The sequence below is a fragment of the Lepisma saccharinum genome, chromosome 4 (genome assembly GCF_977018435.1).
Source record: "Lepisma saccharinum chromosome 4, izLepSacc3.1, whole genome shotgun sequence".
In the NCBI taxonomy this organism is placed as follows: Eukaryota; Metazoa; Arthropoda; class Insecta; order Zygentoma; family Lepismatidae; genus Lepisma; species Lepisma saccharinum.
In genome coordinates, this window is record NC_139232.1 from 7,188,558 (window position 1) to 7,260,646 (window position 72,089).

General features: G+C 37.0%; 1 protein-coding gene across 1 annotated transcript; it reads left to right on the top strand.

The window, feature by feature from the left end:
- The first annotated feature begins 9,914 nt into the window (after positions 1 to 9,914).
- Positions 9,915 to 53,302, top strand: LOC145987089 (alpha-amylase 2-like). The gene is made up of 11 exons (XM_083121560.1): positions 9,915 to 10,105; positions 20,450 to 20,595; positions 24,106 to 24,295; positions 28,813 to 28,928; positions 29,987 to 30,126; positions 31,276 to 31,398; positions 32,409 to 32,527; positions 32,625 to 32,841; positions 44,036 to 44,151; positions 51,753 to 51,908; positions 53,172 to 53,302. Exons 1-11 carry the CDS (start codon positions 9,947 to 9,949, stop codon positions 53,181 to 53,183), a joined length of 1,494 nt encoding a protein of 497 aa, XP_082977686.1. The 5' UTR covers positions 9,915 to 9,946; the 3' UTR covers positions 53,184 to 53,302.
- The last annotated feature ends 18,787 nt before the right edge of the window (positions 53,303 to 72,089 follow it).

A 72,089-nucleotide genomic window follows, 5' to 3' on the forward strand; every position in this document is an offset into this window, starting at 1 on the left:
CAGTCGTCGCCTTGTAATTAAGGGGCCCCGGGTTCAATACCCGGTGGAGACACATAGTGGTTCGGATCCCACTTTAAACTGTAGGTTCAGTCCCAATTAACCTATCGTGCATAGAAGTGGAATTAAAACAAAAACTATGAGTTCTGAATTGTTTTCTGTTTCAATAAATATGCTTCTTTAGTATGTGATTTGGTACTAATTATTCAAGTTAATTGTAAACTTTGACAGGGGTCAATTGCAAAATGAAAAATGATACTCTAAACTCTGGTGGAACCTATCTTGACAGTGACGTAGTAACAGCATTGCAAACTTCCATCGTTGATACTTTCACTGTTAGCACTAAGAAAAAAGACAAACAAGGGAAAGAATTTCAATAGTTTGAAATGCAAGGGAAGGAAGTCCAACATGTCGCAATGCGAGGTTTCTTTTAGAATGGAATCATGTAAAATAAAGAGCAATTAAAACGAGCACGATGTATAAATACAAGAAAATGAACGGAATCGGATAATGAATACGAGATGGCAACGCGCCTTTGAACGGAAAGTTCGCGAGGCTTGAGCGCAAAAATATAGTTCCTTAATGAAAACATGTTACAGCGTATACAGAGCATATAAATGTGTTAAAAATATTAGATACTTAAAAACTTGTTGAAATGTAGAGTATTCGGCACGATTATTTTGTTACAAGTCAAAGTTAAACCCCCGGAAAATATGCGAACTAAAATCCACCCTCACTTGTTTCTGTCGCGGTAAACGGCAGCAGACGAGAATATGGGGGAAATTCTTCTTTTCCTCTGCTCTCAAATGGCACGCTGTTGCCACGATGCCTCACAGCTGTTCTCTGACAGATGAAATTCTGGCGGACCTGCCGCAAAACGCGACGTTCAGGGTGGCGCGGTCAGTGGTTGAAGAAGTATGGATAGTGTTCGTGACGATTCCCGATTTAAATAATTAATAACAATAAAATCTATTGTCATGGTTGTGATTCTTACTATGCGGTAGTAAATATTACCATCTAAGAAACAGATTTTATCTTCAATTTAATTTACTTACTTACTTACTTAGTCGCGTCCTCTTCTACCTGCCGGTGTCGAGGGGTTACAGAGAGTTCTCCAGACGTTTCTGTCCATCGCCTTTTCCTGTGCCTCTTTCCATCTTATGCTTCGTTTCTCCAAAATCTCTTTGACACTCATATTCCATGTCTTTCTTGGTCTTCCTTTTGGTCTTGTTCCTTGTGGACGTGCTTCCCATATCTGTTTTGGCAGTCTCGTCTCACTCATTCTGCTCAAATGGCCGAACCATCTGAGTTGATTACGTTCAACTGTTTCTTGTAGTGGCTGAGCATTTAAAGATTGCCGGATGGTTTGATTCCTTATCCGATCTTTCCTGGTTTTCCCACTTATTCTTCGAAGGTACCTCATTTCCATTGTTTGTACATTTTGCAGGTGTTTTCCAGTCATTGTCCAATTTTCACTGCTATATGTAAGTGTTGGTATATAAATTGTTTTATATACAGTGAATTTTGTTTGGGTAGATATTTCTTTTTTGCCTATAAATCCTCGGTTTATCATTTGATATAGCTTTCCTGTCTTCATGATTCTATCTCTTATTTCTTCCTCTTCTTTTCCTTGACTGTTTATAATTACTCCAAGATACTTGAAATTTGTCACTTGTTCTAAAGGTTTGTTATTCAGTTTTAACTTATGGTTTGTCTTTTCTCTGCTAATTATCATTGTTTTAGTTTTCTCCGTATTTATTTCCATATTCTTTTTCTTTAATTCTTCATTAAGAATATTTAGGTTATATTGTAAACTAGCCTGTGTATTAGCTATTAGTATAATATCATCAGCGTATATGAGCTCTGTTAGTTTAATTGATTTCATATTCCAGTATCCTACATGAAATTGTTTCATTTTTATATGGCATTCCTTTATTACTTCATCTAATAGGAATATAAATAGATATGGTGATAGTATATCTCCCTGTTTAACTCCTGTTGTTATTTCAAATTCCTCTGACTGGTGGTTTCTCGTCCTCATGTAGCATCTGCATCCTTTGTACCAACTTTGGATTGCTTTTATTAGGTTTTTATCCACTCCTTTCTTCTCTAAAGATTTCCATATCTCATTCCAAGGAACTCTATCAAAAGCCTTTTGTAGATCTATAAAACATACATGTGCCTTTTTATTGTATTCTATTGTCTTGTCTGTTATTTGTTTGAGGGTGAAAATATGGTCTTGTACACTTCTTACTGGTCTAAAGCCTGCTTGACTTTCTTCCAATTGCTCTTCGACATATTTTCTGAGTCTGTTCTCCAGGATTCTTGAATATATCTTCCCTGGCACACTGAGCAATGAGATTCCCCGATGGTTTCTGCATTCTCTATCATCCCCTTTCTTGAAGATTGGGATTATTACTGATATCTCCCATTCCTTCGGTACAGTTTTCTTTTCCCATATAGCATTCAATAGGTTCAAAAACAGTTGCTCTCCAGCATTTCCCATGTATTTAAGCATTTCTGGTGTTAAACCATCATGTCCACTGGCCTTACCTAACTTCATTTTCTTTAATGCTGCTTTTAATTCTTCTACTTTGATATAATTTATTTCCTCTTCTTCATCCTTCATTTCTGTATTTTCTGTTCTTTTGTTTCCTATTTGAACCTCCGTCCTGTTAGTTTGTGTTTCATCCTTCAGCAATTCTTCGAAGTATTCCTTCCATCTTTGCATGATTTCTTCTGGTTTTGTTCTTAGTTTACCATCTTTTCCTTTTATGTATTTTAATGGGCTTTCTTTATGTTTTCTCATGGTCTTTAAAACTTTGTAGAATAGTTTTTGATTTTCTCGGCTGTTCTCTTCCATACTTTCCCCAAATTTTCTCCACGAGTTCTTTTTAGCCTCTAACACTTTCTTTTTGACTATATCCCTTTGCCTCCTATACTCTTCGAAGCTTTCTAAATCATTAACTGATAGGTACTTTTTCCACAGTATTTTCTTGTGCGTGACTTCTTCTTTCAGCTCATCTGTCCACCATGCCGTTCTTTTCATTTTGTTTCCGATGTATGTTGTCCCGCAGCATTCTTCTTTTCCTCTGCTCTCAAATGGCACGCTGTTGCCACGATGCCTCACAGCTGTTCTCTGACAGATGAAATTCTGGCGGACCTGCCGCAAAACGCGACGTTCAGGGTGGCGCGATCAGTGGTTGAAGAAGTATGGATAGTGTTCGTGACGATTCCCGATTTAAATAATTAATAACAATAAAATCTATTGTCATGGTTGTGATTCTTACTATGCGGTAGTAAATATTACCATCTAAGAAACAGATTTTATCTTCAATTTAATTATTAATTATAATTATATCCTCAGAGACAGTGGCGGCGATTGGTGGGGACCAGACCAGAGGCGCTAACTTAAGATACATTTGGGGCGGTAAGGTTCGCATAAACAATATTTATGTAAATAAATAACCCATCAAATATACACACAGCTTACATTTTGAGACGTGGTTCGCCGGTATCCTATCCAAGCTGCAACCATGCAAATTGTCATGGATAATTCTGTCCGCGTTGAAAATGTACCGAACAATGGTTGGAGAAAAAATGACATTCAAGAGTGGCTTTCGCAGAAGGGTGGTGGACAAACTGAGGAAAACAAATCCAAATTTTCGGACATCTTGCATGTTAAAAGCCGAGCTGCTGCAAATTGTTAACAATGTGAAACATTTGTACAATGAGTATAGAGATGACCGCCTAGCTCGTGAAGCTGGGCACACCATTCTTAGGTTGCCTCGATATCATTGCGAATCAATCCTATTGAATTAGTGTGGAGTTAGGTGAAACGGTATGTGGCATCCAATAATAAGAAGTTTACATTGAATGAAGTTGAGCGGTTGCTTTGGGAGGGGTTACGTAAAGTAACGCCTGAAAAATGGAAGAATTACGTTAAACATACATTGAAAGAAGAAGAAAAGTTTTGGGAGCTGGACAAACTAATTGACGAGACTGTGGATCCACTCATTATTGAAATTGGTGCCGACAGCGATTCTGATGATAGCAGTTCGGACGACGGGGATCTGAGTGGAGTAGAGGAATTACAGTGATCCTAAAGGTAAGCTTACTCTTTTGCTTATTAAGTGCAAATTGCTTAACATGTTTCTGGTCGTAAAACAAGGTTTACTTTGCTTTGTTTATTAAGTGTATTCAAAACATTTAAGTTCGTAGTTTCTCAGTTCATATATCTATTTTTCCTGTGATGGAGAGAATCTTTCATGCTTTGCGCGGAGTGATACAATGGTTTCGCATCAACCTGTAGTGCGGTCCCAGCTAACGTCACTGTCAAGATAGCTTGCACCTTAGTATAGTTACATTGTTGCGTGTTGCCTAACTCTACGGCTGTGGTAGAAGTTGCCATGGAAAATTCGATATTAAAATCCATTTACTGTAGAGTTAGGCAATATACATAATGCCTTGCAGGGAAGCGAGTACTTCAGGATTTGGGTGTCCCATTTTTTTTGCCGGTGACGGTACACTCGTAACTTTGTGTTGAAACCACATATTCCCACCCATGGTTTCTGTTGGTTTTTTTTACACAAAAATAAAGTAAATTGATTCAACGTTTAATGCTTAACGCCCACTGAGATGCGTAAATGCGGACAAAGGCTGCAACAGAATTTCCGTTGTTTGCTTCTATTGATATCAAATGGTGTAACGTCCACTACAGAGAAACACGCGGAACTGAAGCACGGAATTTCCATGCCAGAAGTCTGTAGGTTATCGCCCACTGAGACGCCGGAAACGCTTTTATTGCGTTCTGTGTAAGCGTATTTTCCGCACCTATTGTGGAGGCCACCCAGGACTTGGTGCGGTGCGAGGTTCCCGCCTGCAAACTGCACCTCGAGGCCAGTAAGCAGCAGAGCAGGAATGGGAGAACCCTTTGCGTTGCAAAGTAAAAATTCAGTGGGGAAAGGCACCCTCCGTTTTCACGGATACATCTCGGTTGCTTCTGCCATGGTGACAATAAAAGGAAATAATTTGAGGTGTATTTACTTCCAGAGGTAAATCTAATCAAAGATCTCGACGTTTTCATTGATTCTGCTTTGACCTTCAAACAACACATATTAGCCTATATATACGCGTAGTAAATAATGCCTATAGATCATTAGGTTTTGTTATAAGGAATTCTAGCTGCCCCCCCATGGTGGAGTGGTTAGCACATCGGGCTTCGAATCCCGGCCTAGGCATGGGTCTTTGCCCATTCATCAATTTCATCATATCATCACTCATCCTTATCTTCTAAAATTAGCCAAAAATGGCACAAGAAGCGAAGTAAAATAAAGCAAATCAATCAATCTTTCAATAAGGAATTCTAGATTTGGATTGGATGGATTTGGTGTTTTAAGTCCACTTTATGCACAGTAAGGCTCATCGGGACTGGACCTACAGTTTAAAGTGGGATGCGAACCAATATGTGTCTCCACCGGCTATCTAATCCGGGAAGGAATTCTATAGATTTAAAAAATATACATTGTATTATAACTCTATGTAACAGCATAGAATTAGACACGGTACGCATCAATTGTTTTGTCTCCAGGGTATAGATCATACGAAAACAGCATAGCAAGAATTCAATAAAGTTTGTAAGATATATATCTGCTTTACAAAAATATGATATGTCTCCACGACAAAATAACGTGAATTATAATAATCTGCTTGACATATTTGGGTTTAAGAGTCTTGGTAACAAGAGGAAAATATGTGATCAGTTGTACTTGTATAAAACAATTAATGGTATCTTAGACAACAGCTCCTTTGTAGGTCAAATACAATTCAATATAAGAAGAAATATTCGCCCAATAGAAATATTCTGACTTCTAAAATTTCAAAAATTCAGAAATATAAAAACTCACCAATAAATAGAATGTGTCACAGTTACAATATCCTTGTTGAAAATGTAGATTGTATATCAATATCCTTGTTGAAAATGTGTAGATTCCTCACTGGCACTTTACAGATATTAAAGAATAATAAACTCAGTATTAGAAAACGAATTTCTGATAGAATATAGATTGCTATATATAAATGTTACCATTTACAGTGAGCAATGCTTATGAATTACTTAGAAACGCCTTTCCTAAATGTATGTAGGTAAATGTATATAATAATGTTATCATGTGTTATATGTATGTGCGTGTATGAATATGTGTTTGTATATTCCCATATAATTTTTTACTGTATTAACTAAACGCAGTCTACGCATTCTGTAATCGGGGGTTTAACCTTTGTAGAAGTGCAAAGAAGAAATAAATAATACATTACACTGTAACTCAGATGACGAGAGGTTTTCGATTGTACAAACGCGAACGACGAAGTCTCCTGCCTCGCTCCCCCCCCCCTTTTCAGCCCCTCTTTCAGTACTGATGTTCGCTCTGCAACCCCTACGTGTATATGAGAGTTTTCTCACACACGGGTTTAGAATGCCTGGCAGTGGCGTCTCGTCCCTTGGGGCTTCCGGGGCTTAGCCCCTAAAGAAAAACGGACGTATTCACGTAATTATCAATCACCATAACGCATAACTATCACACAGACTTTTAAAAGGTGATTTTTACCCAAGGTCCGTTGACCTGTGTTTGCCGCTCGCTTTGGAAGGTCCGTTCATAACGCGCCTTTTGAGCAAGCCGAGGTGGGGACAGATCGCTGGGGAAAGTTTAGTATCCGCTAGTTTTAGCAGGGGAAACGTGTTTCTGTGTTCTTTCCTTGCTCTTGTATTCGTGTATTCGCGTGTACTTTTAGTCATTTTGTTGTGTTTTTCATATTGTAGTGTGAGTGATAATAATAATGTCTAACTGTGCTGTGAGCACATGTCGAAACTATCTCAGGAAAACTAAACATTTTGATATTATTTACCATAAATTTCCTCCCAACGAAAAGTTCCGAAAAATCTGGGAGAGCAAATGTTATCGAAAAGACAAATTTCAGGTTGCTAACTCGAGTATTTGTTCTTCACATTTTTCACCAGAATGTTACGAACGCGATTAAAAATCGGAATTATTAGGAATTACACCAAAGAAGAGATTATAAAATTAAAAAAGAAAGATGCCATTCCTACATTGTTACTTCCAGTCACACACGTGCAGGTCAGTGACGACAACAGCGTTCGTGCAAGACGTGCAAAGGCAAGATGTGCTAGGAAAAAGGTTCTCTCTAAGGTAAGTGAACAATTATTTGTGAACAGCAGCGTACCACCTCAAGAACAAAAGCCTTTATCTGTGTTGTCATTCGCTTGTTCAATAGAAAGTGAAAAAATCGAAAACACAAAACAATTGGAAGTGCTTCGTGGGGAAAATGAAAAGCTAAAGACAAATATAAATAATTGTCATGAGGAAATCAAAAACCTTAAAATTAATTTGCAAAAATGGCAAGCAAGGTATAAGAAGGTATTGCAGTCAAAAGTGGCTTTAAAAACAAGGGAGCAGAAGAACTATCGTGAAGAAAAAAGTGAGACAAATTTTGAGCAAAACCTTTACTCCAAGGCAAATCAACCAGTGGCGTGCCCAGGATTTTCGAAAGGGAGGGGTTATGTATACTTTTTCTTGGTAGTCAGCTCTCATTTTGTCATATTTTCCTACCTTTGACGTTCTTTTTTTTTAGGAATACTGGGCGAAAGAGGGGGGTTATAACCCCATTAACCCCCGCCCTTGGGCACGCTACTGAAATCAACATGTTAATTAAGGGGAAAAGAAAGCAGAGGCGGAAACAGGAAGATACAATTCCTGCATTGATACAAAGGGCGATCACATGAGATCGATCAGAGGTCGGAATTCCATTACCCAGCATTGCAAAACTTCGTCGCTGGGCGCAGAAATTGAGACTCCCACCGGGAATTCTTGCACCAGTTTTGAATATTATGAAACAGCAGGGACAGTGTTTGACTGAAGTGGAAAAACTGAGTGTCCTGTTGTTTGATGAAATGAATGTTAACGGACGAGTGTGCTACGACAGTGAAAATGACAGAGTTTTGGGTCCCCATAGAAATGTTCAGGTTGCAATGATTCGAGGATTGACAGGGGAATGGAAACAGCCAGTAGCTAAGGCTTTGTTGTTTGATATTATATCATAGGTTGGGGTAGCTGGGTATAAAAGAGTTGCTATAGTTTCGGATCTAGGTGGAAGTAATAGAAAGCAAATTAAACAAAAACAATGGACCCAGAGCTGCTGCTCTTCCAGTTCTTTCCAGCACTAGCCGTGGGCAAGTTTATGCTTTTACATACTTACAATTCTTCTATACACCATTACTTTCATGTATTCTGTGTAAGTTGCTTTGCGATGCTCTTCAGTATGTGTTTTTCCTCTTAAAAACAAGAGCGTTGCATGCTTTACAGTGTTGAAAATAGTATACACGCAGAGAGTATCATGCTGATGACGTCACAGAACCCTGCCGACGTTGTAAACACAAGGATTGACGAAAAGGCGCGTTATGACCAGACCTTCTAGAGTGGGGGAAAGTGGGCTTCGACGGACCTTGATTTTTACCCACGTAAATTCATCGTCTGTTGCAATGGATACGACAGCGCTCCTAGCGGCATTGATGTCAATTATCGTTTTCCGGGGCACGTCGCAAAGGAGGGCGTGGCTTACACCCACCAACGCTACAGTGAAGGTCACATGCTAGCAGAGAGAGGAGGGAAGAGTGCAATTGATTTGAGTGCTGATTCGGGGCTAGCTCCGTTGCGTCGCGTTCGATCTCGCGTGTTGTTCTGTAGTGTTTTGGTGGCTTTCATTCGCTATGTTTGAGTGAGTTTGGCAGGGTTGATGTTCGAACACAAATTGATGAAGGACATAGGCTGTCAATTACAAGACACAATGAATTTGTCCGGGACAATAGGCATATATTAAATAGAATTATCGATTGCTTAAAATTCTGTGGTCGACATGAACTTGCTCTACGAGGACTTAATGAAAGAGAACAATCTTTAAACAGAGGCATCTTCCCAGATTTATTATCCCTTCATAGAAGAGGGAAAACTAAAGAGGGAACTTCGTGTTGTTTATTGTAGTGAAGAGTTGAAAAACATAAACTCTATCAGTAGATTGCATTCATTCTTTATTTAAAGTTATTTAGAGGGTACCTTTTCAGAAACAGTAAAAATGACAAACATAGTTTTAATAACTCCAGTGGCAACAGCTGAATCTGAACGATATTTCAGCACATTGAAGCGTATTAAAACCTGCTTAAGAAATGCAATGGGACAAGACAGACCAAATGCCTTGGCACTTGCTTACAATAGAGATAGAATACATTTCAAACATAGAGGGCTTCAACGAAAAAGTAATAACAAAATTTGCTGAGCAGAAGAACAGGAGTCAACGATCGTAGAAAGGTATGTTTCACAATAATACCTGTTTCTTTTGAAATCATGTGAATTGTCATTATATTTTAAATTCTTTAAAAAAATAAGTCCAGTTTTGTAGTTTAGAAGATAAATACCCGTTTTTTTATAATTCATGTAATTTGTCATGAAATTTTAAATCCTTTCAAAAAAAGTAAGTCCAGTTTTGTAATCTAGAAGAAAAAAATACCTTTTTTTTGTAATTCATGTGAATTATCATTGCCACTGATGCCTGGATTATGTTTCAAACGACATCTGTGTCAAGGATATTTTCAAAAGACTTACAACGTTTCAGGGCCACACATACTTCGTAGCACAAATGAAAGAAACACCTTTATCTTAATTATCTGTATTGAAACAGAAAACCTTGAAGGACTGAATGTGCACGAGGAAACTGGATCTCGTTTCGCAGATGTTTCGTCTCGTAGAACAAAGAAACCAATCTCACCTTGAACATCGTAGAAGCTTCATTGTAACCTTACACGTGACTTGGAAGCTGTAAAGTGTTCGTCACCAGATTCTTCCCGTTTGAGTGAGCGTATTCGTGTTTTGAGTTGTTCAAAATGAAGTGTTTCTTTCTGCTTGTTCTTGCATTCCTTGCTGCAAGTCAGAAGCTGCCAGCAAGTAACAAGGCGATTGTTCAACTGTTTGAATGGCGATGGGACGACATTGCTGAAGAATGCGAACGCTTTCTGGCGCCATACGGCTATGGTGGAGTACAGGTAATATCCACTGTCTTACTAAACGCACGACCAAGATATTAGGCGGGTGGCAGAAGTTCGCGCTGTTGCCACGTCGAAGCACAACCCCGTGTGCTTGGATGTTTAAGAGAATGAAAGATCTCTTTGTAGAGTTCTAGAGTTGGTCTTTGTAATCCATGTGATGCTAACTGACAGTATTTGCTCGAAAGAACTGGGATGACACAGAAGTGCCCTGGAGAGAGAGGTCGGTCTGACAACGCAGCCAGGTTGACGTTGCCACACAGTGCGCGGGAACCGGCGTCTTTTGTCCCACCCTCGCTTTGTTTTTCTCATATGTGGTACCAGCGCAATTCTGCCCAGCCGCCTGTTTTCATGGCCGTGCGCTTAAATACGTCATTTGCGCACACCCTGTCTCCGGGATATGTGGAGGAAGGGCGTTCCTAACGGTAGAGAAAGGGAGAAAGCGAGTGGGTGGAAGAAGCAGTGCGTGCTGCTGGCTGCTGTAAACGGTTGATAGCTGCGGCCGGGTTTTCTATCCATGCACTCACCTCCCCTCACGCGTTCATTGGTTGAACGCCCTCGAGTTACTACTTGCGCAGAGGACTTGTTTTCTTCCGCATTGGATTGTAGTCATGAAATATTAAGCTTTTACTAATTGCAAGAGACCTTAATATTTGGTTGCTTAGTCTGTTGGTTGGGCGTCCTCTGTAGGAAACAGAATTTGATTCCCAGGTGTGATGTTTCACCCAATAACTAGTACCGTCGACGTATACCTTCATTGATTGATTGATTAATTAATTTGCTGTATTTTACTTCGCTTTTTTGCCACTTTTGGCTAATTTCCGGAGATGGGGATGAGTGATGACATGATGAAATTGATGAATGGACACTTACAAACATCCATGCCCAGGCTGGGATTAGAACCCGTGACCCCTGACCTTGATTGATTGAATTACTGTTTTAAGTTCGCGTCATCAGTAAGGCTAATCGGTACCGGACCTACAGTTTAAAGTGGAATCCGAACCACTATGTGCCTCCACCGGGTATCGAACCCGGAATCCCTTGATTATAAGGCGACGACGTTACCACTGCGCCATCAGGGAGGCCTTAATCGACGTACCTGTATATCGGTAGTTACGTGTATGGTGGAAAAGGCGATGAGAGTGTGATGTTGTTGATCACGTAACTACCATTATGGCTTAGGTCCAGAATGTGTGGAGCTCAAGCGACAACTTTACTATATATGCTCTATCGCAGCATTCTTTGTACAGTCAAGAGAACATGGGAAACACTCTTACAACTCACATCCTTACCCTGAAATACCTTGTATCTTACACTGCCTCTTGTGTTTTTTTTTACCATTATCTTGTCATGTCTGCAAAAAAGAAATATCAATTATTGGAATTCTATGGTGTTTTTGTGTGATTTCATGACAACGGTAATTTTCATTTTAATGTACAGGCACGGACATTTCTGGGTTGTAACAATCCCGAAAGCTAATAGTATCGTTACAACCCAGAAGTGTTCATGACTATACAATGATGTTTCTCAGTATTTTCCTGCTTGTCCCTCTAGAGAACTGCTGGAAGCATATATTAAATTTGAAACAAAACTCCAAGGTTACGTATTGTAATTTTAAATAGAGGAAAGCAGCTTTGATTTAACGCTAAGGTGAAAGCACAGGGTTCAGCGACCTCTACACCTGACACTCTCCCTAGGCAAAAATGTCTCATTTCTGCGCGTAACGAAGAGACTTGGACGTTCAACGTTTCATAAGAGTAATGAGAGTTACTCACCGTGGGAGGAAATTTATGTTAGACCATCGGGAAAAATGCTCACATAGAATTTCATCAGAACTTGCACTTCAAACGAGCGAATCTTATCATCACATAGAGTTTGGTTATAACTCTGCAATACCAGCCTGAAAATACGTCACTCAAACTTTCCATTCACCTGTCGTGGTTCACAGAGAGCCACTGACGTCATCTAAACTCGGTACCTGTCCCTTCCTTTCTTGATAACTTTCTACCCTTAGGGAGGGAGGGGTCTTAGCCCGAAATTGAATTTTCGCGGTTAATCCGTTTCGCGGTCGTTCCTTTCGCACTTATTCTTTCGCGATTATTCCGTTCGCGTTTAATCCTTTTCGCGCTTATCTTTTCGCTCTTATTCCTTCGCTCTTATTTCGTTCGCGGTTAGTCCGTTTCGCTTTAATCCATTTCGCGGTTATCCCACCGCCACAACGAATATATTGATGTGGAAATATTCTTATTAATTGGAATATTTCGGTGTCCGAAATGTAACCGTGTCCTCCCGTTTCGCCTTATCCCATTTCGCCTTATTGCGTTTTCACCTCCCCCAATTCATTTTCAAATGATTTATGTGACACGAACTTTCTAAGGCGAAGCGGGACATCCAATTTCGCCTTATCCTGTTTCGCCTTACACACAAAAAGTTTCCCACCAGGGAATATTATCGACATGAAGGATCATTGTTATTAATGTAATAAAACACCATGCTACATTGATATATATATATACTTTTTTCATTATGTAAACGGATTTATATTAAATGTAGGCCTATTAGTAATTTTGGTGCTATTTATCCTGACATTTGTAAGAACAAATTTTAGGTTAGGTTAGGTTTGGTTTGTGTGTATGGCGAAACAGGATAAGGCGAAATGGGATGTCCCGTTTCGCCTTAGAAAGTTAGTGTTACATAAATCACCTGGAATTGTATTGGGGGGTGAAAACGGGATAAGGTGAAACGGGCCGTAATCAATGGAACATGCCAATGAATATCAACACTTACCAAATCAATTTAATGATATTGGCAAGAGGAAACTAGAATATCCCATTAGATCCAGTCATTGTCAACTAATTTAAACCAAATTTTGAATTTGACAACAAGCCTAGACATAATCGAACTAATACTTCTATGATTATGCTGTAATCTACTTATTAATATTAAATTTCAAGGTTTCATATTAATTAACGAATAAAGTTAAAACAATTAGAAGGGTATTTATTTTAAATTAAAGTGAAATTATTGGGGTTTAGGTATCGACTTTTGAAAAATGGGTCGCGGGCTCGGGAAAGTTGACAACAACTGTCTGATGGCGTAAATTTTCAGAATACTATGTAACTGACAAAGTGTAAATAACGGACATGATGGATGGTATGATGGATGGCAATGTCTGTGGCATAAAATCCACATTGGAAAAAGGGATACGAAAACAGAGATTCAAAATGCCAAATTAGTCGTCACAACTGTTATATCTTGTAGTGAATGAGGAGATATTCACAATAAATGTATTTAATTCAAGATTTCAATTGAAGGTCTCGTGTGTAAGATCCGCCCTAGATCGTACTTGGTTCGATGGGTCTATTGAGCTTCGGCTTCACTCTCAGTATATCTTCGGGGCTTGAGTCTCCTCGGCTCAAAGTTCGGGTTAATCCGGCTGGTTCAGTCCCCGATGTAAGGTCCCTCGTAATTCTGGGTCAAAGGTTCTCAATCTACTTATAGATCTTGACCAAGATTCTACAAGCAATCGACAATCCTTCTTCCCACTAGGTTCTGTCGTAATCCAGTTAAGCATCCAACTTCCTTTTCTCTTTTCAGCCTCTGACCAGAGAACCGAAAATTAATCCGTGACAACAGAATAAGAAAAGGTGTTCCCTGACCAGGGTCACAAACGTTGCTACCAACAGTCTATCGGCCGATCCCGAATTCCGGTATATCTTAAGACAATCACAACCCTCTCAATTATATCTCCTGACCTGGAGCATAGAACAGAGAGAACATAAGCCTTCTGACCAGAAGAGCTAAGTAACTGTCCTAAGGTAATCCCAGAATGAACTAATTCCTAATAACGAAGTGGAAGTAAACGCAGAAGTTCGAGCGTTGAAAGAAAAGACGGTTCGAATACAAAGGTCACGGGCCACCAAGCTTCGCTGCTTATATAGCATTTCTCGGTGCCGCGAAGGATTTACCAACTTTTATCTTTACATCAATTTTACATTACAATAAAATACAAATTAATAAAATATCATTGAGGAACATAATTAGCTACATGTAAAAATTATAATTTTTACCCTTTTGTGAATAATAAATATGCAATATAATTTTAATTGTTACACTCAGTATTTAATTTGACCAGGGAGTATGGCTTCTTCCAACTCCCCTCTCTCCCTGCAACGGCCACGCGATATGACAACAAAGAAAAAGAAAGAAAATTTACGTCAAAATCTTAAGCAAAAATTATTTATATACAGGTTTTGTCTTGCGCGGGCATAACTTTATTTTACCTTAACGTAACTAAATTCTGAATACACTGTCTTGCAGTAAAAGAATCAGGGATTATTATGATATTAGTCTAATTACTAGGGAACGGAGCTTTAGGTAAATAAATGTTTTTTTCTGCCATAAAATAGAGACCCTCGTTTTTGCCAAAATTCTGATCATAGCCTTATATATATAGTCAACTCAGCAAATTTTATTTTACATAAAAACACATATTTTCCAGTTTTTCGTATGTAAATACATATTTTGCGAATTTTCATTTTAAATGCATAAAATCGCTCATTGACTTCAGCTACCTCGAAATCCTCGAAGGAAAAATGTTTATTCTCCGCACCTCTTTCATATATTATGCCCAGAACTTTTAAAAAATGTATCTGTTGTAAATGATCTCGACAAATAAGACGCATATAGAAGTCTATAGAAATTCTGCAAGAACTGTTGAAGGATCCCTCCTTAAAAGTTGAATTGGCATACATCTCAACAAACCTGTACGAAAGCTTGAATCGTCCGCGAACACTTTTGCAGCTTACGTGGGTGAAGTCCGTATAGTAGAAACGAAACTGAAAGAACTCGCTGGATGTAACGCACAAGTGCTAATGTCTAAATGTACAGACATTTTTGGAAAAAAAAAAACAAGGTTTTAAAACTTTGTGCTAAATTGCACGTGTTTTGGAAGGTAAAGTAGAGGAAGAGGAAGCTTTGGAAAACTTCAGCGTTAGTGACATTTCGTGCTTCATATATGCAAGAATTGTTTTTGTGGCATGATGCGCTCTTTCTCACAATATAAGATGCTTTTTAGAGATAACCGTCACAGATTTACAATGGAGAATTTGAAAAAAAACTATGGTGATCCACTGCAACTCTTCCAAAAAAATAGCTCGCTAAGAGGTAAGCATATAGAAACTTATTTCAGGTGTTCAGTAATATTTTGTATTGTTACCAAATGTTTTTTATTTTTGTCACATATTTTCCTGTTTTCATCACATATTTTCAACATTTATGACACATAAAAAATAAATATTTCTGAGTTTTTTAGCACATAAAGTTCCGTTCCCTACTAATTACTGTCCGCCAAGGAACACGACAGATATAGCGAGGGAAAGACAGTCTAATCTTTCGTCTTTTCCCTGTGACAACGTTTTCATAAGGTTGAGTCTGCCTGGCTCTTACACAATAGCGTTAGCTTTCTTGCATTCTTGTTACCGATAATAAACTTCCAGCTCAGCTTGCTGGCAGAAAGAAACAAACTCTTGGAACTTATATTTAACATCATGATGTATAGTTTATATACGAGGTGTGTTCCACATTCCTTGGTAATTAACCACTAACATATAAAATTATAAGTACAAAACAAAGAAAAATATGAAGTTTATATACATATTTGTAACGTGGACGCTGCTACACGTTACACGTGTGCAAAACATGGCAAGTGAAGTTTTGGTCATTTGTGAGTAACAAAGAAAAACGTGCCATCCTTCAATATTGAAGTGAAATTGCCATGTCATACAATTTTGCATTGGACGCAGTTAAGCCTTCCGAAATTGGTAAACACAAGACGAAAACAATTTATCTTCAGTATAGCTTCTAATAGTCTTTTTTCTTAATGAACTCAGAAATTACCATATGTCATTTACCATATTTTACACCCGAGCACATCAATTGAGAAAGGTTCCATAATAAATAATGGGTTGACACTGACATTAATTGAGAGAACGTATAGAATTGCTTTGTACTTTAACAATAAACACAACGTGTCTTCCCGATGCGGCGTGATGTTAACGTCGATGGGTTGTAATCAAGGCGTCCCGGGCGGAGTTACATGGTGGTTTGGATTCTACTTTACACTGTAGGTCCAGTCCCGCTTAGTCTATAAAGAGCACTTCAAACGAATGTTGAATAATAAATTGCAATGATATGAGAATATGAATGAAACCAGATAAGTTGTTCTTAAAAACATGTAATTGGAACATTAACAAGAAAGTAGCGTGTAAATTGATTGAATTGTTGTATTGAGTCCACTTTATGCACAGAGAGGCTAATCGGGACTAGACCTATAGTTTAAAGTTGTATCCGAACCACTATGTGCCTCCACCGGGTATCGAACTAGGGACCCCTTGATTACAAGACCACGACGACGACGCTACTACTGCGCCAACGGGGAGCCGGTAGTGTCTTTAAAAAATGCATTATTGACTCTTTCCTGGATATTTCTCGCCCTTGTTTACCATATGCAAATTCAGTAATAATTTCTCCCTGTCTAAAATCGTTTTTCTATGTAGACAAACTAACAGTGGCTAATTTCTTCCCGATTCAGATTCATTACAGTATTTAAAATTATTTCCTGGTAAAAGAATTATTGTCTTGTCAGCCGTTTGTCCACTGTCCTGTCGAATGGACTGAATGCTTGATTGTCAGATCCCATCCACTTTGTTGACAAGAAAAGGCAACGTCGCCTACATATTCCATGAATAACGATTAATCTATTCATCTGACAGCACGCGTTAGATTGGTTCAAAGTGAGATCACTCGTTTCGACAGATAAATAGGGAAACTGGAGACAAAAGGGAATCAAAATTGTAATGTTCTTCAAGGCAACAAAGATTGTGTTCAGAATTTTTTTCCCCATGTTGGCTGTTGCTGTTCGCTCTTTGAAGTAAAGAACGAACTTTTATTATCAGCATATAAACTTTAAATATATTATGAAATCAACAACTTACGTAAAACTTTTTTTGTAATTATTTCACTTATGCGGAGATAACTCGATATGGAATCTGAGACATTCCCTGATGGCGTAGTGGTAACTTCGTCTTGTAATCAAGGGGTTCCGGGTTGGTTCGAAGCACAGTGGTTAGGATCCCACTTTAAACTATATTCTCAGTGTCAATTAGTTTTTGCCGGCCCTCGTGGCGGAGTGGTTAGCACATGGTGCTAATACGCGAGGGGTCCCGGGTTGGATATGGATGTTTGTGAGTGTCCATTCATCAATTTCATCATGTCATCACTCATCCCCATCCTTGCAAATTAGCCAAAAGTGACACAAAAGCAAAGTAAAATAAAGCTAATCAGTCAATCGATTAGTTTCTCTGTGTATAAATTGGATTTAAAAATCAATTCAATAACAACAGAACACAAGATGGAATCATTCTCCCTGACGACTTGATACGCATGGTTCTGTTGAGTCTACTTTATGCACAGATAAGCTAATCGGGACTAGACTTACAGTTTACAATTGGATCCGAAGTAATATATGCTTTCACCAGATATCAAACTCGACACCCCTTTATTACAAGGCGACAAGTCAGTGTGTTTGTGGATAGAATATACAGTAACATCACAAATTACAGTGAATGGCCTAGCTCAATGGCCTAGCGCGTGCGTTAAGGATTCGAATTTCGATCGCGTTACCGAAGTTCTCAGATTCAGTGGCGCAACCACAGTAGGTGCAACCTTCCACAGAAGTCAATTCTAGGGGGAAAGGGAGGGTAAACATTGACGCCCAAGGGCACCTGCAGGGGGGCACAGAGAAAATTGCCCCCCTTAGATTTCAAATTATATGCAAATAAAAATACATTTCGTAAATTTTTCTTGCTCGCAAGTTCTACTTTTCACAGTTTCGTCAAATTCAGAGCCGTAGCTAGGGGGCGGCGGGAGTCGGCCATGGATGCCGAACGATCTAAATGTAAAAAAGTTGTAAAATAGAGAATGTCTTGGCGTCCAGTGAAATTATTTGTGCTCCATTAAATCAATATTGTTTTCAATTGCAAAAATTGGATCTAAAAATGTTCTTGCTCGCTTCGCTTGCAATAATAATTGTTTTCTGTAATATAAGGTATTTAAATAATATGTGTTGTATACATGTATTGAATAAACTTTGAATACGTACACAATTTAGTGTTAGAATGTTGCATATGTATTTTCTTATTTTATGTCGCTCCATGTTGCATATGTGTAAAACATATGTTGTGTATGAAAGTTATACATGTTATATGTACAAAAACAATTATCTTCGGAATGCATTTATCATTCATTTTCTGCCATTCAAAAATACAGTTTGTGTTGTTTTGCATTATTAGCTAATGTGATATTGACGGTGTTGAAAAAAACATTTCAATCGTTTGCTCCAAACAAATGCTATAGCACCGACCTTTTATTGCATATATGAGGATAATAAGTTCTTGGAGACAACCTCTACTACCACTAGTAATAATAATAATAATAATAATAATAATAATGCCATTATTATTGTTATTATTATTATTATTATTATTATTATTATTATTATTATTATTGGTACGTTTATCATGGTACTTGCCGCCCCCCCCCAAGACAAAAATTCGTGGTTGCGCCTCTGCTCAGATTCGAGTTCGGACGTGGCATGGGTAATTTTTTATAAGTGTCCCTCATAAATTTCATCACTCATCCTCATCGTCGCGATTAGCCAAAAGGTAAGATGAAATAGACGCTAAAGTAAAAAATACAAATACAAAATTCAAATATATTTCCCAGCACACTGATGTTTGTAATCCATATTCATATTTAACTCTGCAAGTAAATTATAGCAATTGTTACTTGACTTATTGAAATATCTCCGCCAGCAACATATTGCACGGTATAAATTTTCAATTTCTGATAATCTGTGACAAAGTTTTCATGTCACGTTATTGCTTCTGTATGCTTCTCCCATTTTGTTCCATTCCACCAATTGAGTCTGAAGTAAATAAAGTTGCACAACTTGGACAAACACAATATTTGAGTCAACAAGACAAACAAATTGAAATTAAGATTCAATATTTTATTAGCATTAATGCATAACTAGCGTCACGACCTGATATGGGAGTTTGGATGGCCATACCATCAAGGAGTGCAATATGTTTTCATCGAAATGAACACAATCATTCTTATATTAATTTAGTATAGTCAGATTATGATTTTTATTTCAATATATTATACAGTTTCTTTCGTGAAATAATCAAGTAAAATTACTTGACAATTTGTTTTAATTTGCTATTATCGCAATATCAGGGAAATTTAATAGTCGATAATGTTTGTCACTTCTACTCCTATAGCGTCTCATTTTTGTGCGCTTCCCCTAGGCAATAGCACAAGATTACGTAGTGGCAAATCCCACCTTGCAGAACAGACCGTTTTCTACTCATGTCCTGTCGTGTGCAATAGAACTCTGAAAAGCGAATTATGTTTTTTTCAACGATGCCCTGTGAAATATCAAGCAAGATATGCTACTGATCGAGATGAATTGGTTGCCGACAATGACAAGTTGGTGGAAATTTTTCAACATTTTCGGGAAAGAAGCTTCCTGTTTGAAAACGCGTCTAAAAGTAGATTTTGGTTTGTGTCTTCCATATAAACTGGGCCAACTGAAATAGTAATGTCAATAATGAATAATATTTGAACAGCCGATAAATCTAAAGTATAAATTGACGAACCTTTAGGTTGTTGAAAAACAATACTTTCCTACGAACAATGAATTCTAACGACAAGTATGTTTAAGAGGTTCTTGTTGAATGCACAATTCTTGTGTACTATATATAAGTACAGTTATAAGTAAGTGAAAATTAGTTAATGTTTTGTTAAAGACACTTTCCTATACAATTCCATAAGAAATTCCCTAATTGACTAACTCTCATTTTTTTTATTTTTGTTATGCACAATGGCTCGTTTGTTTATTTATAATGGGGGGAGGAGGAGAAGCATTAGCAAAAGTGCAGAAAACTACTGCTTTTGTGCATGATGCCCTGGAGTTCTTTTCTGAAAATCAGGTCGATATATTGGTACAGAGTGAAATATTTCCCCACTAATTTTAAAACCAATTTAACAGAAACGTTCTGATTACTAGGGTTCGAATCCCGGACTTGGCATGGGTGTTTCTTGTGAGCGTCCCTTCATCAGTTTCATCATATCATCACTACTCCTCAACTTCGCGATTAGCCAAAAGTGGCAGATAAGCGAAGTAAAACCAACAAGATCAATGATCAACTAGTAATGTTTCATCCCACAGTGAAAATTTTCAGGAATATAATTCTTAGAGAAAAATTGTTCATTTTATAGGTTTCCCCACCAAACGAGAATTTGGTTGTTGGTGATCGGCCATGGTGGGAGAGATATCAGCCCATCTCATACAAGTTAGAAACCAGATCCGGGTCCGAAACAGAATTCCAAGATATGGTTAGAAGATGCAACAGTGTGGGAATAAGGTGAGTTCTTGAAGGATTCTTTCGATATTTGTTGTTTGCGGGAAGATATTTCAAAAAAATTATTAAGCATTTCCAGTAGGAAAGGATACACTTGGAGTTGCAATTAGCCAAAAGTAGCAGACAAGAAACGTATTATTGAATAATAATAATTAAAAAAAATAGAACCAAATATGAATAACTACGATGACGCCTATTTTACCTTTTGCATATTCCTTATAATAGGAATAGTAGGTTAGAATTCTGGATAAGGCATTGATGTTTCATTGCCAAGAGTTAGTTTGTTTCAAGAGTAATCGAGACTGCATCCACAGTTTCACGTGTGATGTGAAGGATCACTGTCCAATGAGAATCCACCTATCGGATCCCGGACTTCTTGATTACAAGGCAACATCATTACTATTGCCGAGCTGCTGCCAAAATTAAAATTCCATTAATTACACTGATAAACAATGAAATACTCCTTTAAATAAAACTAAGTGATCTTTATCTATTCAGATGTGCTGATAACGAATATCGCATCCGTTTTCCTGTATCACCTAAAGTTTTTGCAGAACACCCACATTTTATAGTTTTATGGTTTCAGGTCTCCGCACCCTGCTCCGCATACGGCTTAACGTTTGAGTTGGTGTTTTAAGTCCACTTTATGCACAGTAAGGCTAATCGGGACTGGACCTACAGTTTAAAGTGGGATCCGAACCACTTGTGCCTCCACCGGGTAACGAACCCGGGACCCCTTGATTACAAGGCAATGACGCTACCACTGCGCCATGGAGGAGGCGGCTTAACGTTTGGTTCCTAGCAAACGGATAAGAACTTTTTAGCGACCTTGTGTGTTTACTGGCACTTAATATTTCGTGGAGAAAACATCTGGCAGTAGAGTAATTTCCTGTTTCTCTGTTAAAAATTGTTCTTTTGTGGGTTAGTCGAGTCTTAACTTTCTTTCCGATAACTTCGCGAGTAGCCGTATTTCATGTTTGTGTATGTTCGTGAAATTGTGAATGTAATATTGTGTATAGTGAAGTGAAGTGTAAGTTGTATTTTAACAAAACGATCAGAGCATTCATAATTGTTTTTTTTTTAAAGAAATATATTAATGAGTTCGCCATGTCAGGCAAATGTGTGAATAACCCGAACTTGTTTTGTTATGTTTGCGGGGAATTTACTTCGAAGTCACAGAGAAATACTATCGCTCCTATAGTGAAAAAAACACACGAGTAGTATTTTGGAAGTAAAGTAGACGAGGGAAAAAGCTGGGTACCAGGTAAAATTTGTTGTAATTGTTCGCGAACTTTACGTGGTTGTCTTAATGGCACTCACAAATCAATGCCCTTCGGAAACCCTGTAATATGGACAGAACAGAAAGATCGTACTACGAATTGTTACTTCTGTTTAACAAACATAGTGGGATATAGTTCAAAATCAAAACATTCTATATTTTATCCTGATGTTCCTTCAGCCAAAAAACCTGTGAGTCATGATTTTATACCAATTCCTAAGCATCCTGAAGAATGGAAAGTGGATGAAACAAAACCAAGCAGTGCTTCTCCAGATGACGAACCTGGACCCTCATATTCAAACACCGATCCAAATTTTCCTGATCCAAATATACCTCACTTTATTTCCCAATCCGAACTAAACGATCTAGTCAGCGACCTCAACCTTTCTAAAGTTCAAGCGGAATTATTAGGTTCTCGTCTCCGAGGGTGGAATTTATTACAAGATGGTGTTAAGGTGTCATATCGGAAACTCCAACAATCACTGACACATTTGTTTTTTCTGTTAGTAATGAGTTAACATACTGCAATGATGTAGAAAGCCTTCCGCAAGAACTTGGAAGGAGTCACAACCCAAACGAGTGGAGACTATTTCTAGATTCATCTAAGAATAGTTTAAAAGTAGTATTGTTGCATAATGGGAATATATACCCATCAGTACCCCTTGCCTGTTCTTCCACCATGAAGGAAACATATGAAAATATGAATACAATATTAAAAGTGATAAATTATGAAAAATATGGTTGGCAGATATGCCGAGACCTCAAAATGATTAGTATACTGTTAAGCATGCAGTCTGGGTTTACAAAAATTTTGTTGCTTTCTTTGCGAATGGGACAGCCGGGCAAAATATAAACATTACAACATTGTGGATTGGCCCATACGGAAAAACTTAATTCCTTGAGAAAAGATTGTTAGGAATCACCCTCTACTTGAGAAAGACAAGATTTTATTACCACCGTTGCATATAAATTTAGGGCTGATGAAAAGTTTTGTTAAGGCTTTGGATAAACACCGTGAGGGTTTTGGGTACTTGAGAAAAACATTTCTTAAACTCAGTGATAGTAAGTTAAAAGAAGGGATATTTATTGGGCCGCAAATCCGTGAGATCATTCATGATGACAACTTTGTGGAATTGCTAACAGAAATAGAGAAATGCGCATGGTTAGCTTTCAGACATGTATGCTGTAATTTTCTTGGAAATGTGAAATCTGACAACTACAAGGAACTTGTTAAGAACTTGTTGAAGTGTTATCAGCGCATGGGGTGCAATATGTCCTTGAAAATTCACTTTTTACATTCGCATTTGGACTTTTTTCCCCCTAACTTGGGCGCGGTTAGTGACGAATGCAGCGAGAGATGTCACCAGGATATTTCTGTCATGGAGAAACGATATGCAGGAAAATCGGTACAGAACATGTTAGCAGACTACGTTGGAACCTCAAGGAAGAGGTTTCTGGTGGCAGTTACAAACGGTAGGGTTCAAGAAAGACATTTTGAAAATGTTATTAAAAATGTGTGTTTTTCCTTTTTTTCGAATGAAATTTCTTAATTGAACAGTCAAAATCGGTCCTATATATATTTTTTATTTTTTTTATATTTCATAGTTATTCACTTCAATATTATAATCTCATTTCATGAGCAAACAAACAAAAATAATTTCAAATTTCGATGTATTATTACAAAGGGAATTAATTTTTTTATTAAAAAGAAAATATGAAAATCCAGGGAAAACTATAGGTGATACAGCATTTCTACTTTCAGATTTCGATTCAGCGGGGTCGAATTATAAATAATCACCTATTTTCGTTCAAAGGAGCAAAAAAAAGTTTAAATTTGTTCATCAGTGTTATTTTCTGCTCGCTGCAATATGACCTTTCTTTTCTATTTTTCGTTTGTCTTTTTTATTCGTTTTAAGTGCACTTTATGTACAGAGGAATTAATCGGGACTGGACCTAGTGGTATCCGAACCCATCGTACCCAGAAGCCCTTGATTACAAGAGGACGATGTCACGACTACATAATGGGGATGGCCCTATTATCTTTCAGCCAATCGTCTGTGCCAGTTCCCCAAACTTAAAATGATAAACCTGTAGGTCACGATTAGTCTATCTTCGTGGACTTAAAACTTTTCTCTTCTTGATTATTTCCAATACTGCTTTTTTTTTCCAACTCTTTCCAGCACAGATATGGATAATTTTTTATTTGATTTCTGAAATTTCCATCTTTTTGTTAGAATTTACGTAGATCTGGTAGTGAACCACATGTGTGCAGATAGCAGCAATCCAGTGGGTACTGGAGGAAGCACGGCTGACCCTAGCAACAAGCAGTATCCAGCAGTTCCGTATGGGCCAAATGACTTCCACAGTAGAGAGAGTTGTCCCTCATCCAGTGGGGCAATTGAGGACGGTACCGACCTCACGCAGGTATGTAGTCATTGGCGGATTTAGTAGTGGGGAGGGGGCACGGCACACACGGTCCACCCAAAAGGAATGACTAAGTACTGGGTGTCCCAATTAAAAGTAGCCCGGCTCAAAGACATTTTCTATGAGGCAAATGGCGGCTATATTGCACCTGTAAACTGGAACTGTCCATTGTAACATGAATCTTGGTAGGTATTCAAGATCATCAGTACACACACTTCATTTCTTTTCATGATCCTTGGCATGCAACTGTTGATCGGAGCTGGGCTACTTTTAACTTGGACACCCTGTATTATAAAATATGAAAAGTACTGATAACATTCTATTACAATTAATAAAAATGTTCTAGCAATTCTTTCCCAGACAGTAAAATAATAAAACAAAGTTGGGCACAAATGTATTTATCAGAAATAGATTTACTAGACAATTAAGACTACACTGGAAAGCGAATCCGGACTTGATGATTATAAGGCAGTAACGTTCACTGATGACACAAAACGAGAGAATTCTAGGTTCTTTAGGACGCCAGGGGCCCCGGGTTCGAATCCCATCTTGATCATGGTCGTTTGGTGTTCCTTCATTAATTCCATCATCATTCATTCATTCTCATCTTCGCGATTAGCTAAAAGCGGAAGACAAGCAAAGTAAAATAAATCAATCAATCATTCTGTAATCATGGTTAATGACAATAACATAGAGCTACTTCTATTTTACAAGATATTACTAATGCTATCATCTTATAATCGAAGGGTCTTGGATTCGTTTTATGGTGGAGGTATATTGTACTGTGGTTGGGATTCCACTTGAAAAGTCCTGATAGGTCCAGTCCTCATTATATAAATATAACCACGAATTGGCCTTAAAACTAACCCTTGTAATTGTCTCGATGTGAATATGATATTCTTGAAGCTGTTTTAATATGTAGAAGGGGCATTCAGACATATATTTTAAGTTCTAAACATGAGATTGGATCAAAATATTCAGAATGAACTGATTTCATATAGTTATGAAGTAGTTGTTGTTGTGTCTGCTAACAAGTAAAGAAAAAACTGGAGTATGATTACATAGCCTGAATTGCATGAAAAATATTAACGAAAGTGTCTTACATGTGCGATGCTATAAAAATGTAACAAAGTTTGAATTCAATTGTGTGTGAAGCACATAGGCTACATATGCTAATAGTATTTGTTGGTGAAATATGTAAATTATATGAATTCATAATCATTTAAACCTTAATGCAATTTGAAAACAATAATAATATCCACATTCATACATTTTGTTGTTTACATACCCCAAGAATATGTGTACACTATATTTCCAGTTTTACATGTTATCATATGATTAGGACTACACGTAACACTCAGACAAAATATCTAGATCCGCTTATGTGTACAGTAATGAATATAATGATTAGAACAGTAGCAAAATAACGTGTCGTTATTTTTAAGGGAGCACGTAGTTGTGCTATTATTATTTAACACTTAAAAGGAAAATATACACACTGAAGCTGCCTGTAGCTTTATGCAATCTCAGTGTGAATTTATTTACTTGTTTCTGCGTGTTTTAAATATGGATGGTACTTTCATGAAGCATGTGGTATGTAGTAGATGAAAGTAAGATACTTAAATAATAAACATCAGAGATTAAGGCCAGGCTCAGAAGTTCAACGCTTCGATTGTTACGCCGAATGTTGTGGGTTCGAGTCCTTCACACAGCGTAGGCATTTTGACGAAGGGAAATATGGATTCCAAAATAAGATAATTTTAGTTCTTTCTCAAACTGAACAGAAGGTCCCTCACAATAATACTGATTACTGTGAGCGTGCGTATTATTGTTTAACGTATTTAAACCTCAGACTCGTCTCATCATTATACAGGATGCACCACCGCAAACGGTGAAAAGTACACGATACTAGAAGCAAAAAAGTCTCATTAAACATGGGGTCTTATAGAACCGTTTGCGAGATAATTGCGAATGTGTGGTTACGATCCTCCACTGACTTGATTGACTTGATTGAACACATCGTAGGCTTGTCTTCTTACCCATTCCAAAATTTCGTTGTTTAAAACTGAACGCTGCCGAACATGTATACATACTGTACAGTACAATAGTCCTTGGTAATAAACGCAACAGAAATGTCTATCGAGGTGAACGTTTTAATTATGAGGGCCTCCCTGATGGTGCAGTGGTAGCATTGTCGCCTTGTAATCAAGGGGTCCCGGGTTCAATGCCCGGTGGAGGCACATAGTGGTTCGGAACCCACTTTAAACTGTAGGTCCAGTCCCGATTAGCCCTACAGTACGTAAAGTGGACTTAAAACAACAAATCAAATCAACTTTTATTTATGTTATTTGTTACTAAGTAAGACTATGGCACCTCACACGTGAAAAGCATGCAAATTATCAAGTTTGGTTCGTTTGAGACCACAAGTTTACTGAGACATTATTGCTTCTACTAACGTGTACTTTTTCCCGCTTCAGTTTACTCAATCACTTCTGGTACACTCTGTATTATGTGAATGCTTAATTTCTTTTGTGAAAGTGACGTTTCAGAAGTTATAGGCTGATTCACGAGTGTGTCACGTGATCGACGTTCGTTCTCTAAACCGAAGTTCCCCAGTTCGAGCCCCAACATATGTGTTCTTTGCGAATTTTACTTCATTATCATGTAAACACCAATTCGCATTGTCACAAGTAGCGCAAGTGGCAGAAATGCAACTTAAAAGAACAAAAATACAAAGTGCGGAAGTTATAGATTGCAACACTGTCCAGTTGAAGGAATTCTAGAAGTATTTCATGAGTACGTTTCCTTCCTTCTTTTATCTCGGAATCGTCTTTGTATTCAGAGAAAAGTAACATTCTTTCTTTGAATAATAAAACATTCAGCAGTATTCCAATTATTTCACTCCAAGCACTTCTCCCCTTTCCCTGCTGCGATAAATATTTCTCTGTTGTATACACCCTACGGAAAGAAAAATATATTTCCTGTTCATATTCAAAATTTCACTTCTACATTTCTCTTCCTGCAACTTCAAAAATAATTACTACTTTGGATGTAATACCAACTCGCTTCTTCTCGGGGGGAACTAATTTTCCACATTTAGACATTGCAGAGCAGAAATACTTCAAGAAATGAACACAATATTTCATTTACGTTAATTTTAATGGGAGCAGTGGGTGGGATTAGGAGGCGAGGAGGGGCCGTTGCCCTCACCACTTTTCGCCACTTTTGCCCCCGCACTATGCTAAATCTTTTCTACAAAGGAAAATATACTGTCTTTGCACCCCTAGTTTTGGCACCCTGCCGTCCCACCTTCGGTTTTGGGACCCGATCTCCGCCACTGAGTGGAAGTATGATGTTTTTAGACAAAGTTGTGAATGAAATGGTCTCAAACGTTTAACAAAAGTTCTTTCATGATTTTTTTTATTTAAATAAGTGATGGAAGCATGCACCAAGATAAAGATGATAATAATAATGATGATTTTTATGCAGAGTTAGAACAGGTATTTGATAAATTTTCCCAGTATGATATGAAAATTCTGTTAGGTGACTGTAATGCACAAATTTGTAAAGAAGAGACATTTAAACCCACTATTGATAAAGGAAGCCTTATGAATTAAGTAATGATAATGGTGCAAGAGTAAATAATTTTGCAACCTCAAAGAATTTGATTGTGAAAAGTACCACTTTCAAACATAGAGCTGACAGTTCAGCTAGTCTCTCATTTAATGGATTTGACAGGTTGTGTAGCCTACATTTATCGAGGAATTCTACATGCTCGCTTTTGCCAAATTTCCATTGATCCAACATATTTGGATAAAGAAAGAACGTCTAAGTCTCCGTGAATAATAAAACAAGCTAATGTGATGTGAGCTGGAAAGCCATGACAATATTGCTACATGCATAAAATTCTCAATTAAAAGTCAAATTTTGGTACAATATTATGATTTATGACAAAGACATTTCATATAAATGACAAATTTCATGGATAAATTTTTAGAATTTTATGTATGGTTTAGTATTGAAAAGTATGTCAAGAATGAGGCTTTATAATGCAGAAACCTTGGTGTAAATTATTCGTACTGTTTTCGTGTTGTAAACTATCAACATGTGGGTTCTGTGACTTTTGAAACACTCTGTATTTCAACATGAACCGTAGGACTCCTCCACTAAGAAAAATTGATCAAGTATTTACGTAATCACATAGTCACTTCATGTTTACTTTAATTTTTAACAATCCATGCTTAATTTCCACTTAGGTAAGTTGAACGATGAATGAGGCTTGACTCTTAAACGTGAGAATCTGTATCGTGATATAAATATGTACAACCAATACAAGAATAAAATGAAACAGTAACAACAAAACTGTATTTGTTGTACTAGATTTTAACTTGTTATCGTTTACCGATTTCTTTCATGGACAAAATACGCCGTAAAAGGCTACATTTCTTCATCACCGACAACAGTTATTTGAGCACAGTTACCTGTTAAATAATTTCGTAATTTTTTTTATCTTACAGCTAAGAAATTGTGAACTAAATGGACTGCATGACCTTGACCAAGGGAGCGAATATGTTAGGGAGAAGATAGTCGAGTTTATGAACAAACTTATTACCTACGGTGTAGCTGGTTTCAGGTAAGCTGGACACTAACAAACTAACTCTCAAACCTTCTTAAACCCGAAGGTTTATGGCTGCAGCAGCACGAGACTTCAATCTGTCCCTATCCTGGACAAGATCAATCCAATCTTTTTCATCCTTACCGATTTTCTTCAGGTCCATCTCAACGTTATCCCTCCATCTTCGTCTTGGCCATCCTACAGGTCTCTTACCATCAGGTCTCAACCAGAATCCTGTAAACTCTCCTTTCCTCTCCCATTCGTGCCACATGACCTGCTCACCTAAGTCGTCTAAATTAAATTATTCTAATAATTTCTGGACATTAATACATATTATGCTGGACATGCAGCATTAATTATTTTTCTTAATATAAACTCAAGCATGATTGCTACGGGGCATGCATAAGTACAAGTTCTGTAATTCTTTATGATTGTTGAAACTATTCCAGTTACTTGCGTAAATCTAATGGAGCTTTTTTGCAGAAATAAATCAATTTGGAAGATTTCGTTTATTTCATTTCGCTTTACTGCCACTTTTCGATAATCACAAAGATGAAGATATGTGATGAGATTATGAAATGGATGAAGGGACTCTCACAAAGAAAACCCGTGCCGAGTCGAACCCGGAACCCTTGGCGTCGTAGCTCGATACGCTAACTACTCCGCAGGTGGGGTCGGCATGATTTCTATTATCTGATGTAGACTAGAAGTACCAATTAAATTAGGGGTATAAATGGTGACAATTTCCAAAGACACCCACATTTCAACCTTTCTTCCACGTAGTACACACTGGGCTGCATTTTGCAGACTAACGAGGCTCTGACGTCTGGACCTGAAGCCAGAGTAATCCTCCTTGAGCTCGTGATGTGTCTTCTCTACATGTATGTGATTGTCCCTTCATCCATCCAATCTTACCATCAAACATCCTCATCTTCGTGATGTGGCAGAAAAGCGAGGTAAAATAAACCAAACGAATCAATCAATCAATTAAATGACACCATAGTTTAAGTCTTTAACCACGTTCTGATAAACCAACCGTCCATGGTGCAAATTCCAATGTTTATCTCGTCTTCCAGGGTAGATTCGGCAAGTCTCATGTGGCCGGAGGACTTAGGAGCTATTTATGACAAGCTGGACAACCTTTCACTGGAACATGGCTTCGATGCAGGGCAAAGGCCTTTCATTGCTCAAGAAGTCATTGATTTTACAACACCAGGTATGAAAATCATCGCACTTCTCTGCCCCGCTTGTAGCTGTTCTAAATTTTGTTTTCGCTGTGTTTGAGTTCGTGTGTTAAGTCTGTTGGTAATATAAAAATAAGTCATTGCATGGCATGCTATTCGCACACACGAACAAACACAAAGTTCTTGCACGTTACGTTACTGCATATAACTCATGGTTCACTATACTAGATTTGCTATCATCTCTGAAAAATAAATACCACTGATGGTCAATACATTTGACTCAGTTTAGTGTGTGTCTGTGTGGTGTAATTCAAGAAGTGTGGACTTCCTTGGAACACTGCTGTAACTATCAGCCACTAACATATGCAGAATTTTGTTTTCGTAAGGAGCTGGAAATGTAAAGGTGGATATTACGTAGCTTCGTTTTGAGGGGGCGAATACGATATAAAATATATATAATTATAATTCTTAACCTTCATTTTAAAAGTTGTTTAAAGACAAAGATGATAATCGTGGGTCATTTTCTACCTCGTTTTTTTCAGAGTTCTTTGCTGCTTTCATTTCAAAATTTTGATTTTCTCAAATTTCGAAGGGGGCTGTAGCCCTGTCAGCTCCCCTACGTACGCTAGTACTATCAATAACACTGCATATTAAAATTTTGCTCCCTCTCCTCTGCTATGAATGCCTGGTAGCTAGAAAGTAACTAGAAAGCTTCTTATAATAAGAAAGACTGGCAATAATTACGTTCAGCTTTGAGTAAAAGATCATGTCTAGTGAAACTGTATGAAATATGAATCCAAACTAAATCCAAAAACACAGATTCATAATTACCTGATATAACGCTCAGAACAGAATGAACAAACCCCTAAAAGAACCTCAATTCGAAGGTGGAAAGGACCTTTTGCTTTTCCTTAAGGATGATGATCATACTAGACGTTATTTATGAAGCAGTACTTAATAATGCATAAAGTTATAACACAACCTCATTATAGCTTTGAAATCAAATAATCCCTGGTTAATCAGTTTAGTTTCATGGTTTCCTTTTATTGCACTAGTTTCAAGTATACAATGTATGTGAGTTCGCCGAGAAAGGCTGCCAGAACCATTTAATTACGCAATGAAGCTTTGCAGTAATTCTATGAAATGTATTTAATTAGCGTTATATCATTTTGCACTCAAAGATGTTCCTGGAGTACATGGACAGCAATACACCAGCATGGGCCGTGTAACTGAGTTCAAGTATGGAGCATTCCTAGGGAACGCCCTCCGAGGAGGAAATCCAATCAGATGGCTTCAAAACTTTGGTAAGTACTATTCTTCTTTGCTTTTTACCAATATTTACCTTTAGACTAGACGATGATGCAATGTGTCTATTATCGCAATGTACAGAATAACATACTTAGAGTTATGTACATATTTATTATCAGAATTATCTACTATAAACACAATATCAAAATTCATGTAAAGTAGGAGTTTGTATTAGTAACAAAACTCAGTTAAAGATAATGAAGGGACATGCCAATACTATCAAGATGACGCAAAGTCTCATATTATTAAAGTTCTCTTCCTTCAGAAGTGTCAAAATATTTAAAAAAATATTTCTGTAGGGCATTAAAGATAGATTACTTAGCGCCTGCTGTTGGAATAATTTCGTCTCATTAATGATTTTGCATAAAACTGAAAATATATCTAATTTTGATGCTTGTAAAAATAAACTCTTACAAGTCTGGAAATTATGTATTTAAACACGAATAAGTATAGTCTTGAACCGAAACATCTTCCACCTGAAAAAGATATCTAGTAATCTAGTATTAGTAACTGTTAGCAGTGCTCCCTTGTAAAGAAAATATTAAAGATATGAGAAACTTTAAAGTATTTTCAAGAATGCTAACGTGCACGATATTCAAAAATTGCCATAAAATTATATATAATACAAAGTTGGAATTTGTATAATTTCAAGTCAAGGTAAATTAATTCGTAGTTCTTCTCTTGTTTTATGTGCCTATTCTCATGAATTGTCCATCTTAGATACCAGGATCGAGTTTTGTCCTAGCCAAGAATTCCAGCTACAAATTATTTATCATAATCGTTTTGGCATAGAAAAGAAGCACAGAAGAAAGATTCATGTACAAATTGTTAGGATTCACAGCAACCATTCGGTAGCAGAAAATGTCGATATCTTTTGTTCGTGGTAGTCAAAATGTATGTGCCTGAATAAACTTGTTAAACAATTTTCATAACGAACCTACTGAGAAAATTGTTTGGCAGAGAGCAAACACTCTATTTACTTCTGCTTTATTATTTTGTTTCAAAGGAGAGGAGTGGGGAATGCTTCCATCCGAAGATGCGTTCGTCTTTATTGATAATCATGACAACCAAAGGGGCAGTGGAGATCCAAGCGTTCTTACTTACAAAGACGATAGACTTTATAAGGTAAGGCTTCATACTCCTGTTGGAATAAAGTTATGGTCTGCGTTCGGTGAAGTGGAGATTTGCACTGTTTAGTTCATCACGATGTTTTGTTTTCCAGATGGCCGTAGCATTTATGTTGGCTTGGCCGTACGGTTTTCCAAGGGTGATGTCCAGCTACTACTTCGACAGCTTCGACCAAGGACCTCCAGCGGACGCGAACGGGAACACACAACACGTCACCGTGAACGATGACCTCACTTGCGGCAATGGTTGGGTGTGCGAGCACCGTTGGAGGGAGATCTACAGCATGGTTAAGTTCAGGAACATTGTTCAGGGTAAGATACCATCTTTTGTATGATTTAATGAAACGAACAAGAGACAAGTCACATCAAGTTGTCTAGCGTGTAAGGGATGACCTTCTGGTAAGCCACCCAAGTGTCAACCTCACTCCCACCTAGTACACCATTGTAACTGCAGTCTTGTAAGCCAACGAGGCTCTGGCGCCTGGCCTACATCCTGTATAATCCTCTGTATGGCTGTGTACTGGCCTGTGTTTTGTCCACGTGTGTGTTGAGTGCCTCTTACAACCTCATCTTTGAAAATAGATAAGGAGATCTTAGTCCTCAGAGACAGGTAGTGATTTTAGTTACGGTAAGGGGCTGAGGTCCGTATAATGTGACTGGTGCAAATAAGCCAAGTATTAACTCACCCACAAGAAATAATTCAAATTCAAAAATGAAGTTGCCATCCTTTTCTTCTGGATAAGATGTGTCAACAAGCTGATTGTGTGTGGTTTATATGCACATCTGGATGTGATGAGCCAAAACTGGAAGTAACTAGAACATGAAGGTGCCCTCGCAAATAACCGACTGAAATCAAAGTTTCTTTGAAGCAATCGAATGTATTGTGATGTCTATGTCTCCACGTTGGATTCTCTCTCTTTCACCATGTCTGTCTGGTCGTCTGTCTGTCCGTCTAATAATATATCGTCAATGTAATCTTTCTTTTCAGTCTGTTATTGCTACTGTTAGTAATTCCAACGATATGACGTAACATGTATGGGCAGGTTTCTCTTTCATTTCCTGTTTTTTTTAGTCACTTTGGTTTCTCCTTAGGTTAACCACGACGGTGATGGCTAATGCTGTTTTGACGAATATGCTGAAGGGACACACGCAAATAAACGCCCACACACAAAGTCCAGAACTCGAGCCTGGGAACTTCAGTGTGAGGCATGTTTCAGAAAGATGATGTTCCCCTTTCCGTGTGTGTTTTCGTTTGATTCGTGGTGTTTCGTGAGTTAGTTTGAACAGACAACGCAAATAAACCAGACAGGTGGAAGTGAATAGAGAATCGTAGCTATGGGACCTTCTCGATATGATATCCTTCGCTTCGTTACTAGAGAACCTCTATATCCTCTTGTGATAGAGGACCTATGAGAAGAATGAAGTGACAGATTAAAAGATCAAATTTGATGTGTGTCCTTTCGTCAAATGCCTGGAAATCAACATTACACACTTCTTCACTGATATAAAAGAAGAAGAAAAAATGACCTTGGTCGGGACACCTGAAGAACAAAATGCATAATTTCTCTAAATTATTTCATTGTCTAGTCACAGAGACAACGTATGTTAAAATTAGATGCATTCTTACTGTGAAAAATCCCATTTCCAATCTTGGGACATTCATTTGGAAGTTAAAACTTAGATTTGTGTGTTTGTTTTCACGTGCATGCACACAGAACTCAAAGTGTGTCAATTGACACACAAAAGTGCATCATTCTTTGACTCCAGTGACACATTAAAAATGCATCAAACTGAATTATCCACCTAAATGCATCAAAATAAATGTGTCAAATGATTCACTAAAATGCATCAAACTGACAGATGCACCTAAATGCATCAAAATAAATGTGTCAAATGACACATTAAAGTGGATATTTCGTTTGATGCACCAAAACGTGTCGTTGGAGTCAAAAAATTTGATGCACTTTTAGTGTGTAGAGTGACACGTTCAAATGCGTCTTTTTTCCCTTTTCTTACTCAAGGGGGTTGCATACCTGCAAGGGAACAGTTCCAATACATTTCTCCACTGTAAAAAATATTGCATTTTACAAATACTTTCTTGAAGCACTTCATATTTAATGTGCTTCAGAAGTGTAGAAATTGCTGAAAAAGTTATAGAAAGGAGTATTGTCAATATTAAATATTCTGCAAGTGTGTAAAGTGCATTCTAGAAATTATTAATTATTTTTGATCATTTATAGTACATTTCACACATTTAGAACATGCTGAAAACACTTCTTAGCACACAATGAACAAATTCCTTATTACTGGAAATTTTTAGATTGAGGGATGCTTAGTGTAAATTTCTCTAGTGCAAGGGAATTAGTGTGTTAAGCTACACTTAACTAAATATTATGCTTTTCTTGTTCACATTTCTGCACATATAAACACACTGTGGTATGACCTTGTGAGTTCATGGTTGTATGTGCAAATATTAAATTGAATACATAAAAATAACACTTTCAGAACATACTGAAAATAACTTTTGCACAAAATGAGAGATTGTAATAATTTTTAGGCTGAGAAAAAGAAGTAAATTGATTTTCCTTTCCATTTATTCTACATGTTTATGTCTTACCGTGAACATGCAGATTAACAGTCACAGAAAAATCAAAAAAGCAAATAATTTTCAATTATGAACAAGAATTAAGTGACGTAGGAGTAAAATGCATCGTCATTAAACAGAAAAAAAATCAACACCCTGTAACCTAAAATTAATATATGACATAGAAAATCTATGAATACCATTTTCAATCACACCAATGTTGTTAGTGAACAATAAAAGAACTTAGGTGCTATTCATACTAACAAATGATAGCCTACAGATGATCTTGAGACAGAACATTTATTGTTTGACACAGATACACTGATGCTTAATGCACATTCTGTTTTAAATCTTTGCACATAAGATAGATGACTTGGTGCGACAGTCTCTATTTATGACCTAATAGTATGTACTCGACTACTGCCATATATGTACCACAGTTTTCAGAGTAGTCTAATTCAAAAACGTAGTACATGCCAACAAGTGCACAGATAAATTTTTGTAAAGTGGCACATTGCACTTTCTAGCATCCAGCTACCAGGACAACTTTCCTCCCACTAATAGTGCCAGTGAGATAAGGTGCTTCATTTTCAAAATCTTCTGTTCGCAAATGGAGATACTTCCTGAAAATAAACGAATGAAGTACTCATAAGTATAATATTTTTCTTGAATTTTATTACAAAACATCACATTTCAATTGACACTGGGAAAACATTACCACATGTAGGTGGTGTAAATATATTAGCAATAATAATTTTGTACTGTAAAGGAGACAGATTCTGATATATGATAATGCTTATAGGCCAAAACGAAGTGACATAATACTTTACACCACACACATAGGTTAAACAAACACTTTCATATTGATAACACGTTCAAATCAATTTCCAAATCCAACGAGTTACGAAGAAGATTAGCAATTGAAAAGCACAAACAGGAAACAAATAGAGAACATTCAATTCAGTTAATGTACATTACTTTTCTGTTCATAAACGTTTATCCTCATCAATATATAAAAATATGATTTAATAAATGTAAGACAGCAATTCTTTCTGTTGTATATGAATGTGAAAGAGTGGGTACTTTATCACAGAGGAACATGATTTGGAGCTTTAAAAATAAAATAATTATGGACATATGTGGACAAATACAGATGAGATCAAGCAGAACTGAAAATATTACATAGTTTTAAATGGTGTAATTTGTATACGATTTACAATCGGAAACCCTTTATAATTCATCCATCTCTTCCCTCCACCATTCCATCCTTTTCCTTCCCACCACCTCTCTATCTCCCACATAACAAGCATAAGATATTAGAGAGGGAGAGAGAGTTGATCCTCTCTCAAATACACATATTTCTCTCTCCTCTCTTGCAATCTCTCTCTCTCTCTCTCTCTCTCTCTCTCTTGGAGAGACTGAAAAAGGAAAGAAATGCAGTGAGAGAAAAAGGTAGAGGGGAGAGAGACATGACAAGCACATATATTTATTTCTCTCTCTTTCTAAAAGAGAGACTCTCATATATACCATGCAGAAAACGGCATTTGTGCACTCCTTGTTATTCCAGCAATAAAAATAAATCTAGTAATTAATATTATATCAAAATCAGAAATTAACTAAAAATAATAAATATAGTTTCAAATGCCATAATTTAATATTCAAGCAATAGATAGTAGGGGAGACCGGGGTAATTAGAACATGGGGTTATTGGAACATGTTAATGTAGAATAATTTAAAACGAAAAGACTGGTGTATATAACATTTCATACCTATGTACCTACACTAAACCTACATGCAGAAAATTTGTTATTGGAATAACTACACAAAAGTAAGTTTTATTTGACTTTTATTATACACCTGCAAAAACTGATGTGACGCATGCTTGGTGTTTCTCTGCTTCTGCATATACTGGATGTGAATGAAAGAACCCATGCAAAATTTTCTGCACCCCTATAATAAAACATAAGGGCACACATCTTTTCATGTGAGTTTGGTTGTCTATGGGCAATTTGCCTGGTTTTTATAAGCAAAGTTCTTATTACCCCAAAAATTTCTGCAAAGGGGTTATTAGAACATTGCGTAATTTGCTTGATTTCGCTTGGGTATACTAGATTGTACATGTAACTATTAGAAGTTTTTTCTTTACTACATTGTAGAATGGCCTGTAACCTTTGAAATAAATCATAGAACACTTATTTTCATTCACACATGTTTGCTTCACAGCTGGGAAATTGAACTTTATGAAAAAAGACTTTAACTTGGGATTTTATTTAAACAAGCATTGATAACTCCAGAAGAAATAGAGCTATTGTGTTCAAATTTGCAGGGTAAATGGGATATTTATTTATGATGTTCGTATTACCCCAACAGCAATCTAAAGCTATTCAGTTGAAATTTCTAACTTATGTTCCATTAACCCCAAATGGGGTAATTGGAACAATTTTATGGTGTCATGACAATTTTTTTTTTGGACGAGTATTTGCAATGCAGGTATGGTCATTATTTTTTTCAAAAATATGCAAAAGATGTCCTTTTAAATGGTAGAAATTTTTAAAAAAATACATCAGTAACTTTCTGAGTAATTTACAGTGGAACTTCTACAGGTTGTTTCCTGTTCTAAATACCCCGGTCTCCCCTAAGATAAATACATCCCCAACTCGATTCAAATGACAGAAATGGACTAAGAGAGAGATATAGGGGGAAGAGGGAAGGAAAGAAATAAAAGAGTGAAGGAGTCTATCTCTCTCTGACAAAGAGTGAGAGAGGAAATAGAGAAAGAAGGTGGAAAGAAAGAAAATGGAGAAAAATAAGAAAGAATGACAGAAAAATAAAAACAAATTAAGGGAGAAAAAGATTCCTCTCCTCCTGTACCGCTTTCCATGACTTAATGGCATTGTAATAATTAAATTTCCAAGCCTTTCATGGGTAGCTTGATGTGCTTAAAACTATGTATGCTAATGAAAAAATATTAAAAGCCATTCATTGCTTATCTCAAGCAATTACGAAAATGAAACAGAAAATACATGACAATCTTGTGTTAACCATTATGTATATATAGTTACTTAAAATTATTTATCAGTTGCATTAAAATAATATTTTCAGGGATGTGTCCTGAATTTTCCATATGTGGGTGTAAGTTTGTATTTAGGGGTGGTAGGGTAAATTTAGAGCCAAAATGGCCTTATGTCATTAGCAGATAGAAAGCAAAATTAAACATGAAATTGACACAAGGTTCTTATTTATAATGCCTATAAGTATAGAAATCATTTTCCACAAAAGAACTCCACCACTGAAACAAACATAACATCAACTCTTTGAAATTTTGTATACAATATGAAACTCATGTCCAATAATAATTTACACACACACATAGAGAGAGAGAGAGAGAGAGAGAGAGGGGAAGGGAGGGAGGGAGAGAAAGAAAAGCAACAAACATTAACAGTTAAGCATATTGAATTAACCACAGTCTCATATAAAAAGCTAGGTATCAAAGGTGATAAGGGGCTTAAGAGCTGATCATTATGTTATCCAATGAGAAGCTGTTTGTATTTTGAGTGATGTTATCAGTTATCAGGATTTTAGAAGGGGGGTACATATACTTATTTTTATTATTAAGCCCTCAATTTGTCATCTTTCCTGTCTTTGATGTTCTCTTTTTTTTTTTAGAAATACTTGGCCAAAGAGGTGGTTATGATCCCCAAAAAAAAACCTTGGGCACGCCACTGGATGTTATGTGAAGCAGTTTATTTAATGAGCCTAAAATCCATGAAATGAAAAAAATATTCTGAAGATATTATAAATTAATTCAACATGGAAAAATTATATTTACATGTGTTAACTTGAAAGTCGTAATTTGAAACATGAGCAACACTTGCACCATGGTAAATTTTCTGTGGAAAGTGAGATTTTCTTAGCACATATTCATGTTACGGATAACAATATGTAACACACACTAACCTTTTGCTTGCATTGTTGGTGGGTATCAACAACAACCAGAGAATAATCCCTCTTCAGTCGGTTCATTTGCTTCATTCCTCTGCAAAAGAGCTTCTGAATATTTCTTTATTGTCTTCATGAAGGGAACAACAAGTACCTTAAAAATAAACAAAAAAAAACTTTGCATATAACATCTACTTGGGATAAGCAGAAAAACGAAACTTAGTTTAATATCAAAACAAAATACTAGTTGAGTATAATTTAAATGGTACAGTTAACATTAATGAATAACAGACAAGTAGATCATTCAAAAATAAAATTTTTATACAAGTGCTAGAACGATCATTTCATTCCTAATTAATAAGACGAGTAAAATATCATATTTTAATTTTTTTTATTGTTTGAAATATGTTAGTTCGACATTATCCATTGTGTAGTTCTTGAAACTACACATATTAAAGCACTAGACAATTGATAATATCCAATTAACATTGTATTTAACCCCCCTTCGCCCCAGTACTCTTAAAAAAAGAACGTGAGATGCACGAAAAGATGGCAAAATGAGGACTGACTACTAAAAAAATCACAGGTAGAACTATTGTCTCCAACATTCAGGGATATTAAAATAATATTTCTGAACTTTCGTAAATAAGATTAAGATATTCTAGAGTTTTACTGTATGTACGCCTTCTCAATTTTTATAAAAGAAAAAACAAAAATCCAGCTTATGTAAATTCGATGTGGTTGGTGATTGGTGTAGGCGACAATCGGAACCCGCAGATTGCTTTTCGACATCTTTCTCTGTCTTTCACTCGTTTCCCTATTTATGTCCTCCCCTCTCTCTCCCATGTCTTTCACTTCCCTTCGGCCTCTCCCTCTCTTCCCCAGATTTGCTTCCCCCCCACACACATCTTCACCATATGTCTGTGTATCGCTTATTTACTTCGCTTTATCTTTCACTTATCATTCTCTTCTCTCTACTTCACTCTCCGTCCGATTTTTTCAATCTTCTCTCTTATGAGTGTGATGGCATGTAAACAAGTTAGACACATTGACATCATGTTCCATGTCATCATAAGAAAGAAGCACGTTAAGGGAGATAAAAGAGATGAAAGAAGCGGCAGAGAATTTGAGAAAGGAAGAGAATTAAAAAGCAGACGGAGTGAAGGAAAGAAGACAATCACAAGTGAGGGACAGATAAAGAAAAAAAGAAGTGAGGTGCGCGCACGCACACACACACACACGTTTGAGAGAGACAAGAGGGGAAGAGAATTGTTTTTCTTTTAATCACTTTATGTGCAGATAGCCTGATCGGAACTGGGTCTACAATTTAAGTTTGGATCCGAACCAACGTGCAATGCGTCTCCACTGGGTATCGAGCTCGAGATCCCTTGATTACAAGGCGACGACGTTACCACTACGCCACCGGGAGGCCGAAAGAGAGAGAAAAGAGGCGAGACACATAAGCCAGGCAGAGAGAGGGGAGAGAGAAGAACATGAAAGATCGAAAAAGAAATAGAGAAGCGAGAGGTAAATGAAATAAATAGGGAAGTGAAGGAGAGAGAAGAATAGAGAAACGAACGAAATAGAGAAACAAGAGAGGGAGAAAATAAAAGACATAGAGATAGAAAAGCGAGAGAGATAGAAAGAAAGAAGTGAAAAAGAGCAAACAAAAATAGAAAACAGAGAAAGAAATAGAAAAGAGAGAGAAAGAAATAAGAGGAGCGCGAGGGAGAAATATATATATAAGCAAGGCAGACAGAAAGAGACAGAAGGAAGAGGAATAGTAAAAGATTAATGGAGAGAAAGAATAATGAAGACACAGACCGAAAATGTGAGGAGAAATATAGAAAAAGAAATGTCCGAGACGAGATTAAGTAAATAGCAAGCACAGAGAAGATTCTGTGTATGAAGGGAGAGATTCGAAAAAGAGAAAGGAAATTCGGAACCAAATTTTATATGCATGTATTCGCTTCACGACACTGGGTTTGTCGTCAATTGCAAAAATAATAAATTATGAAATAGGCAGATAAAAGCAAAGAAACATTCAATTCACACCCATGGGCGTCCGGAAGGGGGGGCCGTGCCCCCCCCCCTGGAAAATAAAAGTCAACCAAAAATGATGTATTTCACACATATAACTTCATTTTAGCCACAATAATAGGTGTTAATTATTGCATGAACATCATAAATTCAAATTTAAGCAATGTTTTTTCAAGGAAACAACCCAATTTTTGGAGACAATGTGCTTTGTTCGCCCCCCTCGAAAAAAAATACATTCCTTGCCCCTCCCTGGAAAAAATCCTGCGGACATCCATGTTCACACCTAACACTTCTATTGTGCTATGTTAAATATTGGGTCCTGAAGCTGATCTCCCATTTTAATTCAACTGTTGGGACTGAACACGTGTTTAATTATTACTCGAGCATTTAGAATTAAGTACTGAAATCAGAACTTCAACGGAAAAAGCAAAACGGAAAATTATAAATAACCTGGATAGATACTTACTTTTCCTTACTCCGAAAATCTGTAGATCTTCTCTCCTTGTGCAATCTGCAAACAACTGCAAAACACACGAACACCAACAAAACACGTTATCACCACCAGTTCACAAGACGCCAACTACGGAAACTGAATGGAATGCACGTTTCTGGTGGTGAAAGCGCATAGCGTCAGCGAGCACCCCTCAGTGGTGAGTCAGTCACCCAGGAGTTGTTTACAAAGAATTTTCCGTTTCGGGCAAGTTGAAAGTGGGGGGGGGGGATTTGAAATAACATTACATTTAGAGCCAAAATAACCATAAGTTGGGACTATGTGAAAAATGTTAGGTGGATGTTACTAACATCAAGTAAGGGTGTAGTGAATACCCCAAAAATATTTTGTCTTTATTTGATTTTTGTTATTAACGTCACTTTTCTTACACTTTAGGCTAATCCGACGATGAAGCTAAGTGATGATATCATAAAATTGATGAAGAGACACGCACAAAAAGAATCCCCAGCCCGGGATTCAAATTCGAGACCCCTGAGATCGTAGCGCGTTGTGATAACATTCCGCAGCGGAGCAGATTAAGGGATCTTTCATATCTGTATATCGTAAAAAAGGACAAAAAAAGGCAATGAACTGTTCATGAACAAAGTGATATACTTAGATGCTTATGGAAACAAGCAAAGCGAATCTAGTTTCTACCTAAATAACGTACACAAGTCTGAACTTGTTAACAACGCCAAAGTATTTTCAATATAATTTCAATTTTATGTTTTGTAAAATAATAATAATAACAAGCATCTTTTTTCTGGCACTTTTTTATTTATGAACATGCAAAAAAAATATTTTTAGTATTTTTTATGATGAACACAAAAACAAACCAACTTGAAGAGTAACGGAACTTTCCTCCCAGAAAGAAAGCACTGATTAACAATAATAAAACGGAAATTTTAAGTTTCTATGACTGGAGGGCAAGATGTGACCCCTCCTCAAAGAGTACAAATTACTTACTGTGCAGAAACAATGCATCAAAAGAACATTATTAGTGGCTTGAACATGCAAGTGTGGCACCAATTTTGATATTTCAATTAGCTATAGGAAATATAATTAATTACTTAAAAATAAATTTACTTTTGTTCCTGATACTTTATATTTTTTACTTCGATCAATTTATGAGCTTATAAATTAAGAATTCCTTTCATATTATCGTAATATTAAAATTTATTTTCTGTATAAGTTAAGTAAAATCACTGAACAATTGCTTCGTAATAATTATGCATGCATGTGTATAAATTGAGAAATATGCATTTCGATGCATAAAATCCCCTCGGATGTGCAATTAACACACTAAGACGCATCAAAAGACACACTCCACAGTCGATATTCGATTTGATGCAGTAAAAGTGCATCGAATCCGAAGACAATTTCCAATAATCCAAGATTACACGTTTAGGTGTGTCATTTGATGCACTAAAAGTGCATCAAATTCGCTTTGATGCATTTCGAGTTCTCTGTGTGTGTGTGAGAATTGTGGTGTGCACGTGTGTTGGATGTTATTCTATGTATTATTTTCGTTCAATGCATTATGGTTATAAAATATAGAATTTGCAGTAATGCAAGCAGTAAAAATATAAGGGAAGTCCGTCAAGTTAGTTCCCAAACAAAATTAAATAAAGGAACATAACGTGAACCGATTATTAATCCATGTCGAGAACACGAGACATTACGTCCGACAATCTTCATCTCGTATTTCTCTTTGGCATCACTGCTCAATTTACAAAGATGTATACCCGTGACTGGTATACAAGCCGCAGAATTGTAATGTTGGTTGGGTTGTCTACACACAAGGCGCTTAGTGGTCAGAAATCGAGAACTTGATTCAGTACTTCTTCGATAGGGTCGTTATAACCCGGCAGTGTCCGTGACTGTACCATGCACGTCTCGGCGCCTCGAACATTAAGTGGTCGACTTTCGACCTCACCACCAAAGTTACCGGGTTGGAGTACCGACCTGGACATAGGTGTTCTTTGTGAGTGTCCCGTCTTAGTATCGCCACGATAGCCAAGAGTGGCAGAAAAGCAACGCTAAGTAACGAAATACGCACACAGAGAAATATGTCTGTGATGCGCGTGAGAGAGACAGAGAGAGAGAGAGAGAGAGAGAGAGAGAGAGAGAGTAAAGGAGATTGAGTTGTTGTTTTGAATCTACTTTATGCACAGATAGGCTAATCGTGACTGGACCTTCAGTTTAAAGTGGGATCCGAACCACTATATGCCTCCACCGGATATCGAACCCGGGACTTCTTGATTACGGAGAGTAAGGGAAAGCTTGCTAATTTTGATCCTTCAACCAAAAAAAAAAATGAAATGTTCCGCACTAACCAATAATTTAGTTTTCAATAATGATCGAAAATGCATTGTAGTGGTACGTGTAAGTTCCTGTTCAAATATTTCTTTTTGCTTTCGTAAATTCGATTGTTTATTTTATGGATATTTCAGATGAGGGTGTCAATAATTGGTGGGACAACGCAAACTATCAGATTGCATTCTGCCGCGGAGGAAGTGGGTTCATTGCCATCAATGATGACAGCAGTGATCTTCATCAAACTCTTCAGGTAACTACCGTATAGTTAGCAAGGCATAGACAACGCATTCAACAAATAAGAGAGGATAGTCAACCCTTATTCCGCAAAACTGCGCGAAGAGGAACTATATGGAGGTCAACCTGAAATGCAAGAATATTGGTAAACAATGCGGTAGATGGTGAGGTTAGTATTACAACACCCTCATTCAGTGGGGCAGAAATGGAGATTACAAGGGTATACAGATCTACGTCCAAATCCTTTGATACGAATTATATCCCGTGTTAAAATACTATTTTGAAAGCAGAAAATAAATTTCTTAAATATTTAATATTCTCTTGTGAATCTTGCTTTCTTATTATTGGCAGGATAAGATTAACGTGAATTTATTTTAAAATTGAGAGCTATTTGTGATATTGTAACATGTAATATACATGTTAATAAATATATGTGCGCGCTTGTGTTTACGTTAAACTTTCTACTCCCAAATCAAAAAGCAACTCATGCGCCACTGTCTTCATTCCGTAGTCGTTGTCAACCGATTGCAGTAATTGAAGTATGTGTGATTTCAAACAAAGACAAAGTTTTGTAGATTATGTATATAATTATTGCTTGAAGTTACAGCAAGTGACTTCATACTACGATTTAATAACTTTCGTGTTAATAGGTTCTCATACAAGATACATATAGTATATACACCACAATATGAACACAATTTATACTAAGAAAAATAAAATAGCTTAATAATTAAGTTGGGTCAATCGTCATTGAGGACTAATTCAAAAATATTTGAAAATAGAAATGTAAATGAGCCGACTTCCATAGTAACTTTTCGATAACAATGTAGAGTTGTGCATCACATATACAGTGGCGGCGCCAGCTTGAAATAAGTGGGGGGCTAAAGATTTGAGAGTCAAATTCTGGGGGTGCTAACCAGTACCGAATAAAAATGCTTAATAATTTACTACGGTATAATTTTATCAGTGATATAGTTTACGGTCAGACGGAGAAAAAGAGAGAGAAAAAAACACTAACATGTTGCATTTTGTTCCATCATATGCAAGAGTGCTTTTAGGGACGAATCTTGTATGCCAAATAAAATGCAATAATTATATTGTTTTCCTTTCCTAAGCCATTGAGTGTAATAATATCGCAAACTTACTATTCACATGAACAGTTCAAAGGAACAAACATATTTTCACTACAAATTCAGCTCCATCATGCAGAAGACAAATACACTGACATAAAAGCAATGAATATAGTTGCAACTCTTGCACTGGACATTTTTGATTAGTGAAAATATAATTTCCAAAGATTATAATTTTATTTCAGAATATATTATACATAAATACTAATCAGAATTGGATCAATAGTTTTAGATGTGCTTTAAAGATTGATTCTGCTGCACGGAATCAAATTTGGCCACTGTGTCTACGTCTTCTCAATTATTTGGATAAAAGTATAAATACCACATGTAACACTATTTCTATGTAAAGAGCGTAAATACTTTTTTGCTGAAATGTGAAAATGAACCACAGCAAGAAACCACAATAAGATATGCCTATTTTATGAGCAGCTGTAATATACGAGCATAAAGGCTGATCAGAATTGAATGAATAGTTTTAGATGTGGTTCAAGGATTGATTCTCTTCCACGTAATCGTAATTGTCCACTGTGACGGTACAGCATAAATTATTTTCTAACATTACAAATGATAAGTAATTAACATGTAGGACTAGGACTGCGAGCAATAAAATTGACCAAGCGCGCTGATTTTCGCACCGTATCTGTTGTAAGGTCCACTACATGCACAGAGGTTAATCGGGACGAGAGTTACAGCTTCAAAGTGAAATCCGAACTACTTAATGAAATATTATATCCACTGGAGATCGAACCTGGGAGTTCTTGATATCAAGGTAGCAGCATACTATTGGGGCTTGGAGCCCAATTGTAATCTCTCCAATTCTTAGCATTTAAGAATTAGGTAGTTTATATATTCTTTGATTCTTCAACATTGTATTCCTCCCTCTCGAATATTTGCAGCTATAAGGATAGATATAACGAGGAACTAACAAGCAGAAGAGAAACATAACACTTCTCTAGATTTTGAACGTCGTCCTACTTATAAAAAATCCTTTGTCCCACCTGTTAGACGTATTCCGAAACATAGTGATACGATTTATAGTGGCTAACAATATTGTATACATTTAGCTGTATATGCCAACAATCAAAGAACAATCTCAAAACCAATGAATACGTCCACCTATACCAGCTTTCGTAATAAACAGCAGCTTTCGTAATAAGTTTGGCGAATCATGATTGGACAATTACTTAGTATCAAATGTTCAGTGGCCACTGTTATCCAGGCATATCTGCAGCGCCTCCTACACTTCTCCTGATTTTACAACACATCGTAACAAAGTATCCTTGCGATCTAACCGAACTAGAAAATGTACTTGAACATTTTACTTGCCCCAGTGGAAGTTTTATAATGGAAAATGCAAATTTCTACTTTTTAAGTTTTTGGTCGAAATGCGTCAACCGTACTACACTGCTTTATAAAAACGTAGGGGGCTACAGGGGGAGTGAGACTTGTTTTGGAGGGCTTCAGCCCCCGTAGCACTGTCCCTGCACATATAACGCATTGCAGGAAAGCCAGTATTGCATGATCTAGGTGTCTCACTTATATTGCTGGTGGCTGTGCATAATGAAAAATAATATCGTAATTGTTAACATATTTACTACACGTAACTAACTAACTAACTAACTCTTTAGCCTTCTTAAACCCGAAGGTTCAAGGCTGCAGCAATACAGGACTTCCATCTGTCCCTATCTTGAGCAAGATCTATATACTCTTTTCCATCCATACCGATTTACTTTAGGTCCATCCCAACGTTATCCCTCCATCTTCATCTTGGCCTTCCTACAGGTCTCTTACCATCAGGTTTTCCAACAAGAATTCTGTAAACTCTTCTTTCTTCTCCCATTCGTGCCACATGCCCTGCCCACCTAAGTCTTCTTGATTTAATTATTCTAGTAATATCTGGACATGAATACAAATTATGTACTTCTAAATTATGTAACCTTCTCCACTCACCTGTCTCCTCATCCCTTTTAGGTCCAAATATTTTCCTAAGGATCTTATTTTCAAATACTCTCAATTAATGTTCCTCTTTCAATTTAAGGGACCAAGTTTCACACGTTGATATGTAAAGTGAGATATTTAGAAAATAACATTTTATTAATTGGAAACTGTATAAAGATTATAATAATATCATTATTGACTAGTTTACCATGAGTAAATAATATCCATAATCAAGAGTTATTATTATTAATGTTACAGATATTTAAATGTTACTATCCTCAGAAAACTGAACCCCTCCTTATACTGTGTCTCGGGAATCTGTGGAGCAAAGCCACCCCTAACGGCAGAGAAGGGGAGATAGCGAGTGGAAGGAGAGAAGAAGTACGCGCGGCTGCTAACAGCTGGTAGGTCTCTCAAGTCACTACTTGCACAGAGACTTCTTTTTCGTTCTCTTGCTCCAGAGATTCCCAGAATACAGTATAACTCTTGAGTTGGATACAGATTGAATATCAGTTTCATCAGGGTTTATGAAGCTAGCACTTCGAGAAATTCAAATATGCCTTCATTTGTACATTCATTTGTATTTATCAGTTTATCATTTTCATCTAATCATCATGCATCGCCGTCACGATTAACCTAAAATAACGGAAAAGCCACTTAAAGTAAGCAAAATACAGACAAGGAATATATTTTTCCTTCCTAATATTTCGGAAACATCACAATACTTCGAAATATTTTAAATGAATTGCTTTAGAAAAATGTGGTTGTGTTACTTGTTTGTTTGCGGATGAAAAATCAGGGGGAACATCAATTGCGATGTTATAATCAAAGATTTGCACAATATGCAGCATATAATCATTCTCATCTCAAAACAAGTTTGTAAACGTGGACATTCCTTAGCAGCGTTCTAGGAAGGCGAGATACACAATAAAATATTTAGTAATAACCTTCGTTTTATAACCTACTCGATGGCGCAGTGGTTGCGTCGTTGCCTTGTAATCAAAGGGTCCCGAGTTTGTTACCCGGTGGAGGCACGTACTGGCTCGGATCCCACTTTAAACTGTAGGTACAGTCCCGATTAACCTTACTGTGCATAAAGTGGACTTAAAACACCAAATCAACCAACCAACTTTTGAAAGACAAAAATGGTAGTCGGTGGTCATTTTGAGAATGGGCTTGCATTTATCACTTCGGCTTTTCCCGAGTCATTTACTGTTTTTCTCAAATTTCGGAAGGGGTTGTAGCCTCCAAAGACGTATTTAGGGGGTCCAGGGAGTCCAAATCTCTTCCCGAAAGACTTACCAAGTAATTAAATAATGAAAATATGATTGTTGTTTACCATTTGTTCTATATTTATTTTCGCCGAACTTACTGGAAGGCAATGATTATATTGGGATAAGTCGGCTTTGAGGAACAGTACAAAATAAAATTTATGCATAAAGTGTTAATCAGAAACTTTACTTTTTTCATCTAGATCTAACACCCCTTTGTGTTATTCAATAGATTTTCAATTCCTTCATTTTTGTCATTTCCTTTACAGAACAATTGTTTTAATATAAATTTTGGCGATGTTAGCTACAGGCAAGCTAGATGATGGATAATGCTGTTATATCTATATTCTTATACCAGCATTTTGCCTATTCAATTAATAATAACAATACAATATTAATTAACTTACATGTTGTGAATAGACATAGCTATACATAATACGCGTATTAATGTATTAATTTCAACGTTAATTTTGTTATTATTTCTGTACCTGGTTCGTGCGCCAGTGGTGATACCTGTTACTCGGCGGAAGCATAGACAGAGTTTCGTCCGCTCCCTTGGGGGGTGGGGGGCTAACTGGGGCTACATTTTTCCTTGCCTTTATAAAAATTATCATGGGCATTCTCCGGAAGCAGGTGATCCTGACGTCATCTTATTCGAAAGAAATGGAATTGTGTTGGTCATTTTTATGAAACCTATAAGCACACTATTATAGCGGGTTGCAAATTTATTAAAGCACAAATTTCTTTCTTAGAAAAAAAAACAATATAATTTTAATGTGTTGTAATCTTGCGTTGTTATTGAAGCACTTATAATGCAGCAAGACATTAAAAGCACTATTTACTGTACGTAGGTAATGGAATAGTAAAAATTTCAATTTCCTTAATTTATTTACAATGAAATTTTGAAACCGTGAAAAAATTTAAGACATTAGATCAATTATGGAATTGTCTTATCTAAAAATTCAATAGAGATGCCACCCTTCTTTTTTTCTTTTTTCTGTAAAAATTCCTGACGATTTTTTGCAGGTTCTCTTCTCTACAATATCCCTTTCTATGTTCAACAATGCCAAAGGCGAAAATCTCTCTTGCTCCATGGTTGAATTTCTTTGCTTAAGTTTAACTGTCAGTTTCTCCTTCCATAATTATTTTCTGCACATATCGCATGGATTTGGGGGCTAATGCCTGCTTCTGGGTGGCTTAGCTCCCCTAGCCTCTACCAAACTACGCCCATGCTCCGAAAAGATTATTAGAAATGTTACTCAATTCACTCCAGCTATAAAATTGCCATCAGGGCAGGTTCAGAGGAAAGCAAACATGTTTCAACCTGTCTTCCAACTGACAGCCGCCCCGATAAAACGCCGAGCTGCCCGGTGATTATCTACAGCAAACAAAACGCAAGTACTTGACACAAAAGGCTTTCACCGAAAACAAGAGACTTCCATGGTTCTCTATTTCCAAGAAAATTGTGGGAAGAGAGCTTTGAGAAACTTGGTGAGCATGTAGGATTAGTATCGTACGGTTGACTTTAGAACAATCATGCTTCATTACTTGCAACAAATCTTCGAAAAACAATGAAGAACATAATAACCATTGCTTAGCCTGCATCTGATGCTTAAAATATGAGTATGCTTACACACCGTGGCAGCGATTAGGGTGGCGTGGGGGTAGTTGCCCTCCCACTTTTTGCTACTTTTGCCCCCTCACTATGCTAAACCTTACAGTATGTATAAAGGAAAAGTAAGCCAATATAATTGCCAGTCCCAAACCTATGAAATGCAGCACATGGTCAATATTGGCCACAAATGACAAATTAACATGGCATCAGTCATCATACGTCTACATATTTTGCTCACCCCAAAGTGTCATTTTTGGGGGGGAAATTAAGGTGAATTCATCATTGATTAATTTATAGAATTTCCTGCATTGCGTAAACTGAAAATATTAAGCACTGAAAAATATTTAAATATAAGAAACTTTAAAAAAACTCGGTGTAAATATATCTTCCGGTTTTCATATTACAGGCGATCAAAGTTGGTGTTGAGCGACTTTTGAAATACCCTGTAGAATATGTCGTATGGATCCGAATCGAAAATAATTTTTGAGTGCCTTCGAGTGTCATACCAAGCTCCAACTCGCACTTATCTAAATTTAAACAAATGCATCTAACCACTGAAATGGAAAAAAATTACAGTCAGAGCTTTTAAAGTAGGAATGGCAAACTCAGTAAAATACCTAACATTTTGTGAAGAAATATAAGATTTTGTATCCTGTAACTTGTGACAAATAAAACTGGTCTAAGTACTGACATGGTTCATTTCCTATTCATTGATTCTTATACGTTTTCTGGTACGTCGATTGAATCCATATTGACAAACAAGTATGGAATCACGTGATTACCAGCATCTTTCACTTCGATACAGGACATTTTATTACATTTTATGTTCTACAATGAGTGTGGATGAAGACGATGAAATAAAAAAAGACAGGAAAACTGTTCAGAGTGGGAATGAATTATTGTTTCTCTTCAATGGAGTATTTCTATTCTTAATCCAAGATGTATATATACAAGATATGATTCCAAGATAAGATACTTTAATACAACTGAAATATAATTTTTGTTACACAAGTAGCTACTATGTAAGAAAATCGATTTACAAGATATACAAATTCATCATAGAATATGGCCATGCCTATTTCCATAGTTCCTAGTAAAAAGTAGATTTGTAAAGATATCATTAGAATAATTTAATCAAGAAGACTTAGATTGGCATGCCACGTGTCTCGAATGGGAGAGGAAAGAAGAGTTTACAGGATTCTTGTTTAGAAACTTGATCGTAAGAAACCTATACTAAGGCCAAGACGAAGATGGAGGGATAACGTTGAGATGGACCTAAAGGAAATCTGTAAGGATGGAAAAGATTGGATTGATCTTGTGTTGCTGCAGCCATAAGAATGCTAAAGAGTTAGTTAGTTAGTTTAGTACAAAGTGGATTATTATATATACGCCAAAAAAGTAGATCCAGTCACGAATAAAGACACAGATACTTAAATGAGTGGCTGAGTAGCATGCCAAATGTTTGATGTAGAACGTGGCTTCCTCATAAAGATTTCTAAGGTAATGTAAGTCGTTCAACGCACTGTTTACTTAAACTCTACTTTTATTCAGAGATCATTCACTTGACATGCTAGTAAGACACCAAAGGAAGACAATATTAAACGCGAAAAAAAGTTTGAGATATACTTATTTCAAGATAACCAATCGGTCTGCTTTTTTCCAGACATGTCTTCCGGCTGGAACATACTGCGACATAATTTCTGGAGACGTGGTAGATGGGAAGTGCACAGGGAAAATAATCGAAGTTGGAAATGATGGAAATGCTTTAATTGAAATTCGCACCGATGAATTAGATGGTGTAGTTGCAATCCACAGTCAGGTAAGTAGAAATGTGACATCATAGGCATGGTATTGCGTGCAAAAAGTGACAAAATTAAAGCCTATTAGTTCTCTGACTGATAAATATTTTCAGAAGTTATTTTTTTAAATTCGGGGATTCGGTGCTGCATGTATGTGTGTGTCAGTGTTCGGAAGTAACTACAGTTATTGAAGTATGTGGCTGTAACTGTAACAGACTTACTTTTTCACAACAGAAATAACGTCATCAAAAGTTACTTTACGAAACTTAAATTGTTAACTTGAAATTTTGTAACGTGAGAGAAGAGCTGGCAACTCTCTTTCCAACTGTGTGTGTTCTCTGGATGCTACATTTCAGTATGTCATTTCTAATTGCATGCGAAGCTTTTATTGGTTTGGTTCATTGATGCATTCATTCGGGACGTGGTAATTGAGCCAGAAAGAAGTCATTGCTTAATATCAGGAATTGTTTAAGGCATAGCCCTATGCATGCTATATATAAATTAAAATGAATGATCATTCAAACACAGCTGGTTTGTTCCATAATTTATTTGTTCAATATAAACGTATGGACACTATATTATGTACGATTGATTGATTGATTGATTGATTTGGTGTTTTAAGTCCACTTTATGCACAGTAAGGCTAATCGGGACTGGGCCTACAGCTTAAAGTGGGATCCGAACCACTATGTGCCTCCACCGGGTATCGAACCCGGGACCCCTTGATTATAAGGCTATATTATGTACGAGAAATATAAATAAAACACATGTAATTTTGATTTTGATTTGATTTAGTTTATTTTACTTCGCGTTTTGTGCCTCTTGGCTAATTTGCGAAGATGGGGATGAGTTATGAAATGATGAAATTGATGAATGGACATTCACAAACAACCAAGCCCGACCGGGATTCGAACCCGGAACCCTTGGCGTCGCAGCGCCATGTGCTAATCACTCGGCCACAGGGTCGGGCAAAACACATGTAAGTATTCATATATTTATTTTATTATAATTAAACATTCATTATTCATGTTAATTTTAAGTTCCAGGAATTGTGAGTTAGTATTTAATATGAGTAACTGCAACTCCGCCATCTTTAAAAAGTAACTTGCCCACAATGGTGTATGTGTGTGGCATATGCAGAGTGAAACATCTGATAGAATTGCATTTACATCACCTACTTTAGTTATAAGTAATTCTTCACATTTTCCCTATACCTAAAACTAATATTGTTTGTAAGTTCACCTGCCTGTGATTTTCAAGTGCGAAATTTTTTATACTTGCAGTCAAAACTGTGACCATCTTCGTGGAAGGAATTCTTCAGTCGGCTGAAATGGAGTGTGTGCTATCAATGACAAAAACCTATTGTTAACAACGTCTCTTTTTGTACGAAAAATAATAAATTTTCGATTTCCCGTCTGAAAATATTTTCAGAACTGTACTTCAAATAAAGAAGAAATATGATTTGTTTGTGCTTCTTAATTCTACATCAATTGTTTTTCAAGTACGTGCTAACGTATCAAGATCGTACCTTCTGCGTCGTAGCAAAATACTTATTAGTTGTCTGTTTAATTTATGTTCATGTCTCGTTTGAACCAATGTTATTCTGTATTTGTATAACACGGCCTGTATGGTCAAAGAAGATTTCTAATGTTATCACACCGTTTAGGCAGAGAGCATAGTTCAGGTATGATAATTTTCTGTGTGAGGTTGGCAACTCCACAGATATAAGCGGGTTGGTAACGATGGGAAAAATAGGTGATTTTTCTTTGGTTATCAAGAAGAAAAGAAGAAAGATGTTGTGTTATTTTAAGTCTTACAAAACGTTTATAGCTTTCCGGACGAACTGGATGCATATAGGGAACTTGTGGGCATAAGCGAAGAGGAATTATTGCTTTATCACCTTTCGTTAGCGTTGAAAGAAGAGGCGAAACAAATCTTTCACTTTGCAAGCCCTTTTGAATTGGGAAGAATGAGACGAAAAGTAGTAACAACTTGTCTTCCACCGTCATTCACATAGAAGTGAACCGCGATAGAGAAGTGTTGCAAACCGCCAGAGCCGAAAAGTCAGGAAAAATAAAAGGTTGCCGCCGAAGAAAACAAAAGAATGTGAAGATTATGAAATGGATGACCAAGTAAAGTTGAATAAACTCATGGAAGGGGCTGAAATATCAGATAATAATAGACCTAAACTTGTGGAAATACTTAGGAAACACATTCACGTTTTTCTGAAAAACCTGGTTTAGCCCGTGATTTTAGCTTCAATATTGAGATGAAAGATAAGACACCTTTCAGGTCGAAATGCAGGCCTCTTTCTCTGGAAAAAAGTGAGATAATGGCGAAACTTATTCAAGAACTTTTAGATCAGGACATTATAGAGAAGTGTGATACTCAGTACTTGTCTCCGACTATTCTGTATACCAAATCTGATGATTCGCATAAGATAATTGTTGACACACGTCAGCTGAACACGAGAATTCCTGCACTTAAGAGGTACTTACCCGATATTTCAAGAGGCTATTTCGAAATAATCTGGATCTGCAATTTACAGTTTTATATTTACCGAACGCTTATTATCAGCTGGACATAGCGGAAGATTGATTGATTGATTGACTTAGTCTTTTTGTGCCACTTTTGGCTAATTTGCAAAGATGGGGATGAGTGATGATATGATGAAATTAATGAATGGACACTCACAAATATCCATGCACAGGCCGAGATTCGAACCCGAGACCCTAGCGTCGTAACGCGATGTGCTAACCACTCTGTCACGGGGGCCAGCTGCTCATTATTATCGTTTAATCTGTGGTTTTAAAGCGGAAGAGAGTGGGAATTGCACAAGTTTCGTTACTCATTTTGGAAACTTCAGATTTAAGACAGGCTTTTATTGACTGAAAATTTTGCCATTTGTTTTGGCTGAAATGTTAGAGAAAACACTTGGACCATTGTTGGAGAATGACATTATCACCATTTATGATGATATTCTTCTCAAGAGCCAAGATGAAGAAGAGCAGTTGGCAACACTGGATGAAACACTTCAGAGATTAGGGGAGAAAAGTCTGACCATTAATATCCGGAAGTCAAAATTATTTAAGAGGACAGTGTGTGTGAAACTGATAGCCAGAGGGAGAGTGTTTTTACGGACTTCAGCGGCATCCCGTCAGTCACAAAGCATCTCGATACTATAGCTTCAACGTTTGCTGTTCCGCCGTGGGGCTCAAGTTAGAGAATATGTAAATAATGTAAAATAGAGAATTAATGGAAGAATCGTAGCCTTGATTGTTGTAAATAAATGTATAAAGCCCATTTCTGCATGTTTTCAGCAATCACCCTGCAACAAAAATTCAGTGTGATCTTGTCTGTGATTGATTATTTAGTTTCGAACGCTCTGATGTGGAATGGGTTGGGAACCCAGGACTAACGAGCCAATTTAGTTGTTTATTTGGGGTTTTCCCTGCCAGAAGCGACCCGGTAAGGGTGGGTGTTGCGGAACACCTGTTAACCTGGGATTTGTTCAAAAGAAACTTCCAATATTTATATTAAACTTTGCCACTGGAAGTCGGCTAGGCAACAATGACCCGTGTTGTCATTGAATGAGGAAAAAACCTTGAAAAGTTTTTGTCGCTCTCATTATGCTATTCCTGCGTATTCTTGTAAAAGTAAGATAATTCTTTCGCCTTTCTGTGAATTTCGAATACATTAATTAAGGAAGAAGGAACCGCGGTAGTCGAGTCGTTCAGAGAGTCCAGGGCTTCAGGCTACCAGGCGAGGGACACTGTTCGATTCGCTGGGTGGTCATCTGGGAACAAATGTTTCATTGCTGTACCGTGATATGGTTATGGATAGCTAAGAAGTGGGTGTATTCTATCTGAAACGCGCTTCTTCATAAACATTATTATCTTCTATCTGCATCTTCGGCTGTTTTAGTTCCAGTGACCTGCCTAGAAAGTTCCTTAAAGGGATTTTTCATTTTCCTTAGTGAAAACTAAGCTATCCCATTCTCTTTCTCTTGCCTTTTCTCCTCCTTCTATTTCTGCCTTCCCCCTCCTTTTCTCTCCCTTCATTCGGCTCGCAGTTTAAATATTTCTCTCTTTTTCCTGTATCATTTAGATTGATTGATTGAGTTGGTGTTTTAAGTCCACTTTATGCACATTAAGGCTAATCGGGACTGGACCTACAGTTTAAAGTAGGTTCCGAACCACTATGTGCCTCCACCGTGTATTGAACCCGGGACCCCTTGATTACAATGCGACGACGATACCACTACTCCATCTGGGAGGTTGTATCATTTAGAACGATCACGAACGAGGTGAAAGGAAAGAGAAGGGCGCCATTTCCTTCAGAAAGGATAATTAAAACCCTCGAGAATTTTGTTTGGCCGCCATGCAACCAGTTTCAAAAGAAGATTAAAACTAATGTCGTTTCGGAAATGTCATTTTAAGCATGAAAAAAATTATTCGCAATTATTTTTCCTTTCAATAGCAAAATTAACGCGTATGTTTGGCAAAAATATTGCCTGCTTATTGTGTGACTATGGAACTTCGACAAGAAAGGGGAATTTCATACACTGTTTAAAAAGTTGACTCGAGAAATGGCTGTCGAAAACCATCAATTTTCGCAGCCATCTTAATAAAAATGCACGTTTATAAAGTATTAACGGCAATTATATAGTTGAAGAGTATGGAGGGGGGGGGTATGTAAGTCAGGCTCGTCAAACTTCACAAAAATTAAATATTTATTGCAAAACGTTACTGGACATGAAAATTAAATCAAACAAAAACATATGCTTTGATGAATCAAAGTTTCAAATTATATGATAGGAGAGAAAGCACAAAAGTCCAACTCAGCATCAACATGTCAGGAAATGACCCACAGCTCCCAACATGTAGAGTTTTCTTTGAGAGAGGTCACACAATATAAACTTTATGAGTAAAATTTGCTCCTAACTTTTAAAGAATTCCTCGCTTACGACAGAAAAATTGAATTACCTCTTTTTTTCCTCTGACCATTCAGTTAATGTGATATTAATGATGCAGTTTTCAAAATAAGTTTATGGTGCACACATTATCTATCAGTGTGCAAGGTAACATATTCGAATTTAAAGTTGAAATTATATTCAAATAAAGAACATAGTAGTTATCAAGTATATTTGAACATTCAGTGTACACGTAGATAGTTTTAGGAGGAGATTTGAAACAAAATTTTTGTTGTAAAATCACAATTAATTTGTCATTTTCAAATTTTATGAGATGTCTTTGCAGATTTGTATTTTTGTGTAACCTGCAGAGTATATTCTCTCATTCAATATGTATATATTGAATATATATACACATAAAATATATATGCGTATATATACATTATCAAGAACTAAATCATCTAGATATACACACAATAGCACCAAAGCTTTTGTAAGTTCCAGACTATTTACTCTTTGATATTTCATTTCGCAAAAGTATGTGTAATCAATATTGCAACAGTGTTTAAGCAGTGATTATAAATTTAATTTCCGAGAATTTAAAAATTTATTTAAACCGGCCTCCGTGGTGGAATGGTTAGCGCACCGCGATACGACGCCAGAGGTCTCGGATTCGAATCCTGGCCTGGGCATGCATAGAGGCCGATTTCTTCTGATATGTGGGGGGGGGGCAAAGCTAAGAAAAGCATAAATACCGAATTATTTCAGTTTGCGGGGGGGGGGGCCTTGGAGGAAGTGGCGAGCAAGTTTTTTTAATGTCAATAGTAGGGACCTAAGAATAAACATAAACACTTGCGTTAACCTTTGAAACACTGTAATTACAAATACTAACTCTGGAAACATAATTATATACATATCAAGGTACATCGATTTTGATTATCTGAACAAAATATCACTACATTGTGATTAAATATAATTACGCAACATAATTCTTTATGTGTAACGTTGATTACGCATTATATAAATGTGTAGCAATGCTCTATGAAATATTACACATATGTTTACAGGCATAAATAAATAATTAAAAGAGTGACAGATAGCAAAAGAGATTCTTTTCAACGAAGGGAAACAACATTGATCTCCTTAGTGTCAGTGTCCATATTATGCAGTTTTTACTTGTCTCTCACACAGCGCCATAGAATGAAGACGCTTTTGGGGCATCGTACTTCGAAAATAGTTCTCGAGGGGATGCAAGGCAAGACACTAACTACTTTCAGCCTCCTCGCAACAAGACAGCGTCAAAAGCAAGCGCAATTTCTGCGGTTTTAAAGTTGTCCTACCTATGCACCATGGGTAATAATTGGAACATGAAATATCTATAGCATATCGTTGTAAAGCAAGTTACTTTTTACATTTGGATTTCTTCTTGTAATAGTCAAAGACAGTTCCAGTTTCTTCTTTTCTCCGTTTTCCTTTCTCAACCCTAAGCTCGACAACATCCACCAACCACAATTCACTAGTCTGTACCGAACAAATACGATCAAGTCATTTTCTCACTCCTTTCTTTTGCCTCTTTTGAATGCAAGTGAGAGCCAAAACATTCCAAATGCTGACGCATCTGAAGTTCATAACATGAAGAGACCCATACACAGGGGTTTAAATTAGTAAAGCGGTCAAAATTACTGATTTAACTGAAAAAAAGAACTGACCAAATACTGACAAATTACTCACGAAATACTGACATATTTATTTACGCCATATTAATAAATGTCCAACCTAAAAGTAATACTGGTATTTCATCTTTTATAAAATATCTGGACTCCACCATTCTAATAGCTTAGCCATCACACATTTTATTATTCATGATAGTTTTCATAATTGTACAAAATTATGTAAGGCAATGAAACAATTCTTGAAACAATAGTGTGTAGCAGATATTGAAAAGCAAGACATATGTTGTCTTTACTTAAAGTCTGTCTTCGGAATTTTGCGGATAAAGAACTACGTAGAATTAAACTCTTTCCAGATGGATATTTGCTACTGCCCTCACAAGACAGACTTGCAATACAGGGGTGTGTCTTCTTGCAAGCATGTCTTAAAGCACAGACCACAATTTGTCATCTAGAGGGTTGAGGTCTCGACTGCCAGATGGCCCATCTACTGGAGAAATGTTAGGCACATTAGTCTCAAGCCACTACTGGGTTGTTTGTGGCTTATGAGCTGGTGAAGGATCTTTCTGAAAGCTTCACTCCTGAAAATGAAAAAGAGTTGCTATGATCCTTGACCATCGTGTCCATGACTGTCTCCTGGTAGACTCAGGCTGATGTTTTAATCCTTTCTCGCAGAAATGGGACTCGGCGATGTCATCATAACTCACCCCACCACATCATGATTGAAGCAGGACCCGTCTGAACCCTTCCCACTACCTTCTCATGGATTTGTGGCATTCACCTGTCATTTTGTGATTTGAAAGCATCCTCAGTAAAACATTTTTCCATTGGTGAAAAGAATTCTCCTGTACCCATTTACTGCACCATTCTATCACTTCCTTAGCTCAACTAACAATGACTCACGTGTTGAAGAAAGCAAATACTCAAGGAATGCTTTCATCACTGGTAGGAAAAATGTCTTACCTTTAGTTGAATTGAAAAAAAAGAATAATCTACTGGGAAGTGAGGACTACAGTATGCCCATACTTCTTCCTCTAGTCACCACATAATCATAATATACCATTCGTTTTCCGTAATTAACTGTGTATTTGGAAAAAGAAATACTTATTTAGAGTAAACACACGGACACTAAACTAAAAACACTCAACTGGGTGATAGTCCCACATTGTTGTGTCAATTTCAGAATCCTGCGTAATTTCGCGCCTGTTGTATGCAAAATTCCTGTATGCAAAACATTTTGACCTTAAATAAAATAAATAATTCAAACTAGAAATGTGAAGAGACAAGGACCTAACTGTTCTCACAGAGAGAGTCCACAAATAATTTACGAAATTTCCATTATACAAATAATATTTTGTTACAACATGAAATCTTGTTAAAAGTTATATATTGGGCCCCTTGTAGGGGTGTATAAAGCGAGAACTGCGGGGTGGGGGCGCCCAACGCCCCCCCTATTTCGACGCCCCTGTGGGCATGAGTGTTCTTTTTGAGTGTCCTTTCATCAATTTCTTTACATCATCACTCATCCTCATCTTTGCGATTAGCCAAAAGTAACAGAAAAGCGAAGTGAAACTTAATCAATCAAGCAAACAAAATTTATTTAAATACCTTAAGCACGGATATTTGAACTGGGAACAGGGGAAAAGTTCCTCTTAATAAATTTTAAATATGTATTTTTGGATAGGTATTATTTCTTAGTTATTTAAAGTATTGATACTGTTAAATTTATATTGTTGTCTTACATCGTAGAATATTTGTTATTATTAATATACACTTGCCGAAAGTCACCCTTTATAAAAATGACTGGAAATTATTCTTGGAAAACAGAGGGTGGTGACAATAGAGCCCAGTTAATGAAGCACAAATAAAGGTCAATGTCGGGAATAATTCCGTAAAAGCTGAATTTTTGTCAGTTGTTAGAACACTACTAGTAGTGCAAAATTCCAAAAGCCCTCGGCCCTCTTCGCGGTGCTCCCCCCCCCCAGCGCCCCCCCAAACATCAATTTCACAGACACTCAGTTATTGGCTTATATCTCCGTAAAAAATGGTCTTAGACAGGTCATAGTTTTTTAGTCTTAATCCTCATTAGATGGGCTTCAAAAAAGATTGTGTTCAATTTTTCAATAATGTTGGTGGTTTTTCCGTAATTTAAAAAAATAATCATTAGAAAGTGAATTTTTCTAGTGCTTTCTAAATTTTTTGCCTTGTAACTTTTGAACAAATTAAATGACAAGAAATTGTTTCCAATAAAAGTTGTAGCCTAATTTATAAGCTTTAAAATGATATAAGTTTTAATGTATTTTAATGAAAGATACGCCATAAAATGTGTCTCCAAATGGAGGAGAGTACCAAACAAGTGTGTCATTATAACAGTTCGGCGGTTAAGTCTGGAATCATTGACTGCTTGATTAAAGCAAAAGACTTGGTAGAATTAATTGTTATACCACTTAAAGACACGTGCAGTGGATTAGCCAATCGCCATCTGCGTGCTGACGGCCGCCATCTTGAAAAGTCCGCCATATTGGATATTTTTCATTTGATATATCTCGGGAACGGTGGCACCTGTCAACTTCCGGATTTTCAGAAATGCTCCAAGTAGTGTAAGCTTTCAAAATATATCAACACATTTATTTCTGAAGAACAAAAATAGTAGTTTTGTAGAAAACTCACTATTCACATATAATATTTTATGTGAATAACTGCTAGTTGAAAGTTTTAATAATTCTCGAACCAAACACTAGTATTTTATATTTTGTAAGGTTACGAAATTTTGTTTAGAAGACTTTAGACGAACTAAATCCTTAAAGTACTATTTACTATATTTTTGCACTACTAGTAGTGTTCTAACAACTGACCAAAATTCAGCTTTTACGGAATTTTTCCCGACATGAAACCTTTAGTGACTGGGCTAATATGCCACATTAGTCTGTCTGGTGTCGAGATTGAAAAAATATGAACATCTTACATTTCCTTTGCATACTGATTCAAGACTTGCAAATGGGTCTGCGACCTGAGACCTTCTGTACCCTAAAAATGCTTCATGAGGGGGGGGGGGGGAACACATTACTCATGCAGTTAGTATTCACACGTGTAGGTATTGGCAAGTGTGTTTGTTTTATTACGGAATTCAGGACATCTTCGTAGACTCAAGAAACAAGCTGCTTCATTAAGAAAATGGTTTCCTTTTGTCTTCCTTTGTTTATTCAGGCTGCATCAGTTTCTTCTACCCAATATCCACACGCAGTGTAAACATGCTTGAGAATTGTCTTAGTTCGGTTCTTGTGTTTGCACAATTCCTGTTTCTAGTCTATTGAGAACGACCTCGTCTCTGGAAACCATGTCCCATAGCAGGTTTGACTCGCATCAGTAGACCTCGGATTTTACGTTTTTAACCTCTTTTTTCCTTTACAGGTAGGGCTATGTAAGAAATAATAAGTTATGTCAGCGTTTCGTTAAAAAAACGCAACGACTGATGAAGTTTTATAGTCCCTTAAAAACCCATTTTGCTTGTTAGAACCTATTTTAGGTTTATGAGCCTAAATTAAGCTATTTTTTAGGTTTTATATATTTTTTAAGGTTTTACAGGATTTGTATGTCACACGAGGCATTTTCTTTGTTTGGTCACGAAAGAATTCAATGACGAACGTGTTTGCAACGTACTCTCTGTCGATTTCCCTTCCTCCAAGTCCATGATCATTTTTCAAAGCTCAAATGATTGGTGCCACTGTTACCTGTGCAGTTCAAAGTAGTCTGATCTGTGTGGTCTTGCTCACTTTCGCGTCACTTCTGTACTTTGTAGCATTCACGCCTTGCAAACTAACATTTCAGCATTGATGTTTGCACCACTGACTATGTTTTGTTCAAATATTATTTTGAGCATATAAGATAATTCTCACAAACAAAATTTCGGAGTTTGACTGTGGATAACATAAAAAAAAATATTTTTTTTGCTTAACTGTACGGCTATGAGTGGATTTTAATAGCAAATTTCGAATGGTACGTTCTGCCATCGCCGTAGGGTTAGGCAATACACATAACGTTATGCAAGATGGTGCGTATTTCAGGATATAGGTGTCCCATTTTCATTGCCGGTGACTATACCTAATCAGCATTTTTCAGGAATTTTGAACTATTTAAAGTTTTTTTAACCTACTTCAAGATTTTTCGACCCTAACTTAAGATTTGTTGGACCTATTTGAGGATTTTGAGGACCTATTTTAGGATTTTTAGAGCCTATTTTAGGAACCTACAAGCACACTTTTTAGAACCTAAAAATCCGAAGTCTATTCATCAGTCCCGTAGCTACGAAGATAGGTACTTATATACAAACGGACTCACCTGAAAGGATATTTCATACACTACTTCTCAAGATATTCTCCTTGCCGGTTCAGGCATTTATCCCATCGCTTCACGAGTGTCATGATGCCTGTCTCATAGAACTCGGAATCCTGTTGTCGGAGCCAAACCCTTACTTCGTGCTGCACAACATCATCCGAGTGAAACTTGCATCCTCTGAGATGCTTCTTCAAAGGAGAAAAGAGAGTAATCTGTCACAGCAAGGTGCGGGTTGTATGGTGGATGTTGGAGTACATGCCCCCCAAAACCCACCAGGACGTAACGTGTTTTGTGAGCCTCCCTGTGCGGAGTCGCGTTGTCATGAAGCAGAACGACTCCTGTGGTGAGAAATACGGGCCTCTTTTACCAAATCACTCTTCGTATGCGCAGCAATGACGTGAGTTTAACTCGGATGATATTGTCCAGCACGACAACAGAACCCCGAGTTCTATGAGACTGGCATCATGAACCTCGTGAAGCTCTGGTATAAATGCCTGAAGTGGGGAGGAGACTATGTTGAAAAGTAGTTTATGAAGTATCCTTTCACGTGAGTCCGTTTATATTAGTCTAATAAATACCTACTGGAATTTACAGGCTGTGTATTTTTTTTCCCCCGATATTTTGGCGCCCTAGGCAGGATTATGTTTTGACGCCCCCCACACACACACACACTCCAAGCACCGATATTTTATGTGCGTCCTGCGATGTTCTCTTATGCCAATGTTTGTGATATTTATATCCTAGAAATTTTGAAACTAGGAAACAAGGAAAATCTCTTTAAAAAAAATATAGGTATTTGAAGATTAGTAGACTGCATTTCTGATTTTCAAAAAAAAAATAGCATATTTAAGAATATTTCAGTTATGTCTTAGTGTCTGAAGAACACATTTGAAAAAGTACTATTAGTACTACTTTAGGAAACAGAAAATTCCAGCTATGTATTAACATAAGCCTACAACTAAAAGAAGAAAAAAAGGTTAAGAATAATAATTAATATAAATGATAGTGTGCAGTATGTTCTCCGCAGAAAAAAAAATGTGATTTGAAATTGTACAACTCTGCTTGAAAAAAAAACAGCATCGTTACAATTTATGTATTACACATTATTGTAAGTAAAAATTACAAAATATTTTATAAAGCCCGACCGATATCTCAAAAACAAATTAATTAGAATTTTACTTTTCTTGCTTTCAATGAAGCAAAATCGTCAACAAGGTTGAAAGGTCGAGTAACACCTTGTATGCCTTCCTTCCCCTCTTACCTCCGCCAAGTGTAAATTTCTGCGTCGCTTATTCTGACATTGTTTTTTCCTTTTTAATGCTTGGAATCGTGCACACTTTGTATGTCGCGCTAGGCTTCAGCCCTCCTAGCTTACTCCTCGCAACGGGCCCGACTATTATTTTAGTGCCAGAGTAGAAAATCTGCAAAATGGAATTTCCAAGACGCGGGTCTAGATCGACGGTTTTTCGCATTTGGAAAATCTTATGCATGTTTGGAGTCTTATGACCTTTCTTCGTGAAGGTCGAAGGGCAAGATCGAGTCACTTTCTTTCATAAGACGGGTTATTGGTAATTTATGACAGATGCTAAAATCTAGATCAATACCTCTCGTGCCATGTATTACCTAAACTTTAGCATTTAGCCGGAAGTTTTGCTCTATGTGAGACGTCAGAAAAATTAGAAAAGGTTTCTTTTCTTTTCTTTTTTTTTTAAAAAAGTAATGATTTACGAGTTTATCGTCTGTGGAATAATTTCATGCCGAACACCACCACTGCCATATTTGTTTCCAGTGCTTCACCTCCTTACGTCCTTGTAATAGGGTGTAAAGGAGTGACTTGAGAAAGCACCCAAATCAACCTCGCTTCTATGAAGTACATCCCGGTAACTGCAGTCTTGCAGGCAAACGAGACATTGGCGCCTGGACCCACGGCCAGGGTAACCCTTTGTGGAGTCGTGTTGTCCTGTGTTTGTCCTTCTTTGAGCTGAGTGCCCCTTTACGGTATGAAGATTTTATCCTCGGAGATAGTGTGTAGTTTAAGTTTTTGTTAAGGAATCTATGACTGTGTTAGTTTTAGAAATTGGTTGAGGAAGTTTTTGACAGACAAACTTATTTTCTTTTCTTGTCAGGACCTTGTTCTCAGTATTGATTAAATAAGTTTTATCCCCGTATTGCGTGACGGAAGAAAATATCCTATGTACTGATCCGTCCATAATATCAATCAATCAATATCAGCAGTGACCAAACAATTTATGATTTCTGTGTTTCTAAATTTACTCACCTATTGATTGATGGATTTGGTTTGTTATACATTGCATCTCTGCCATTTTGGTTAATCCCAAATGAGGATGAGTGATGATATGATGAAGTTGATGGAGAGATACTCACAAAGAACACTCACTCCGAGGCCGGGATTAGAAATTGTATACATTGTATTGAGTATATATAATTTGTAAGTTATCTAACTGTAACCGGAAGACTCGGGCTGGGTCGGGTGGGGTAATTTTTTGGACAATGCCCATGCATAAAATGGCTCTGGAGTTTCCCCAGCCTGCAATCAAGAGATACTTGGGGGATAAACTTGATCACGTTACCACCAGCATAGGAAAGTGGCACTCGACCATAGTGGTGCCTCCATAGCGCATACATCGGAGCGAAAATTATGGTCTATCATGGAAATAATTGCAACACAAATGTTTTTTTGTACTCGATTGTGCGAAATGGTATAGTAAATAATATATGAAAAATCCGCCATCCAAATATTTGTGGAAAATCCGCCATCTTGGAAAATAACCGATTCAAGGGGTTGGATCCTTCCTGCTCCAAAATTTGAAGGTTCACGGTCAGACCCTTCTACAGTTAGAGCCGGAAGGGTGAGGCGAGGTCCAGATTAAGGACGTTTAATGTACTTTCTGCAATCATTTATTGAATAATGGGAAGGAAATGGCAATGGCTGATAAGTGTGTCCAATGGATTTCCAGTGCTGTTTCTGCAAGGGCTGTTTCTATCAATGTTCAACCTGGTGAAAGAATCCATTCAGTGTGTTGGAAATAATTTATGACAAGAAAAGGATTGTGGCTTTTAAAAAAATAGGAAACAAAACGAGAACGATACACATACATATTTGAGTCTTATATTATTTTCCGTATGTGAAGTCAGGCAATGTGTATATATTGTGGAGAAAGAGCGCTCACAAATCGTGGTCACAACGATAGCCTGATGTCGGAAATTGGATAGTGCTAAGGATAGAATCTTCCAAGTTTCTCATGATATGCCACTATTTTACATTTACGTGCTGCACATACTGTTTCTTATTTGTTCAACAATTTTCCTACTGGGAAAGATATCCCAAGCAGTTCTCTTCTGCTCGTGAAGAAAACTGCTTGGGATATCCAAGAAGCAGAAATTAGTGAGAGGGCCTCCAGACGGCATAAGCTCTGAATTATTTCATAGTGTCAGCAAGCTTTTTGAGAATACTGAAAAGTAACAACAAACAGTACATTATTTTTCTGATAAAATGCATGTATACCTGATGCGGCTGACTAAACCCTCAAGTCTACTTTGTGTGTATTTTATAATCTTTAAAATTATGAATAACGTAATTTTGTTCCATTTTAGATTCAATCCATAAATTATGTACCTCTTTCAACGTCAACTAAAAGCTGAACATGGCGTTGCAACAGGATCCAGTCAAGCTTATTTCGAAAGCCATAGAGATATATGTGTGTGTGTGTGGGAGGATGGAGGCAACAAACAAACAAAATGCGCATTAAAGAAATACAATATAAAAAGAACGCAGTAAAAAAGAAAAAAAACTTTCACACAATCTAGCCCCAGAACCATTTGCGTTCTAATTATTTCTTTGCTGAACATTATTTTCCGCCCACTGCCCCTGCTAATAGTGATGATGAAACTATTTGTGGGTCAGACCGACCGTTTCCAAGTAATGTAGTATGAAAGCCTTTCCTATACCGCTATTTTCAAAGATGGCGGACTTTTCCCAAAGTCATGGGTAGCGGATCTTCTAAATAGAGAAAATTATATACCTTAGAAAATTCTGGTACAAAATGAATTTGTTTTGCAATTATTTCCACGTGGAATGGATTATTTCCTCTACTAATAGCTTCATTGCAAGCATCGAGACAACTACGTCGAAGGATAGTGGATGTAGGATAGTTGGCTAAACTTTTCCAAGTGAGAGATTACACCATAATTTTTGTTACCATGGTTACAGTTATTAATATTATAAAATAATAACTGTTTTAAATTGATAAATATAAAACAAATATTATTTCAAATTTACTATTATAATATTCTTGAGTAGATTTTGTTATTCGATCCACATGAGTAAATATCCAGCACAAATGTTTTTATTATGTATTTTTTGCATTTCATGCAGTTAGATTGATTGATTGATTTGGTATTTTAAGTCCACTTTATGCACAGTAAGGCTAATCGGGACTGGACCTACAGTTTAAAGTGGAATCCGAACCACTATGTGCCTCCAACGGGTATCGAGCCCGGGTCATGCAATTAGAGTTCTGAAATGAATAGTTATTATATTTTGTTATTAACATTTACCAGCTTCCTTATAGAATAAGTTTTAAAACTAAGGGGAAAATTTACTCATAAAGTTTGTAACGTGTAGCAGTGTCCACGTTACAAATATGTATATAAACTTAATATTTTTCTTTGTTTTGTACTTATAATTTTATATGTTAGTGGTTAATTACCAAGGAATGTGGAACACACCTCGTATATAAACTATACATCCTGATGTTAAATATAAGTTCCAAGAGTTTGTTTCTTTCTGCCAGCAAGCTGAGCTGGAAGTTCGGGGACAACAATGCAAGAAAGCTAACGCTATTGTGTAAGAGCCAGGCAGACTCAACCTTATGAAAACGTTGTCACAGGGAAAAGATAAAAGATTAGGCTGTCTTTCCCACGCTATATCTGTCGTGTCCCTTGGCGGACAATAATTAGACTAATATCATAATAATCCCTGATTCTTTTACTGCAAGACAGTGTATTCAGAATTTAGTTACGTTAAGGTAAAAGAAAGTTACGCCCGCGCAAGACAAAACCTGTATATAAATAATTTTTGCTTAACGGCATGGATCAAGGAAACGACTTTGCCACCCTTACGTCTGAGACATCTGGTGGTGAAACTTCCGAATTACTATAAAATAGCAACCACCGACGATAGTTTCGCGAGCGGGTCCAACGCAAGACTGTGGCTTATTCCGCGACTGAATCAGTGTTGCCAATCTCCGAATGCAGGATTTCCCTTTTACCAGTGTAAAATTTCCCTTTTTCGACCTAAATTTCCCTCGATTTTCAAAACACATCTGAAACTGTATCTTTGTATTACTATAACTGTTAATCAGGACCATATATAAGGGGGTTTAGTGGGTTCAAACCCCACATTGAATAAAATACTAGAAACTGATCATAGTTTCATAATATAATTATCCTAAAATAAACATTTGAATTTTAAAATAAAACACTAATGTATCGAAAAAATCCCCAAACCAAAAAAAAAAAAATCTTCTGCGGAGCAATGATTGTCGGACTTTGAAACCCACCCATTGTCAAAGCTTAGCTAGGGGCCTGCTGTTAATATTTTTCTTTTGACGCCTGTTTTGCCTGAGGAACAAACTTTATTTTTATTATTATTATTATTATTATTATTATTGTTATTATTATTATTAAATATTTATGAAAATCATAAAGCTATGCACCTACACTTACACTCGTTACCTTTAACTGGTTGTAGCCAGCCTTTGAACCGCGGGTCTTCCTGCCACTCAATACGAAATTTTTTCACATGTTTCCCAGATATCTTTTCATCCACAGATAAATCCACATGACGTTTTCTAACTTTTTTGGGAGTTGCAGATAGCTTCCTATTAGTCACCTCTTCTATTCTCCTTGCAACGACACAGGACACACAAAGTTTCACACACACAGCCACTAAGACACGTTCTGAAATGAAGGATGGAACAAGGAAAGAAGTTGAAAATCGCATCGCAAATACTTTCCAGGCTCAGCGCGACTCGTGTCTTGAGGCCTTTCTATGAAATGCGACAAATAAGACTGACCGGTCAAGGTCATCTATAACAGGGAGAAAGAAGCTTACTGAAAAGTGTCACTGTTGCTAACTATTCATTTGGAAAAAGTACACTCTGAAAAATAAATATTTTCGAACTCTTTAAAAGAACGAAAATGTGAGTTTAAATTTCCCTGTTTTTTAGCTATTTTTCATTAAATTTCCCTTTTCCCTTTTCACGCTCAAATTTCCCTGTGCCTAGGGAAATTTCCCTGCTTTTGGCATCACTGGACTGAATATAGTTCCCTGTTTGATTTGCATTTTCCTCCGTCGCTGCAGTTCTTCCTCTACCATTTACCTGTACTTAGTGCAACACACGAGATGTAGATGTACTTTGGCTGTATGTTATGCATTAGAATAGACAAGATGAGAAAGGTTGTTTTATATTTCGATTTAATTTAGCTAAAAGAAAAATAAAAGATGTAGTTGAATGTTTGCAAACTACTGCAAGGAAGTGTTATCGTGTTCTCTGTGTACAATGTTACCATTTGATTCCTTTCCTATAATATAAGTTAATTACTCTGTATTTTACTTACAAACAGCGAAAAATAGTATACGCTAAAATAAAACTTTCACCCACAAAATACGAAACACGTGCCGACCCTCGTTCAAGCTCCCCTCCCCAAACTTCCCGTACTGTAAATTCCTTCCTCGCAGAAGCAGAACATTCAACCACAGAGTACTCTGTGATTCAACTAACACCCTCCGATTGCTTTTGTTTTGATTTTGTCTGTCCCCGAGGTAAGGTTGACCACTGAACTGAATGCCCTTAGCCAGCGACTCAAGTTGGGTTGGAATTTCCTATGTGCGATTGTTTTGGTTTTGGTGATAGCAGGGGTGGAAACTATTCAAGTGGTAAAAAAACTTGACCAAATACTGACAAATTACTGACCACTTACTCACTTATTTATTGTAACGAACCAGTCTCGTTACAAATTGTATGGGATCCACCTTTATATGAATAAGCTTTCTTAGAATCTAAGTATTGAAAATTTAATTTTTGTATTATAGTTAATATTCAGGATTGAATACACTCTTTATAGTTCTTATTTCCTCCACTCGTCTACGCCACTTTTCAGGCCGCCTCGATAGCGTAGGGGATAACGTTGTGGGATTGTGATCAAGGGCTCGGAAACTCCACTACTCCAGTTCCGATTTGCCTATCTGAGCAACTAGTGAACCAAAAACTTCGTCACTTTCCACGGCAAGGATAAATGGTGATCCGATGACACAGGGAATAGAACAAATGCCCTAAAATATGTAAACCATGGCCATAATTCGAACCTAGAGCCTTTAGAACAGAAGTCAGTCAGTTCTGCGCCACCGAGGTAGCAGCTTTGGAATAATAAACTCCATGGTGAAAATTTCGTCTGAGGTTCAATACCTACCGAATGGCTTATCTTTGGAGTACATCTGCTCAGCGCAACGAGTCCAATTGTTTTTATCGTGCCGACTTTCGTCACCGAATGGTTGGCACAGCGCGCTACGACGACAGGGTTCCCGGGTTCGACTCCAGGCTTGGTTATGGGCTTCCATGTGAGCGTTGTTTCATCAATTTCATAATATCATATCACTTGTTCTCATCTTCGAGATTAGCCGAAAGTGGTAGAAAAACGAAGAAATATAAACCAAATAAATAAATCGATCAAACCAATTGTTGCTATTATTTGGCATTCCAGGCGAAGCTTAATTGGCTTTCCTTTTCAATGTACTCATCATTATCCTCACGATGCTTGGCCAACACCAGACAGTTCACACCGAAAGCAACATTTGGCTACCTGGGACTGCATGTGAATTAATAATTCATTTCGTAATATTGGTATGAATATTATAAATTCGCTCACACATAAAAGATCGTTATTAAAAATCGTAATTAAAATTATGTTTCAATCTGAAAAAAATTGACATAAAAATATATTAAAGGCCCACATAAATACAACGTCAAGGCAAAAGCAAAATATCTCACCAGGAAATACTGTTCTTTTTGCGAACAACAGAATAAATTACGGTATTTCAAGAACCAAGAACAGTAAAATAATACTAATAATATTAAATAATACAACCTCAGAAAGTGGAATATATCTGACTTCATCGATTCACTCATTCTGTCGTATATGTAACGAGTAGCTACTTTCCTACTTTTTGTTTAGAAGACGGTTCGCGAATAGGAACTCGGATCTTTCCAATGTTTCTGATTGTTTCGCCTGAGAGTCAACCTCCGTGGCAGAGTGGTTAGAACAGCGCGCTACGGCGACAGGGGTTCAGTGACGACGCCGGGGGGGGGGGGCAGATGTCCCCTGGCGCTTCGCCCCCTAACCCCCAACTGAAGTTAATGAAATATCGAATAATAAGAGAGTTCATTTCTAAGAGTATGACAATTTTCACAGTTTTCTAAGTGGTGTATTCTGTATGCTTTCACTTTTCCTGCTTATAATACCAACACCACTATAACAAAAAGTAATTTTGTTTTAGTATATATATGTGTGTGTGACTTTCGTTCAAGATTCCAGCGCCGACCTGGGCATAGGTGATATTCATTTATGTCCTGTAATTTTCGCAAATAATCTCAGTTTTAACCAGTTTTAAGAACTGGAAAAAGTGTTCAATTGTTGCAATCTACACTCCCTTCCATTTTATAAGGGGTGGTCACGGACTTTTGACTCACCCTGTATATTGCAATATGTATACTTTACATATGTTTCTTCATTGAAATTCGTCCTACAGGACAACTTCAGTTAGCCAAATTAACGTATGGGGTGTGTCTTACTGAGTTTATGTTTGCGTAGCGCAACTGTAAGTGTTGCAAAACTTATCTCAAGTTCTCCAAAAATTAACTTTTTCCCAAATTTTCTTATTTTCTTCTTCTTCTACAAATTGGGCGTGATGGAACCTAAATGTACTTCGTTGGAATCTGAGTTCCATAAGCTTTCCAACGAGGTGTCATTTGTGATTCTGGGATGATAGCCCCGTCTAGATGGCTGCACTTTTTGACTCGCTTTGACTCTCTTTGCACCGAAGCATCTAGTTGGTTGAACGGTGCAACACCGAGTCCTCTAGTTCGTTGATTTCGAGTCAAGTAGTATATTTGGTGTCTGCACCGTCTGCAGTACCTTCCGGACCGGTGCAAGTGTGGTGTATGGTGACGTGGTGCGTGCTAACTAATCAAATGACCGTTTAA

Bases quoted from the DNA above. Each gene is read 5' to 3' on its own strand.
- LOC145987089 (XM_083121560.1), top strand. From the start codon at position 9,947: ATGAAGTGTTTCTTTCTGCTTGTTCTTGCATTCCTTGCTGCAAGTCAG. The intron at 10,106-20,449 runs GTAATATCCACT...TTCATTTTATAG, and splicing joins ACGGCTATGGTGGAGTACAG to GTTTCCCCACCAAACGAGAA. The intron at 31,399-32,408 runs GTAAGTACTATT...TTTGTTTCAAAG, and splicing joins CAGATGGCTTCAAAACTTTG to GAGAGGAGTGGGGAATGCTT.